At 35.3% G+C, this 72,089-nt stretch overlaps 2 protein-coding genes across 2 annotated transcripts; both read left to right on the top strand.

The window, feature by feature from the left end:
* The first annotated feature begins 28,792 nt into the window (after positions 1 to 28,792).
* LOC6035164 lies at positions 28,793 to 30,420 on the top strand. The gene is made up of 4 exons (XM_001845343.2): positions 28,793 to 28,807; positions 28,861 to 29,048; positions 29,738 to 30,117; positions 30,179 to 30,420. Exons 1-4 carry the CDS (start codon positions 28,793 to 28,795, stop codon positions 30,418 to 30,420), a joined length of 825 nt encoding a protein of 274 aa, XP_001845395.2.
* Positions 30,421 to 38,283: 7,863 nt separating this feature from the next.
* On the top strand, positions 38,284 to 63,480 carry LOC6035165 (alpha-latroinsectotoxin-Lt1a). Its single transcript, XM_038266550.1, has 5 exons — positions 38,284 to 38,293; positions 46,295 to 46,803; positions 47,030 to 47,071; positions 52,402 to 52,632; positions 63,250 to 63,480. Exons 1-5 carry the CDS (start codon positions 38,284 to 38,286, stop codon positions 63,478 to 63,480), a joined length of 1,023 nt encoding a protein of 340 aa, XP_038122478.1.
* Positions 63,481 to 72,089: the final 8,609 nt, after the last annotated feature.

The following is a 72,089-nucleotide window of genomic DNA, read 5'->3' as shown; positions in this document are numbered from 1 at the left end:
ATTCAAAAATATTCAAAAATATTCAAAAATATTCAAAAATATTCTAAAATATTCAAAATATTCAAAAATATTCAAAAATATTCAAAAGTATTCAAAATTATTCCAAAAAATATAAAAAAATATTCGAAATATTCAAAATATGCAAACATATTCAAAAATATTCCAAAAAATATCCAAAAATATTCGAAAATATCCAAAAATATTCAAAAATATTTAAAAGTATTCAAAAATGTTGAAAAAAAAAAAAATCAAGGATATTCAGAATAAACAATTGACAAAATTGACAAAATTGACAAAATTGACAAAATTGACAAAATTGACAAAATTGACAAAATTGACAAAATTGACAAAATTGACAAAATTGACAAAATTGACAAAATTGACAAAATTGACAAAATTGACAAAATTGTCAAAATTGTCAAAATTGTCAAAATTGTCAAAATTGTCAAAATTGTCAAAATTGTCAAAATTGTGAAAATTGTGAAAATTGTGAAAATTGACAAAATTGTCAAAATTGTCAAAATTGTGAAAATTGTCAAAATTGACAAAATTGACAAAATTGACAAAATTGACAAAATTGACAAAATTGACAAAATTGTCAAAATTGTCAAAATTGTCAAAATTGTCAAAATTGACAAAATTGACAAAATTGACAAAATTGACAAAATTGACAAAATTGACAAAATTGACAAAATTGACAAAATTGACAAAATTGACAAAATTGTCAAAATTGACAAAATTGACAAAATTGACAAAATTGACAAAATTGACAAAATTGACAAAATTGACAAAATTGACAAAATTGACAAAATTGACAAAATTGACAAAATTGACAAAATTGTCAAAATTGTCAAAATTGTCAAAATTGTCAAAATTGTCAAAATTGTCAAAATTGTCAAAATTGTCAAAATTGTCAAAATTGTCAAAATTGTCAAAATTGTCAAAACTGTCAAAATTGTCAAAATTTTCAAAATTGTCAAAATTGTCAAAATTGGCAAAATTGTCAAAATTGTCAAAATTGTCAAAATTGTCAAAATTGTCAAAATTGTCAAAATTGTCAAAATTGTCAAAATTGTCAAAATTGTCAAAATTGTCAAAATTGTCAAAATCGTCAAAATTGTCAAAATTGTCAAAATTGTCAAAATTGTCAAAATTGTCAAAATTGTCAAAATTGTCAAAATTTACAAAATTTACAAAATTTACAAAATTTACAAAATTTACAAAATTTACAAAATTTACAAAATTTACAAAATTTACAAAATTTACAAAATTGACAAAATTGACAAAATTGACAAAATTGACAAAATTGACAAAATTGACAAAATTGACAAAATTGACAAAATTGACAAAATTGACAAAATTGACAAAATTGACAAAATTGACAAAATTGACAAAATTGACAAAATTGACAAAATTGACAAAATTGACAAAATTGACAAAATTGACAAAATTGACAAAATTGACAAAATTGACAAAATTGAAAAATTGACAAAATTGACAAAATTGACAAAATTGACAAAATTGACAAAATTGACAAAATTGACAAAATTGACAAAATTGACAAAATTGACAAAATTGACAAAATTGACAAAATTGACAAAATTGTCAAAATTGTCAAAATCGTCAAAATTGACAAAATTGACAAAATTGACAAAATTGCCAAAATTGACAAAATTGACAAAATTGACAAAATTGACAAAATTGACAAAATTGACAAAATTGACAAAATTGACAAAATTGACAAAATTGACAAAATTGACAAAATTGACAAAATTGACAAAATTGACAAAATTGACAAAATTGACAAAATTGACAAAATTGACAAAATTGACAAAATTGACAAAATTGACAAAATTGACAAAATTGACAAAATTGACAAAATTGACAAAATTGACAAAATTGACAAAATTGACAAAATTGACAAAATTGACAAAATTGAAAAAATTGACAAAATTGACAAACTTGACAAAATTGACAAAATTGACAAAATTGACAAAATTGACAAAATTGACAAAATTGACAAAATTGACAAAATTGTCAAAATTGTCAAAATCGTCAAAATTGACAAAATTGACAAAATTGACAAAATTGCCAAAATTGACAAAATTGACAAAATTGACAAAATTGACAAAATTGACAAAATTGACAAAATTGACAAAATTGACAAAAATTACTCAAAATTAGTTTCTTACCAGCAAATTTGATGACAAACAAAATGTTTTCATTCCAGCGCATCAACCGCTCCAATAAACTACAAAAAATCATCCCCCAAACCCTCCACCTCCAACTCCTCAACCCGAATATTTGTTTATTAAAGTTAAATTGGCAGACGCCGGGGGCTCCATCTATCTTCCGCGCTATAAATCTTTCTTCTGCATAAATTCAGGGGCGGTACGGATCTTCAGGGGGCACGTGCAATGACTCGGTGGATATTATTTCGCCCTGTCATCGAGTTTGCAGCTGCCCCGCTTTTTTCGGCAGCTATATTGGAAATGGTTTTTAAAAAGGATAACAAAGGCGAGAGATGTTTGGCTTTTTCCGAAGAAAAAAAAGGTAGGGGAGGAGGGGGTGAGAACAGACTCTTCCAATCTTATTATTCCAATCTTATTAACATTAAAAGTGCAGACGTCTCGGGAAAGTATCTGAAAAGCTTGGGTATGTTTTGAACTTGGCTTATTTTTACAAACTTCGAACTTTGAAAGTTAATTGATTTCAATTGTAAAATAAAGTAAATAAAACGATTAAGTTGTTTTTATAGCAAGTTAAGCCGAGACGCAAACCAAATTTTGACTGCTCAAAATATCAAACAAAACTATTTAAGAGTGTAACTCTGCTGAATCTAAATTCAGCAAATTTTCAATCAAATCAAATTGTTCCAAAATGCGCCCTTTTCAAACCCTTCGCTTGAAATAACCTTTCTGTCGCGCTATAAAGTTGCGTTGGCGGTGGCGCCTTCTCGCATGACTAGCTCTCCCACCCTTGTGTATGTGTGCACGTGTGTGTACGTGTGAAGGACGCCCGACGCTGGCCTGTCAACTCAGCACTCAATGGCAGACTGCTGCTGCTGCTCCCAAAGTTAGGCAATGAAGTACAGAAATTTTCCCAATATTTATGGGAAAAGTTTCTTTTACAACAGAAAGAGCTGGATAGAGGGCATTACACCCCTTTTCGGTTGATGAAGAGTAGCTCGGGATATTCTGACGCGGGCGGCGTGAGTTTGCTGGAGAAGATCCAATAATGCGTTATAAAATGTACTTTATCATTCTGGAGAGAGGGGCGATGGCGGTCATTATGGTGAGATGACAGTTTGGAGTTGTGCGGCGGGATTGTGTTTTGGGCTATTTCTGCTCAATTAGGTGCAGTGGTTGGGGGGGAACGGTCGGAAATTGAAACGGGTTTGCGAACTGTCATAGTTGCCATAATGGCGGCTGCCGAGGGGTTGGGCTCTTTGGAAAAGTAAGTTTTTATATCGCAACTTTTTCAACTTTTCAAATTTAGCTTAGTTAACTTGCTTAGTCAGTAGATTTGAGAAAATATGAATCAATTTTGACTGGATTTGGCCAAATGTGAAATGGCGACTGACGATCGGTTTCTAGAAACAATTCAGCACAGAAAGTTCCATAATTTCACTCAATCAAACAACTTTTCCAAACCGTTCCACCAACATTCGGTTAATTAGTGTTATTTGAATAACTCATTTCGCACAAAACCCCCAAACCCTGGCAAAACAGTTTATTAGTAAACAAACAACACTTTCGAGAGGAGAAGAGTTGTTTCAGCTTAAATGAAAACATTCTCGAAAAATTTCACAACACTACCTTCCCCCTGCTAACTAATCGTCCCGAGATTCTGGCCAAAACTCGTCGAGCAACAGTTTGCATTCCGAGGACCGGAATTCGGTACCATCAGAGAACCGGGGCCAATATTTGCCTGGTGAAGGAGCCCATTGCTGAGGATACAACGGGAATTATCGTCGGGCTGGGAAACGATAAAGTTTGTCCTGGCCACATCCTTCGACTGTTGTACTGTTTTGGGGGCGAAAGAATGGTATTGTTTTTGTGACGAACGTGTTTTGTTAGCGATGCATATTGCAAAACTTTGATAGTGGTGCGCAACATTGCATGCAAGTTTGTCAACTTTCACCCGATTTTAATTGCATACTTTTAGGCACTTCTCGGTGAATTGAGTTAGCTTTCCCTAACAACAAGCTTAGCTCAAACATGGCACCATTTTTCTGCCGCTCCCCCTTCCCTTGGCCCTCTAAAAATTAAGGAGCAAATTTATTCGTGGAATTCGCTCCGGACAACCTACCCCGCTCCACCCAACGTCACATGTTAGTCGAAAGTTTAAATTAAAATGAATAAAATCATCATAAACAATAGAGTTATAATAGTCTATTCCCTTTAGTGGGACCACGCGAAGAATCACAACAACCTTAAGGCTCAATGATGACGGTTTGTAGTGGTGGTGGTGCCATCTCTTGGCCGAAAAGAGCAAATAAAATTTTGCATACTTGCGGGGGCAGCAAAACTACGCCAGCAAAAAGCGCGCGCCCGCGCCAAAGTTGGTCATTTGAGTCGCGATTCGTAATGCGATTTTTAAAGTGTTGTTTGTTGTGCTAGAGTTGGAAAGTTGGCTGGCTGGGTCGAGGAAATAGGAAAAGTTTCTGATTTGGTGGTGGGATCAGATCAGAGTGCGGCCGTGATGGCTGACGAAAAGGATGGCTAACTTTTAAATAAGTGGCAATTGGCTAGGGATTGAGTTTGTAGGGATTGGGTCATTTGAGATTCGACAGCGTTAAGATCATTTAAACTGAGTTTGAAGCAATTGTTAAGACCTTTAGAAAATGAACACAGTAGTTCAATGATTTCAATTCACAGCAATTCTCTAGATATGCTCGCAATAAAAAAAGAATTCAGTTTTTGGGGCCTGCCAATAAGTTCAGTTTTTGGGGCCTGGCTATGCAAGTTTTCAAAAATCGGTATCTAGATTAAGTGTTTTCAGCAAAACTGTATTTTTTGCAAATTTTGTAAATTTTTGTCAATTTTGTCATTTTGGAAAGTGTCAAATGTGCCATAATGGCGGTTGCTATAAAAAGTGACATTTGTAGAAATTGGCGTGATTCCTCAAAATGATGATTTTTTTGCTATAAAAACTATGTTATTTCTAACATCCGTTCACGTTTGACATTTAATTTTTATTTTGGTCATTTTGGTGTTTTTACAAAATAGATGACAAAAATGACAAGAATGTTAAAAAAACATAAACATAGTAATAGAATAGGAAGAGTTTTTATTTTCGAATGACTGTTTCTCGGCATTGGTTTGGTTTAGTTTGAGATATGCAAAAAAGAAAAAGAAACAATATTGGAAGGCAGTTGAGAATTTATTTTTTATTTTAAATGATTTTCTTGGACAGTTTCCTATAAAATGCAACCAGAAGAAAGTCGTTTGGTCTAATAGTTGTAAAGTTACCAGTGAAAGAATAAAGTAAAATATTTTTTTTAAATCGTCAAAAAGAGGGCGGTGCCAAGAAAAAAGAGGGATGGTCCAATCGGCACCAAACTTGGTCAAGTCCAGTATTGTACCTCGAATGACCCTTATATGTATTTTTTGGAATCAAACGAAGCAAAATTTTGTGCTTTATCAATTTATTAGATTTTTTATGAAAATTATTAAATTTATCACAAATTAACGCATTTTTTCGAAAATACACAAAATTTCATGATTTGCAATATGTGTATCAAACAAAGCGAAATTTTGTATGCTCTTTCACTTTATTAGAGTTTTTTTAAAGGTACTAAAACTTTCACAAATTACAGTTGATTTTCGAAGATACTCAAATATTCAAAGTATGCAATATGGGGTTTTAAACGAATCGAAATTTTGTTTTTTTCAATTTATTAGTTTTTTTTTGAAAATATTTAAATTTAGACAAATAACCGTATTTTTTTCAAAATACTCAAATTTTCAAAATATGCAATATGGGTATCAAACGAAGTGAAATTTGGTTTGCTTTTTCACATTTTTTGAGTTTTATTGAAAATTCCAAAAAATTTACAAAATACCATATTTTTTGGAAAATACTCAAATTTTTATAATTTGTAATATGGGTATCAAACGAAGTGAAATTTGGTTTGCTTTTTCACATTTTTTTTAGTTTTATTGAAAATTCCAAAAAATTTACAAAATACCATATTTTTGAAAATACTCAAATTTTTATAATTTGTTATATGGGTATCAAACGAAGCGAAATTTTGTGTGCTTTTCACTTTATTAGTATATTTTTTTATTATTTATCAAACTCTCAAAAAATAAATAAATATTCAAAAAATGTACACTAATAATGTTTCACAGCATTCAAAATTTCGCTTCGTTTGATACTCATATTGCAAATTATGAAAATTTGAGTATTTTCGAAACAATAAGGTATTTTGTAAAAAAATGGATTTTTCAAAAAAACATAAAAATAATGTGAAAAAGCAAACCAAATTTCCCTTCGTTTGATACCTTTATTGCATATTTTGAAAATTTGAGTATTTTCTAAAAATACGGGAATTTGTGAATATTTTAGTATTTAAAAAATCCTAATTAATTGAAAAACATACAATATTTAAATTCGTTTGATGCCCATATTGAAAATTTGAAAATTTGAGTATTTTCGAAAAAATATGGTAATTTGTCTAAATTTTAATATTAAAAAAAAAACTAATAAATTGAAAAAAAAAACGCTTCATTTGATATTCCCCAAAACAAAATTTCGCCTCGTTTGATACCCATATTGCACATTTTTAAAATTTGAGTATTTTGTATAAATACGGGAATTTGTGAATAATTAAGTATTTAAAAAAATCTAATTAATTGAAAAATATACAAAATTTTAATTTTGGGCATCAACCATATTACAAATTTGAAAATTTGAGTATTTTCGAAAAAATACGCAAATTTGTGAAAATTAAAAAATATAAAAAAAACTAATTATCAATTAAAAACCAACAAAATTTCGCTTAATTTGATATTCATATTGCAAATCATGAAAATTCGAGTACTTTCGAAAAAATACGGTATTTTGTGAACAATTTTGAGTACATATTTTTACTTTGAAACTCACTACATTTTCAAAAAAATATTCTTAGTGAAAGCATTGAAAATTCAACATGATATGGTTGAATAAATCGATTTTAGAAAGTTTTCAATAATTAATTATCGTCCAAATTATCGTCGAACGATAACGATAGATTATCGTTATCGTCAGATGATAATATCATCGACGATAATTTTATCGATTAACAACCTTGCTAAATATATTTTTTAGTTTACCCTGTTATTTTTCTTGCTGGAAATTTCAAATCAGAAATTCACTCATATCTGGGTGAATGAAATATTTGAATTCTGAATGAATATCATTTGACATTTGCCTAATTTACTCATTATGGAGTAAGTTCTGTTTTTGTGATATATTTTTCATTGCAGAACTTTATTTTGTTTTTGCTTCAATTATTTGTGGTGTTGACGTGGCACCACGATATTTTTTTAACGGCATCACGAAAAATTTTTTTCGGAATCCGAAAAGTTGATTAAAAGCTACTTAGTAATAAAAAAAAACTTTTCTAGTCCTCTCTATGACATTCGAAATCTAGAATGCAAAAAAAAACGCCGTCCAGCAACCAAACCTGACAGCAAGGATGTGAAAAAATGCGGAAAATTCATTTCCAAGTGGCCCAATTTCCCGCCCTCCCCCACTCATGCTGGAATTCCCTCCCCGGAAAATCCTGGCATCCTGGCCACGAGAAATCGGATACAGACGAGGACGGTGCCGCGAGTCCATTAGCTGGTCTGCTGGTGGCCCGGGAATGCCAGCGGATACACACATTCCGTTTTAAATTGAATCACTTTTCGATAAATTTACAACTTTATTTTTGCGAGCAGCAAATTTATCCAATTTTTGCTTCAATTGAACGTCTTCTGTTTTCGACTGGGCTCCTCTATATTGGTTCTCTATATGCCATAATAATGTACCCAATGGTGGACCATGTGTTTCCCCCCTTTCCCCTCTCTCTCGGGGAAAAACAACGATCGATGGGAAAGGAAAATACTGCTGTGGAAACTTTTGCTTCCCGGGAAATGATAATATTTTCCGAAAGATATTTTCCAGTCGAAAGTTGGCGGATTGGATGATTATGCGCCCGGAGAGATCACTTTCTGTAATGATAATAGTTTATGTTATTGCTAGAGATGTGTGCAAATGTGTATGTGTGCCGAGCAATCAGTGGCGACCGCCGGCTGTTGGTTTAAAGTCGGCACAAACTCGTCCGACTGAACAATTTAACACACAATCACAATAATGTGTGATTCAATTGTTAGTTTATTTTGAATGGAAATTCACTCCTTTGTTAGACGAGTTGGGTCCTCCTCTATCGAGAGGGTGAAATCTCGCCCCACACACGGAAAGTGTCAAATGTGCCATAATGGCGGCTGCTATAAAAAGTGACGTTTGTAGACATTTGTGTAACATTGACAAATTTATGACATTTATTGCTATAAAAACGTTGTAATTTCTAACAACCGTGCTCGTTTGACATTTCACAACGGAAGCCATTATGGCAATCGAAATTTCCTCAACTTTTCACTCTTTCAGTGCCAAAAATCCATACATTTTCACCGAGAAGTCCCTCCCAGGCAAAACCGGACGATGGCACTGTAGTGAAAGTCCAATTTCCGTTACGAACTGGTCCCGAAAGAGGAGAGTGGCCTCCGGACCCCCGGCCAAAACAAGATAAAACTTTCAAACACTCATTTGTCCACTCCTCTCGGCCAACCTTCCGGTTCCCATCCCCCTTTCAAATGAGGGTCCTTCGTCCCCAGAATCCCCCCCAAAATTTGGACGGTGGACGTGAGTCGAAGAACTCCGCACAGTTCTTCTTCGGCACATGTTATTAGGATCATATTCTCTTCGTTATCGAAAAGTGTGCGCAATAAAATTTGAAACTTTATCACACTCACACACAGAGAACGGAATGGCTCCCGGGGTTGGAACCGGGGAACGATTTCGAAGCGAATGTGAATTGGTCAGTTTGGTGACAGAGACACCAGAGGAGATGTGGTGGCGATTTTGACACTCAGCAAGGGGGCTTTTTGGCGAGGGGGAGGATTTATAATTTTGATTTTATTAAAAAAAAAAGAAAAAAAAATATAGTGGAAAACCAAACATAATTTTGGTATAAGGTTGTGAAAAATCATAGCAATTTTATTGCAGTGCAGGACAAACTTAGAAAAAAATCTGATAATTTATTCAAAATACTGACATTTGAAGACACATATCTTGAATAAACGAAAAAAATATAAAAATTCTTTACTGAATTGAAGTAGGCAAATTTAAATAATAAAAATAGGCGCCGAGCTTCCGTGGCCGTGAGGTTACGGGTTTCGCATTGTAAGCGGAAGGTGATGGGTTCGATTCCTGTCTGGCTCGGCAAAGTCAGATCCCTTAAAAGAGTAAATATGCTCACTGGGAATACTGACCGGTAGGGGATGGGTTTCGACTAGCGGCGTGCTGGGTTTCCAATCCAAAGGTCGTGAGTTCGATTCTCGTACCGGGATGATGAATTTAAATAAATAAAGAAAAAGTTGTTTAAGGAAACTAAAAATAAGCGCATCAAACAGTGCACAGTGGGCGAAATGGAACCCAAAATCGGACTTAATTGAACGCGTCTGATTCCCTGGTATGAAAAATAGTGTTTCTTATGTAAAAAAAATCCGGGGAATCGATTGGTGATGGTTTCGTCCACCGCACGAAACGGCAAAGAGTCAATTTTGCCCCAATTCCCCATTTTTTACATTTTTTCTTGAAAATCGGTCTGTATTTAGAGCGGAGACTTAATGCGGCCATCCAAAATGCACTTAACTTATGTGAAAATGTCCCAGGAATCCAGTAAAAATAACCACTTGCTCCGCAAAAATCATCTATGGTCCATTTAACCCCGATTTCGCTATATAAGCATTTTAGGCCATTTTCAAATGTTAGGTCAGATTTTAAAATCTGAAAATATTTTTATCGTAAAGATCAGACAATTTTACATAAGAATGTTGATTTTCACTTGATTGTTTTACACATTTATGTTGAAGTAGAAATTAAACTAAATAAAAAGATTGAAGAATCAGTTTTGGGCCAATTTTCTCAAACGCAGAATAAACTGCCTTTTACATAATTTTTATTTTGATCAACATAAATGTGTTAAACTATCAAGTGAAAATCAACATTCTTATGTAAAATTGTCTGATCTTTACGATAAAAATATTTTCAGATTTTTAAAATCTGACCTAACATTTGAAAATGGCCTAAAATGCTTATATAGCGAAATCGGGGTTAAATGGACCATAGATGATTTTTGCGGAGCAAGTGGTTATTTTTACTGGATTCCTGGGACATGTTCACATAAGTTAAGTGCATTTTGGATGGCCGCATTAAGCCTCCGCTCTAAATACAGACCGATTTTCAAGAAAAAATGTAAAAAATGGGGAATTGGGGCAAAATGGACTCTTTGCCGTTTCGGGCGGTGGACGAAACCATCACCAATCGATTCCCCGGATTTTTTTTACATAAGAAACACTATTTTTCATACCAGGGAAAAAGCCGCGTTCAATTAAGTCCGATTTTGGGTTCCATTTCGCCCACTGTGCAGTGTCTTACGTTTCAGAGAATATTCTTTTATTACGCAACACAAAGTTTGGAATTTTCAGATACTCGCCTCCTTCACTTATACAATTGAAATGTTAATTTAAGGGGGCGTAATTTGGAAATTATGAACTTTCTTCGAAACTGTTTTCAATTTGTTTTGAATACATTTCTGCAAAGTTAACAAAAGAACTGCAAATCTGGCATCCTAGCTAGCTTTTTTGAATTCTTTCTCTCAGTGAGTGTTTAGTTATACTTTGTTGATGAAGAATCTTGCAATGCTGTTTAAATCTAACTAAAAAAATACAAGACGTTAAAAAATAATAAAATATTGATTATGAGGAGGCCATTGCAAATTTTATTTAAAATTTTGTCCCTCCTCTTTCATAATTTTATTTTTTTTTACTCTAGAGGGCACTTTTAGGGACATTATTTTTTTTTAAATTGTAATTTGTAATTTGTTGTTGTTTCATTGGTAGCCTGTTAGTATAAACTGTGCATCAGATTAGATATTTTGAGATAACAGTTTGAAAAAAGTCCACAGACCAAAGGATGAAAATCCGAAATTTATTGACATTTTTTTTTTAAATTTTTTCTTGATTTGAAAATCAAGATGTTTTTAAATTAAGTTTTTTTCCTCTTCTACCGCGGACAGAGTCTAGAGAAAAAGTTGAAAAATAATTGATTGAATTCGAAAGTGAAATTGAAATCAAAAAATAATTTATTTAATTGAATTGAATAAAATGTTTTGTCAAAATCAAAATGTATTAAAATGATTTACTAAAGCTTACAACAAGAAAATATGCCATGGTGGGAAATACTTATTGAAATCATCAGGAACTTTATATGGTATAAATCTCTAATTATTACCATTTTTCTTTTTAAAGATTTAAGGAAAAAAAATTACAGCAGCATAACTGTGACAATGTTCAAGGGATTATGTTGTACTTTTTGTTTCAAACAGTTGAAAATTAATGTAAAAATTTGGGTTTTCAACCTCAACCAGGGAATTAAATGAAATTTGTAATAGCCTTAACAGTGTATTTTTTAATGTTTTATTTTAAAAGGTCATATAAACATAGTAAATCCCACAGTAGGCCGTCCAAAAAAAAAAAAAAAATGAAAAGTTGTCAAATAAAGTCATTCAAATTTGGTCGCCTTGGGCTCCAAGTTATAGTTCATGTCCCCTGAACAAATTTCTGTACAGACATAGTCCATAAAAGCTTGTGTTTGGGCATGGCAGGGCGTTTTAGAAAGAAAAATTTGTATTTTTTAGCCAAGAATTTTCAAAATTCACCTCCCAAAACGATCCAAAAAATTTTGCAGCCAAAACTAATGCATTCAGCTTATAGGAAATTTTACGGAGATCATTTTGCTTTTTTTAACATTCAATTTAAGTCCACGCAAAGCCAAGATATTTGGATTTTAGTGAACAAAAAGTGACGAATTTTCAAAATTCTAGGTATATAAGCGTTTTTAGCATAAAGCGTTGGCTACTATGATTACAAACGGGAAGGCATATATTTTGGATATTTTTATTTTGCTCGCTCAAAAACGATATTTGTTAAAAACATTTCATGAAAAAACATGAGATTTTCTCACAATGTGACGTAAACGACATATTTATAAGTACTGCTCTGTGCTCTTCTCGATATGAACAAAAATAAAGCTCAGTGGGTAACTATTTTTGAAAAATATTTTTAAATGAATTTGTTTCATTCGAATGTACATACAAAAAAACCGTAAACAGCTTGAAGATATGATCTTTGATAAAATTAATTTTGATTTATGATTATTTGTCATGTTTTTCATGAAATGTATGATAATTTGTTAAAAATAATAAAACTGCATGTATCAGCAGTGCGTGGCCGAATGGTTACGCTCTCCGCTTTGTAAGCGGATGATTCTGGGTTCGATTCCCATCTGCTGCAACCTTCCATCGGATGAGGAAGTAAAATGTCGGTCCCGGCCTTGGTTGTTAGGCCGTTAAGTCATTCCAGGTGTAGGAGTTGTCTCCATGCCATAAGTACAAACAGCACACCAAACCAAGCCTACTCCGGTGGAATCGCTGGCGGCGGTTGGACTCGCAATCCAAAAGTCGTCAGTTCAAACACTGGGGTGGAAGGTTCCTTGGAGTAAAAAGAGGTTTGGGTGCTCTCCCCATTCAAGCCTTCGGACTCCTAGGTTCGAGCAGAAACTTGCAATAGAGACCACAAAAGACCCGGGGCTCGTTAATGTGGATGGTTTGATTTTTGCATGTATAGCAAAAGTGCATTAAACATTTATTTTTAAATTAAAACGAATTTGTCAAAATTCTTAAAAATTTAGGAAATAAATAAATAAATAACTTAATTTCTTAAATCAAATAAAATAATTTGTCAATAGCTAGTTCTAAAAATACATAAAAATTCAAATAAATGGTTGTTAAAAACACAAATTTTTCATAAGTTTTATTTAGCACAATATAAATTTAAAAATTGTTTAATTATAAAATTTATAAATAATTTCAGCAATATAAATAGTATACATAAAAATTGAAATTCAAACTAAACTAAATTTGTTGAACAATTGTTGAAAGTGCTTCAATATTCAGAAGCATTACATGAAACAAAGTTTATGTTGAAAATAGGTTTAAAAAAATTTAAGCGAAGATTTTTTTTATATATTTTAGATACAACAAATTCGAAGAACTTTAATAAAAATATTCACAGTTAGTTGAATAGTAACTGAGCAATTGGAAATTGCCCATTTTGATAATTGATCAAATAATAATATTTAGTGTCATCAATTAGTACATTATATATACTTTAAGCTCCCCAGTAAAGCATGAGATCCCACATGGATTTCATGCAACTGTGACTACTACTAAACCACCAATAAACTTATATTATTAAAATAATTGCAAAAATGTTTCACTTCATACAAACTTTTAATGAGAGTTGTTGGTGGGACAAGTAGACACGTTTTTTATGGAAAAGTATGCTTTTTTAGCAGTAAATTTGTTAAATTGGACTTTTTGTGATTAAATTAATGTATATGAGAAAATTTGGACCTATAAATCATTTGTGTAAAGCTTCAATAAATATTGTGAAACACAAACTAAGTTTTGTCTGTCTTTATTTTTAAATTTTCCGAAATTCAGATTTAACTTTGGGCAGTTGAAAAATGGTACTTTTATTGTTTATGAATATCAACTTAACCCTCTACAACCCAACTCCGCCTCTAGACGGGCTTCGGGCAGTTTTTGCCAATAATCTAATGATAATGGTGCCATTCTTTAGCAAAAAATTTGAAAAATAAGCAACAAATTGAAAAAGTGACATGAAAAAATAGAAAGGCAAAATGTAATGATAGGAGGTGGCAGAATAGGCCAAATACTACCAAAAGCAAACATAAACTCAACAAGATTAATGGAAAATAAAATACTAAAAATAAAATTAGAAAACCAGAAAACAAGAGAAAGGTAAAGTTTTTCGTAGAACAAAAGTTGTTCAGGAGGTCATTTTACTGAACAGGGGAAAAATAAAAAATTTCCGAAAAAAAAAATTGGGCAGTAGAGGGTTAAGGGTGCACAGTAGGGTGCCCAGAATATGGAACTTTTATTCAAAACCTCGGTCCACAAGCTAAATATTGTTCCTTGACCTATTTTAGGACTCTGGGCCAAATATGAGCAAAATCGGTCATCATTTAACCATTGATACTCAGAGGTGAAATTTGTATGGAAAAAATCGAAAAAAAATGTATGGAAAACCCAAGTTTCTTACGATTTGGTCTGCACGGTGCGCTACTTCCATCCAAATATTCTCAAAAGTGAGATTCTCATTGAAAATTTAATGCTCTACAACTTTGTAGAATATCCCAAAGCTGTGAAACTCGATCCTGAAAAGTTATTAGCGATTCAAAAAAGTCATTTTTGTATGAAAAACAATTTTTTCACCAACTTTAGGCTCGGGTATTAATGGGTTAATCTCATCCAATTTCGCTCAGAATTTACACAGATGCTTAAAATTATCCAAAAAACCGTTTTCCGCTTGTGGAGCAGGGGGTCATTTTTTTCTGGGCACCCTAGTGCACAGCAACCAAGGAAATGTTTGTCTTATTATTCCAAAATTGTCTAATTGTCGAAATTTGCTGTACATCATTTTGAAGACAGGGAAATGAATGAAAAACTTAAAATGCTATTGATAATTTCCGTAGTTTTGAAGATACTAAAAATCTTGGAGCAAAATGCTTTGATTGATTAAGCAACGTTTATATTTGGTGATTAATATTATTTGTTAAAAAATATCACAAATCACGCTCTTTTACTCTAATCAGACCGCCTTGCACTCTAAACGCAAACCAATCACACCTACACACACACACACACACACGCTCCGGGGGATTGTGTAGGTGTCTGTTGACTCAAAAGCATAACCTAAAGGGAGGGGGGGGCAGTTTTATAGCGGCGGTACGTGCACGTCGTCCTTGCCCCCAAAAGCTCCATCCGAGAGGATCCGGAGTGGATGACATTTGCGCCGGACGATGGGTCCTACTGCTAGTTGAATGGATGAACCCCTCGGCAGGGGTTCGGTTATTATCGAAAGCTCGAAAGCCCTTTCAGAAATTCGGACCGAACTCGGCGGCGGCGGCCAGGCGATAGACCCATTAAACCTATTAGTTTATTGAGCCGTTTAATCGGTGTGGAGCAACCCCGTTGGCGCGAGATAATATCTGATTTTTGGGGGGCATTTTGGACATTGGTGGCCACTCACCTGGAATGAACACACACACACGTTTTGGTTGGCGATTGATTGGAACGGAACAGAGCTGTGTCCGGGAAGTGGCCATTTTCATTTGGCTAATCGAGCGGCAGTTAGTAATTGTGGGGAATGGGATCGATTAAAGAGATAATGTTCTTTGACTACTGGAATTGAGATATGACAGATAAAGTTTGGACATTTTTAAAGAGTGTACAAATGACATCACTTGTAATTGCCTCAAATTCGATCAAAATCGTTATCAAAAATGAAAAACAATTCCAATGTCTGCCTACTTCCAGGCGTATCTCCCAATGAAGTTGTCTACCTTCAGGCGCGATTCACCCTTCAATATCCCTCCAAAATCTCAATCTTGTCCGAACAAAAGCATTCCAAAATCCGAACCGATATTGCTTTCGCAAAAAAGACTTCGAAGCTCATGTTATCCGGATGCCTGACCTCTTTCTCCGACGACGACGACCCCGAAGGGATGTTCTAGCCTTTGCAAAAAAAAGCGCGCGCGTTTGACGTTGTCCTTTCCATTTTCCGGCCCCGGCAGCGAACTTTAATTGGCTTCCGTCAACTTTCACCGAACTAAAAACGTGGAGTTGGTGGGAAAAAATATTGTCACTTGGAGTATAGTTTGGTAGATTGATTGCATTCTTTTTTATTTTCAAAAAATTGACATTTTTTTAAATTTTGCCAATTGACAAAAATGGCCAAATGACAAAAATGGCAAAATTGACAATTTTGGCAATTTTGACAAAATTGACAATTTTTGACAATTTTGACAATTTTGACAATTTTGACAATTTTGACAATTTTGACAATTTTGACAATTTTGACAATTTTGACAATTTTGACAATTTTGACAATTTTGACAATTTTGACAATTTTGACAATTTTGACAATTTTGACAATTTTGACAATTTTGACAATTTTGACAATTTTGACAATTTTGACAATTTTGACAATTTTGACAATTTTGACAATTTTGACAATTTTGACAATTTTGACAATTTTGACAATTTTGACAATTTTGACAATGTTGACAATTTTGACAATTTTGACAATTTTGACAATTTTGACAATTTTGACAATTTTGACAATTTTGACAATTTTGACAATTTTGACAATTTGACAATTTTGACAATTTTGACAATTTTGACAATTTTGACAATTTTGACAATTTTGACAATTTTGACAATTTTGACAATTTTGACAATTTTGACAATTTTGACAATTTTGACAATTTTGACAATTTTGACAATTTTGACAATTTTGCAATTTTGTCAATTTTGACAATTTGACAATTTTGACAATTTTGACAATTTTGACAATTTTGACAATTTTGACAATTTTGACAATTTTGACAATTTTGACAATTTTGACAATTTTGACAATTTTGACAATTTTGACAATTTTGACAATTTTGACAATTTTGACAATTTTGACAATTTTGACAATTTTGACAATTTTGACAATTTTGACAATTTTGACAATTTTGACAATTTTGTCAATTTTGACAATTTGACAATTTTGACAATTTTGACAATTTTGACAATTTTGACAATTTTGACAATTTTGACAATTTTGACAATTTTGACAATTTTGACAATTTTGACAATTTTGACAATTTTGACAATTTTGACAATTTTGACAATTTTGACAATTTTGACAATTTTGACAATTTTGACAATTTTGACAATTTTGACAATTTTGACAATTTTGACAATTTTGACAATTTTGACAATTTTGACAATTTTGACAATTTTGACAATTTTGACAATTTTGACAATTTTGAGAATTTTGACAATTTTGACAATTTTGACAATTTTGACAATTTTGACAATTTTGACAATTTTGACAATTTTGACAATTTTGACAATTTTGACAATTTTGACAATTTTGACAATTTTGACAATTTTGACAATTTTGACAATTTTGACAATTTTGAAAATTTTGAAAATTTTGACAATTTTAACAATTTTGACAATTTTGACAATTTTGACAATTTTGACAATTTTGACAATTTTGACAATTTTGACAATTTTGACAATTTTGACAATTTTGACAATTTTGACAATTTTGACAATTTTGACAATTTTGACAATTTTGACAATTTTGACAATTTTGACAATATTGACAATTTTGACAATTTTGACAATTTTGACAATTTTGACAATTTTGACAATTTTGACAATTTTGACAATTTTGACAATTTTGACAATTTTGACAATTTTGACAATTTTGACAATGTTGACAATTTTGACAATTTTGACAATGTTGACAATTTTGACAATTTTGACAATTTTGACAATTTTGACAATTTTGACAATTTTGACAATTTTGACAATTTTGACAATTTTGACAATTTTGACAATTTTGACAATTTTGACAATTTTGACAATTTTGACAATTTTGACAATTTTGACAATTTTGGCAATTTTGTCAATTTTGACAATTTTGACAATTTTGACAATTTTGACAATTTTGACAATTTTGACAATTTTGACAATTTTGACAATTTTGACAATTTTGACAATTTTGACAATTTTGACAATTTTGACAATTTTGACAATTTTGACAATTTTGACAATTTTGACAATTTTGACAATTTTGACAATTTTGACAATTTTGACAATTTTGACAATTTTGACAATTTTGACAATTTTGACAATTTTGACAATTTTGACAATTTTGACAATTTTGACAATTTTGACAATTTTGACAATTTTGACAATTTTGACAATTTTGACAATTTTGACAATTTTGACAATTTTGACAATTTTGACAATTTTGACAATTTTGACAATTTTGACAATTTTGACAATTTTGACAATTTTGACAATTTTGACAATTTTGACAATTTTGACAATTTTGACAATTTTGAAAATTTTGAAAATTTTGACAATTTTGACAATTTTGACAATTTTGACAATTTTGACAATTTTGACAATTTTGACAATTTTGACAATTTTGACAATTTTGACAATTTTGACAATTTTGACAATTTTGACAATTTTGACAATTTTGACAATTTTGACAATTTTGACAATTTTGACAATTTTGACAATTTTGACAATTTTGACAATTTTGACAATTTTGACAATTTTGACAATTTTGAAAATTTTGACAATTTTGACAATTTTGACAATTTTGACAATTTTGACAATTTTGACAATTTTGACAATTTTGACAATTTTGACAATTTTGACAATTTTGACAATTTTGACAATTTTGACAATTTTGACAATTTTGGCAATTTTGTCAATTTTAACAATTTTAACAATTTTAACAATTTGGACAATTTTGACAATTTTAACAATTTGGACAAATTTGTACAATTTTGACAATTTTGACAATTTTGTACAATTTTGACAATTTTGACAATTTTGACAATTTTGACAATTTTGACAATTTTGAAAATTTTGAAAATTTTGACAATTTTGACAATTTTGACAATTTTGACAATTTTGACAATTTTGACAATTTTGACAATTTTGACAATTTTGACAATTTTAACAATTTGGACAAATTTGTACAATTTTGACAATTTTGACAATTTTGACAATTTTGACAATTTTGACAATTTTGGCAATTTTGTCAATATTGACAATTTTGACAATTTTGACAATTTTAACAATTTGGACAATTTTGACAATTTTAACAATTTGGACAAATTTGTACAATTTTGACAATTTTGACAATTTTGACAATTTTGACAATTTTGACAATTTTGACAATTTTGACAATTTTGACAATTTTGACAATTTTGACAATTTTGACAATTTTGACAATTTTGACAATTTTGACAATTTTGACAATTTTGACAATTTTGACAATTTTGGCAATTTTGTCAATTTTGACAATTTTGACAATTTTGACAATTTTGACAATTTTGACAATTTTGACAATTTTGACAATTTTGACAATTTTGACAATTTTGACAATTTTGACAATTTTGACAATTTTGACAATTTTGACAATTTTGACAATTTTGACAATTTTGACAATTTTGACAATTTTGACAATTTTGACAATTTTGACAATTTTGACAATTTTGACAATTTTGACAATTTTGACAATTTTGACAATTTTGACAATTTTGAAAATTTTGACAATTTTGACAATTTTGACAATTTTGACAATTTTGACAATTTTGACAATTTTGACAATTTTGACAATTTTGACAATTTTGACAATTTTGACAATTTTGACAATTTTGACAATTTTGGCAATTTTGTCAATTTTAACAATTTTAACAATTTGGACAATTTTGACAATTTTGACAATTTTAACAATTTGGACAAATTTGTACAATTTTGACAATTTTGACAATTTTGTACAATTTTGACAATTTTGACAATTTTAACAATTTGGACAAATTTGTACAATTTTGACAATTTTGACAATTTTGACAATTTTGACAATTTTGACAATTTTGACAATTTTGACAATTTTGACAATTTTGACAATTTTGACAATTTTGACAATTTTGACAATTTTGACAATTTTGACAATTTTGACAATTTTGACAATTTTGACAATTTTGACAATTTTGACAATTTTGACAATTTTGACAATTTTGACAATTTTGACAATTTTGACAATTTTGACAATTTTGACAATTTTGACAATTTTGACAATTTTGACAATTTTGACAATTTTGACAATTTTGACAATTTTGACAATTTTGACAATTTTGACAATTTTGACAATTTTGACAATTTTGACAATTTTGACAATTATGACAATTTTGACAATTTTGACAATTTTGACAATTGTGACAATTTTGACAATTTTGACAATTTTGACAATTTTGACAATTTAATTTTGACAATTTTGACAATTTTGACAATTTTGACAATTTTGACAATTTTGACAATCTGGACAATTTTGACAATTTTGACAATTTTGACAATTTTGACAATTTTGACAATTTTGACAATTTTGACAATTTTGACAATTTTGACAATTTTGACAATTTTGACAATTTTGACAATTTTGACAATTTTGACAATTTTGACAATTTTGACAATTTTGACAATTTTGACAATTTTGACAATTTTGACAATTTTGACAATTTTGACGATTTTGACAATTTTGACAATTATGACAATTTTGACAATTTTGACAATTTTGACAATTGTGACAATTTTGACAATTTTGACAATTTTGACAATTTTGACAATTTTGACAATTTTGACAATTTTGACAATTTTGACAATTTTGACAATTTTGACAATTTTGACAATTTTGACAATTTTGACAATTTTGACAATTGTGACAATTTTGACAATTGTGACAATTTGACAATTTTGACAATTTTGAAAATTTTGACAATTTTGACAATTTTGACAATTTTGACAATTTGACAATTTTGACAATTTTGACAATTTTGACAATTTTGACAATTTTGACAATTTTGACAATTTTGACAATTTTGACAATTTTGACAATTTTGACAATTTTGACAATTTTGACAATTTTGACAATTTTGACAATTTTGACAATTTTGACAATTTTGACAATTTTGACAATTTTGACAATTTTGACAATTTTGACAATTTTGACAATTTTGACAATTTGACAATTTTGACAATTTTGACAATTTTGACAATTTTGACAATTTTGACAATTTTGACAATTTTGACAATTTTGACAATTTTGACAATTTTGACAATTTTGACAATTTTGACAATTTTGACAATTTTGACAATTTTGACAATTTTGACAATTTTGACAATTTTAACAATTTTGACAATTTTGACGCCAATCTATTCCCTAAAAACACAGCAAAAAATGCCTCCTTCCTGTTGGTTCGCGCGCCCGATTAGCTTTTCTGCATCACACAAAGTTTTCCACCTGCAGCGAGTGACAGCAAAAAAGCCACGAACCTCTCTCTTCTGACGATGACCACGACTGTCCACTTCCGGCGGCGGCGGCATGTGAGTAGGAGTGTGTGTGCGGACACGCTTCATTTGCATGCTGACGGCCATTCTGGAGGTGCCACACTGTGTTTGTTTGCTCGGCACTTGTGCAGCAGCAGCAGCTCCGGAACTTTTTCCGGGATGTTGGCAAAAAGCACACATCCTCTGGACCACGTGGTGTTTTTGCGGGGTGCAGTTTGACAGTTGTTGCACTTTATGGCAAAGAAGCCATAATTGAAAACTAGCAGCACTGCACAGCTGTCAAAACTTCCGCAAACTTTTATAGCAAGGCGCGCCATAATGGCGCCCACCAGCTGTCAAATTGCTCCAAAATGCCTCTCTCGCAGAACAGAGAAGAGACCGGTTGGTGGCCACTAACTGCCCGTGGTCAGTGACAAAAGGCTCGAGTGCGGGTCAGAAAGTTGTCTGACCGCGCGGCGCTGGCCAACGCGAGCCGACGGTGCCACTTGTCGAACCCGTCGCCGGAACGACCTCTTATATTTGAGCAGGGTGGAGGCGTTTGTTTGGCTAGAAGGTAACTTGTAATAGGGTTGGGTTGGGAGCTTTTTTTTGCTTGTTACTATCGTTATTGCACACTGTCCGGAAGGTTTTTGTGCGCTTTGGTCTAGGAAGTACAAGAATCTATTCTGGGCATAGAAGGAAAAAAGGGAACACAAGTTTGAATGTTTTCAAGCTGTGACAATATTTGACTTGCACGATATGAGAGAGGCTACTTTTTGCAATTATAAAACCAAGGAAAATATAAACATTTCAGTTAAGTAATTTTGCGAAATTAGTGCGGAAATTTGAGCAGCTGACGTCATTATGGCATGTCTTGCTAGACAGTGTTGCTAGTTTTCCAGTTTTTGAATAAAACAAAACGCTTGTTTGTCTTTATGTCTTTGCTATAAAAATATAAACTTGCTATAAAAAAGTAGAATTTTGACATTGTGAACGCCGACACAAACAGACTCAGTTATGTTTGGTTATGAAATTGCAAGAAGCTCAATCAAATTGTCGCAAAACGCTCCAAATTGCTCCGTCTAGCCGTTTATGCTTCCCCCCTTCTGCAAATCGATCAAAAACCCCACAAGTGTGCAAATGGCACGCTGAAAGCACATTCAAATTGCCTCCAGACTGAGTTATTGTTAGCGTTTGCATTATAGGGAAAATGAAGTGTCTATCCCCCTCCACCAATAGATGGCGCCTTACGCCCCCACAATTCCCCTAGATGTCTGCAATTGGCAAGCGCCTAAATGTATGCTAATTTCGCGCTGTCACCCTAATGAATGCTATCTGTCGGAGCCAAACTGTTGCCCCCCACACTGCTGTTTGACCAACAAATAATTGGTTCCCGTGCTCTATTTGTTGTTGTTTGCATGTTGAGTTAGAGGAAAGTTTCTTCTCTTTATATTCTGACATATAGAGGGCGTTATAAGATATAGTTTTCCGGCTCCGGACATCAAACCGAATGGACACGAACCTGCCAGCTGCAATATAAGGATCTCGTGCAAACAAAAACACACACGAATACACGCGCGCGCACTACACAAATGCATAATTGGCAAATATTTTCCCAACTATAAAACGGAAAGGAGAAGAGTTTACTCGTTGAACAAACAATAATATCATTTTCGTCATCGCTGGAGCGCACATTGTGTTGGTAGTTCTGGTGGGGCCGGAGGTGGCGGCGCACCCCGGAATGGACGACAATCCTTCTCCGGTGGCATCAGCGGAAGGGGATAGGGGAGCGTCGCCTAGTTTTTTGGGAGCTTGGACTGTCAAGAGTATCCAAATTGTATAACGTCAAAATTTCAAATTGAGTGAAAATAAGAAATGGAGATAACTATGGGTACTGAGTACACTTTTGGACTCGACCTTCACCGATTTGGACCAAACTTGGAGGGGAACGTTCATTTATCGATAGTTAACAGAAATCCCGTGGACCATTCTTCTATTTTTGGCAAATTCATTATATTTTTATTTACTTTATTTTACTACCATCGTGTTTCCCAGACAATTTTATATAAAAATCAATGTGAACCTCAAACTAAAATGAACTATTGGCGAGATACAGTGTGTTGCGCAAAATCAAACTTTTTTTCAGTAAAATCACTGTATCTCGCCAATAGTTTATATTAGTTTGAGGTTTACATTGATTATTATGTAAAATTGTCCGGGGAACACGATGGCGGTAAAATAAAATAAATAAAAATATAAGGAATTGGTCCAAACTGAACTTTAATACTTAAAACGTTAACATATAATATACGGGGGCACTTAAGGGTTAAAATTTTATTTTTATCGAATTCCTTGGACAATTTTCTATAAAATGCAACCTCTAGAAAGTATTTTACTCAAATAGTTGCAAAGTTATGATTAAAAGAAAAAAAAAGTTTTTTTAGAAAATCGTCAAAAAAGAGGGCGGTGCCAAAAATAGAGGGATGGTCCAATCAGCACCAAACTTAGGATTTCTGTTAGCTATCGATAGATGAACGTTCCCTCCAAGTTTGGTCCAAAACGGTGAAGGTCGAGTCCAAAAGTGTACTCAGTTGACATGGAATGACCCCAATGTAGTTGAAGGTAAATGATCAAATTTTGAAAAAAAAAAATGAAAAATACATACGTCTGGCAAGCTTGTCTGAAGATACAAGCATTTAAAGCGAAACATGTAAGAAGATTATATTTACAGATATGCAATATCTTTTTCGTAATTTTACGTAAATTCCTTAAAAGAAAATAATACATTACCATAAATTTTAATGGAAATGACTTAAAAAAATCGATTTGGCCATCTGGCAACCCTGGCATTTATATCATGTTTTTTTGTTTTTGTGTTTTTATCATAACAATAAATTCAATAATAGAGATTCAGATTACAAAAAGGAAATTTAGTGATTTTATGTTTACCTGCGTATCTTCAAAAAAGATTGTTTTTAGTTTTTTTATTGACATGGAATGCTGCATTTAGAATACAATAAGTAAGGCCGTTGCAAATGTTATGTTATGTTTTTTTCACCACCCTGCCGAACAAGAACTGTATTGGAGCAATTCCATGTCAAATAGGGAATCGGTTGTTCCCGACCCTCTTCGATTTCACTGAAACTTTGTAGACATGTTGTCCTACGCTTATATAAGCCATTGTTGTGTATATGGAGCCAGTTTCACTCGATAATGACATTTGAGAAGGGCGTAAGTGTTTTAAATATTTTTGTATTCCGTAATTTAAATATTGCTGTTTCTCGAACTGAAAGAAAAAACACTCCACTTTTATGAGATTTTTTGATTTTTAAATTTAAAAGTAAAATTTGAAGGTGAGCCCACGATTTTTTTTCGTTCAAAATTTTTGTGAAAACAGCCTAAGATGTTACAAAAAGACTCACGAAAAATGCAGGATGGAGCAACTCACCTAAAAAAATACAAAAGTCATTTACTGAAACTGTTTTTTTTTCAAAAGTGCTCTAAACATCAATTTTTCAAAAACCGAATACGAGAGTCGATTTTCCAGAAAATTTTACATAAAAGTCTCCGTATTGAACATTGTACTAAGTCCAATCCTTGTGAAGTTATAGCGGTTTTAAAAATAAAAATGTTGAAAAAAATAGGTTTTTTAATGGTTTTTGCCTATTTCTATATGACAGACTTCATTTTTCAGTCTCGAAAATATTTTTACCAGAAAGCTCGTCCAATTTCCTATAAGATTATCTCTGCCTTATTAAACTTTAAACAAATTTTGCATTTCGGAACCACAGACGAATAAGTTTTAGAAAAAAAAACATATTTCCATAAATTCATTGATATTTAGTTTGAGACCAGGGCCGAGGGACAAGAACATTGAAACGAAACGAAACTATTGGCACTACGCCCCCCGGGGCATGGCCTTCCTCTAACGTGGGATTTCTGCTCCAGCGCCTCTGACGAGACAGGAGAAACCGGGACCGACGTTTTACTTCACCATCCGATAGAAGCTCAGTGGATAAGGCGGGAATCGAACCCGCGTCTCATAGCATCATCGGGATCGGCAGCCGAAGCCGCTACCCCTGCGCCACGAGACCCACCCAAGAACATTGAATAAAACTTGAATGTATGACAAAAGGTCGAAAGACATAAGGTCGAATGGACAAAAGGACGAATGCCAAAAGGTCGAATGAACATAAGGTCGAATGGACAAAAGGTCGAATGAACATAAGGTCGAATGGACAAAAGGTCGAAAGTGGACAAAAGGCCGAATGGATAAAACGTCGGAAGGACAAAAGGTCGAATTAAAAAAAAATATTTTACAAAACAAAACTTTTGATGTGAGCCGAAATTCACAAAAACCTAAAAAGGTGATACTATGGAAAGGTGATTTAAACGTTTTTCTTCTTTATATTCTTTATAATTCTTATAAATTTAAAAGTTTTCTGAATAAAAACTGGCCCCGGATTGTTGGAGACTTTTGAAACGGGGAGAGGGGGAGGGCTAGAGGGGGTTTATCTTAAGAAATATAAATAAATACGATCGATTTCTTTTATACATGCAGATATATTTTGAAAGTCATTTTTTTCTTAGGATCTTTTTTAACCATGAAAGGTAGATTGAAAAAGGATAGAAAACTTGCAACAATATTTAATAAGCAAGACTTTTTCATTCTTCAAAACTCTTTAAATTTAAAATAATATAAAAGTCTCTCAAATATTAAAAAAAATTATAAGCAAAATAAATACTTACAAATTATTTTTTAAGAAGTATTTTTAAAAAGAACCGCTAATATTTGAGAGAATGGAACAATTCACAAAATCAATACGACAGTCAAGAAAAAGGGTTTAAAAATAAAATAAAACCCTAAAGAAATTTTTAGAGGTTGATTTTTTTTGAAGAACTGCTCATATTTGAAAGAATGGAAAAATTAACAAAAATATTACGACAAACAAGAAAAGGTTGTTTTTTAAAATAAATACTTGAAAAATATTTTAGAAGTCGAACTTATTTTGTAAGAACTACTAATTTTTGATAGAATGGAAATCTTCTCAAAAAAAGTTTTGGAAGTAATTCTATTTATTTGAGAAAATATTCATTAATAGGATAGATGGATAAACCAAGGATTCACACAAAGAAAAAATCAGATTTGTATTTTTATATTTTAAAATTTTAAATATTTTTTCATAGAATTTTTTAAAAGTTTATAATTATAATTATTTCTTTCATTTTTTCACATTCCACCTTTTGTCCTTTTGACGTTTTGTCCATTGGACCTTTTGTCCACTTTCGACCATTTGTCCATTCGACCTTATGTCTTTCGACCTTTTGGCATTCGACCTTTTGTCCATTCGACCTTTAGTCGCAAATTCGGAATGAATGTATGTTCAACAATGTTATCAATCATAAAAAATAAGTATTAAAAATATTAATTTGCATTGCCACTTTTATTGTTTAAAAAAAGATATTTGCTCTATTTTTTTAAATAATATTGTTGGTTTTGTGTCTGGTTTTAAATCTGGAATGTTTTGAGCAGGTGTTTTTTTTAATTTCTGAAATTTTTATTATGTAATAATAATGCTTTATGAGATTTGAACTTATGAAAAATTTCAAGAAAATCGGTATTTTTTTAAATTCCCAAATTTTCCTCAATTGAAACATTTTTGTTTTGATTTTTGGGTCATTTTAGTTCTGGAAAAATAATGTTGGCCATCAGGATCAAAAGTAGCCCTTTCAGACCCAAATTTCAAAATGTTATTTAGATAATAATGAGAAAATGATTTTTAAGACCATACGAAAATAATAGGCGAGATATTTTTTTTTTTAATTTTTGGAACAATATTCACATCAGGCCTGAAAAGGTTAAGGTAAAAAAGATGCAATTTCAAAACATAAATATCTCAAAAAAGCGCAAGCCCAATTTTCGAAAGGGGAGATCTACTAGCACTACAAACGCAGAAAAAAAAACTCAGAGATTTTTCTTTAACACTTATACCTATATATTAGAATGTCTAATGTTTTCAAGGAATAGTGTACCCTGACTATAGTCGAAAGTTTTTTTTTGTTTTTTCTGGTGTAATATTGCCCGCCGAATCTGAATCTATCCTCAAAATTGAGTTAAAATTCAAAATATCGGTTTTTGATCTTATTTTGGGTTTCTATGTAAATAATCGTTAGAAACACTATTTCTTCTGAATTTCTAATATGGAAATAATATTCAATCTGAGTCAATTAACGTAATGGCATCAAATAATAATTATCCAAAGGGGTCAATTTTTAAAACCGGCGTCACGAGGTCCAGAAATCATTTCAAAAATAAGTGTTTCAAAAATATGTTTTTTTTTTGTCTAAACAAAATCGACCCCACTCCCCTTCACCCCAGCCAGCAACAGTCGAATAATGTGTGCAAGGAGTCTATACAGTGGCATATTTCCACGTGTTGAGAGACCCGGGAAAAGTGAGGACTGAGTAGCGGCAGCAGCACCGACAGCAAACGAACCGTTGCGAAATGATATTATGCAGATGATATACCTTAAATGTGATATGATGCTATTCCTCCTGCTGCTCCTAATACCAACAACTATGACAAATAACAAGATATCAAGCAGCGTTCTGGAACCTTTGGCATGAGCGGAGGAGCTTTTTCCGGGACGGAAAAGATGCATATTTGTCAAGTCATATGTTTTTCAGAAGTGCCGTATTGATTTGTCCGTCAACACACACACACATACGTTCTATTGCATGTGAAATTTGATATTTTCCACTTAAGAGTATTAGAGAGCTGGACACAATGCAATGCAGTGCAATGCTTGCCAAAGAGGGGAAACTCGTTTAGCATTGGGAAAACATTCTCTCAGGATTGATAGAATTGACCTTAGCCTCAATTGGTGATGTCTTGGGATGTGATTGATTGGGTTTATTTATGCTCCAGAAATTGGCTGATTGGATTTTATCGATGACTTGAGAAAGACGTTTCAATTACGGACTTCAAACCTGATGTACCAATCAAAATAAACAGGGTTGATTTGGTGTGCTAAGTGAAGTGAAAGTGGTTCGATTTTGGTAAGTATTATGTCAACTCTGTCAACTGTCAATAGATTAAGGAAAGCTTTGTTGCATAACTCCTTGAAACATTTCATAACTAAACAACAATTTTGTCATAGCTCAGACTGACTAGCAGGTGGCACGTAGTTCTTGAAAGGCTTTCGTTCCTACTTTTTTCAGTTAAAACCACCTCAATTTCGCTGATGTACGCTACCTGATAAGGGTGAGCTCAAACAATCAAGTTAAGGGCTAAATGAGATTGCGCGCGCGCACCGCGGCGATTACCTCCAGAAAAATTGCTCTGCGTTGATCATGGATTCGCGCGGTAATTTGGCAGCTCTAAAATTAGTATAAATGGGTTCGCGCCACCGGCCAAATCATTCAGTCTTCAAGGCAGTACCCCAAGGGAATCAACACACTCTGTGCCGAGTCTCAAGCTAGAAGATGCAGAAGTTCTTGGTAGGAACTGATTAGAGTGTAGAAAGTTAAATAAACTAAATTTTTCGTTACAGATCTTGTTTGCGGTCGCCGCAGCGGTGGTCGGAAGTGCCGAATTGAAAGTTGAGCAGGCGGCGGCGCCGCCGCCGGTTAAGAACACCGTGAAGCGTGGCCTGGACTTTGGCTTCGGGGGTGGCCACAACGGATTTGGGGGCGACCCTTGGGCCGGATCGACCAGGCTGACGGCAGCGCCCTGGATTCAGTGAGTAATGAGTCTCGTTAAAAACTATGACATTTGATGGATTTGTTATGAAATGTTTTGTTTTGTCATACAGAAATGAACTGTCAAACTTGACAGAAGAATCAACCTAACGTTGAAGAGGAGAAACGTCCGTCATCGAACGAGAACCTTATAAGAACCTCATAGTCCAGTTGGTAACACAATTGACCAAGAAAGCAGTCTTGTCGATTGTGTGATACCAAAGTGGAAACTGTCACTTCATTGAAAAACAGTCCAATGAAGTGATTGTTTGCTTATTTTTGACAGAAGGTGACAGATTTTGGTCCATAACAAATTCAAATTAACGAACTCGAAATGGACTTCAAGCACTTTTGTCCTAGGGAGTACCTCGATTCTGACGTCCGTAATAGAGAAAGCATCGGATATTTTCACACAAAGACTCATAGTCCAATTGGTAACACAATTGACCAAGAAAGCAATCTTGTCGGTTGTGTGATACCAAATCTTGCCTTCCAATCGTTTCGTTTCTACGTGACATTTGGTGACAGAAAGTGACAGTTAATGACAGTTTGACAGATTCGTCCAATCCAGCTAGCTTGAAACATTTCAAACCAAACTGAAATGGACAGTATTTTTACGCGCTTTCTAGGGGTATCTTAACCTTGACGTCCGTAATAGAGATCTTATCGATTATTTTTGCTCTCTTCAAGAAACTCCGGTTGGAAGCAGGGTCCGTCTCCGGCGGAGATCGCCGCCATCATTGCCGCGGCCAAGCAGGCCTCGGCGCAGGTTCTGATCGCTCAGCAGCAGGTCCAGTCCGCCAAGGAGAACGTCCTGAACCAGCAGAAGCTTGCCAACGAGAAGGAAGCCAGTGCGGCGTACGCCTCGCAGAAGAGTGAAGCTGCGGCGGCGGTTCAACGCTCGGAAGCTGCCGCCGCTGCGCAGGCCGTGGTTCTGGCCCAGCACCGGCTGGCCTCGGCCAAGGCCAACGTGGCCCACCACCAGCGGATTGCGGCGGCCAAGGAGTCCCAGGCGGCCCATGCCATCCAGAACTCGGCCAAGGCTGCCGCGGCGGAGATTCACCGGGCTGGTAGGTTGTCGGATATCTGGAGTTCTTGAAGAATTTACTCAAGATTTTGTATTGTTTTCAGAACTCGAAGCCGCCAAACTGGCCGCCCACCAGCGTTCCGATGCAGCCTCGCTGAACCATCACGTGATTGCCACCAAGGATGATGCGTTCGCTCCGTTGACCTACGGTGGCAATCAGATTCCCACGAGCCAGCTGTACAAGGCGCTGGCCGCTCCCTGGAACGAACTTGCCGGCGGAGCCGGCCAGGCACCGTGGATGAACGGGTTCACCAGTGGCCAGCAGCTGAAGCCGTTCTGGGGTTGAACTGTAATCAAGAAGATTGAATAAATTTGTTTATTTTTGCAAGATTTGAACTCGAACTCGTTATATTTTCCCAATCTACAGCCCGAAAAAAAAAAGCTGGTGGAATTCGGTAACACGAGCCAAAATCCCACTAGTCGGTCTTATCACTTCCACCGATTTCACCTTCAAGATACCGCCAAGAGGGCGCCTCCTCGAGGAAAAAAAGCCCGGATTCCACAACGAGATATATCTGCAGAGATACTCCAAACGATGATGATCACTTCAGCGTTCAACCTCATATCTCACATTGCTCGGCACACACAAAGCTCCGAACCGACAGCGTAATCCATCTCTTTTATTCCGGCAGAATTTCCGCAACGCCAATATCCGGAAGTTTGCCCCTTCCAGAAATCGAACAAAACTTCAATTTCGATAACCACTCGTTGCCATCGTCGTCTTCTTCGTCCTGTGAATTGGGTTCATCGATGATGAAACTAGTCTCCGATTTCGTTCGATTTTGGCACATCCAGGAAGACGTCGAATCAGATATCTTTATTCCTCCGTGGTGCTCTCAAACAATGGCACCATGTCTTTCCTTCGATTTTTTTTTTCGTTGCGAAAAGAAAAACTTCCAAAGCCAAACCTGTCAGAAGGTGGGTCCCCCTTCCCAACACACTCACCCAACTATGATAAATTCTTCATTCCAAACGGTCTTGTCGGCTTTATCTTGGGATCGTTTGAACATACTTTCCTTTCATATCGCAAAACGGCACGACATGCGGGTAAGAAAGTTGCTTCTCCCTAAGGGGGAGGACACACACAACTATCCGGGAGACTTGGCCCTGTATCGAGGGATATCAAACACAACGCTGAGGGAGAGTTTCGGCATCTTCCCCGGGCATGACTATCCTTGGGCCGGATATTGTCGTAGCATTATCGGTGGGTTGCACCGTAACACACACGTGGGCCACCACAGATAGGGGGACGTGACAGGTTGGTAACACAATTGACCAAGAAAACAGTCTTGTCGATTGTGTGGTACCAAGTTTTCAAAACTATCACTTCATTAAAAAAAACAGTCCAATGAAGTGATACTTTACTTATTTTTGACAGAAGGTGACAGATTGGTCCATGACGAATTCAACTTATTGAACTCGAAATGGACTTCGAGCACTTTTGTTCAAGGGAGTACCTCGATTCTGACGTCCGTAATAGAGATCAGATGTTTTTCACGAGGACCTCGTTAGACCTCAATGTTCAGTTGGTAACACAATTGACCAAGAAAACAGTCCTGTCGATTGTGTGATACCAAGTTTTCAAAACTATCACTTCATTGGAAAACAGTCCAATGAAGTGATTGTTTACTTATTTTTGACAGAAGGTGACAGATTGGTCCATAACGAATTCAATTTAATGAACTCAAAATGGACTTCGAGCACTTTTTTTTCGAGGGAGTACCTCGATTCTGACGTCCGTAATAGAAATCAGATTTTTTTTCACGAGGACTTCGTTAGACTTCAATGTCCAGTCCAGTCAATGTTCAAGTCCTGTCGATTGTGTGATACCAAAGTGGAAACTATCACTTCATTGGAAAACAGTCCAATGAAGTGATTGTTTACTTATTTTTGACAGAAGGTGACAGATTGACAGAATGGTCCATAACGAAGTTCAACTTGTTGAACTCGAAATGGACACTGAGCACTTTTTCGCTAGAGGGTACCTCAAATCTGACGTCCGTAATAGAGAAGCAACAAAAATTAATTTTCAGATTTGAAGGACTTGTCTACTTGTCTCTGGCTCTGCCAGAGCCACGTGTACCCGGATATGGACACACGTTTCACAGTTGGGCAGAGCTTCGTGCGAGGACGGATGTGTTACGTGTTTCGATTTGCCATCGTTTTGCTTTTCCGCACCGGTGGCTATTTGGGAAATAGTTTGACAGACTCCTTTTGACCCGGCGCCTCCATCAATTTGTCAAACACACATTGTATCGCAGTCGGTGTGATTTTTACGGCCACTCAGCAATGATGAAAAGCTCTCAAGATTTTGAAGCGAGATGCGAATTGGATGGCTTTAAACAGGGTCGTAAAAACGGAGGGAATTAGCTTTCCGACACAGATCCTTAAGGGAGCGCAACAACGACAACGACAAGTGACCATCGTCGAGTCGAATGTGCCCGTTTTATGGTCGTACCAAAATAATACACTTTTGATAGCCATCTCCCTTGCAAACGAAAAGGACGCCATTTTGGTGCAGCGTTATTATCGTGCGCTATTTAATTAAAGATGTCTGATAGGACAGAGTAGAGTGTCCTCGTTTTGTTGTGCTGCTGTGTTGCATACGTTGACGGCGCCAAAAATGAAGGAGAGGACACGGCGGATGGCGACATTATGTGCCGATGAGTGTCTTTTCGGTGGTGGTACTTGGGTTTTATGGTTCCGTTTTTTTCATGGTTTCGCAGCGGTTGACAGCGTGTAAGTAGAACACAAGCTGAGTGTATAAATAGGACATTAATGCAGTCGTGAAAATGGCATCAATGTGCAGTGTTCGTTTTGTTGTAGCAATTTGGTCGAGAGAAAAAATCAATGTTTCCATTTTGTTTCGTCGTTTTTTCGGGAGTACCAGAGAAATTGCCTGAAGGTAGGCAATTCTGTCTATTCACAAAAAAGCGATTTTTAACTCTTTAGAGCAGCATTAAACCCAATGGACATTTATTCAGACCTCACAGGCACATTTAAAAAAATGCATCTCAAGTACGGACTTCAACATCAAAGTACCTTTCTTCAGAAAATTGTTTAAAGTGTTGGCAGGTAAGTCGCTAGCGGAATGATTTGGATGTTAACACGAGTAAACTCTGGTAAGTACTATTTAGGTTAAGATCTGTCAATAACTAACACTGTCAACTGTCAAAAATGTCAATAAACTTAACATACTAACTTGTAGATAGTTTTGTTTTTAATTTTTTTTGAAGTGAAGCTTGAAAGGAGGCTTGTAGGGATAATTTTAGCTTGTGGCACTTGTAAGTGAACTAGGAAAATTAGGTTCATATTTCAATGTGTTTGACAGCTCAGTGACAGAATATGATCGATTGTTCTTTTTTTCTGCTATTTTTTTTGAAAACTGACAGTTGTCATTTCCGAAGATTATTAGCTTTTGAGATTACATCAATTTTGAAGTCCGACATAGAAAGTTCTCTTCACCAAGCAGCATGAATTTTGTAGGTCGGTCATCCCGCACTATTGACTATTCATTACATTTCAGTAATCATTTCGAAATCCCCCCTCGGCGATCCCTCGTGTCGCGAAAAACCACGCAGTCAAACATTTGCAAATGAATTTATAATACTGTGCTCAAACCCAACCCATCTGGATGGTCCCCGCCTTGCGTCGTCCTTCCTGACAGTCAATCTGCCTGTCAGCGATATTTTTTCCTTCTTTTTCTCACAAAAGCCGTATGTGTTTCGCCATTTTTTTCGCGCTCGTCGGCTTATTCGGTTGTTTGCTCTCACTGAATTGCTCATAAATAATAACAAACCCATTTGTAATCATCGCTCATCATGGACTGTGATGGTTCGCCGGGATACGCCGGGCTCTTGACGCAAACTACCACCGACGTTGAGTCGGTGAGGATGTTGAAGGCTTTATTCGTGACAAACATGTCGTGCTTTTTGTTGGAGTTTTGAAAAAAATGGGAGTTTTTTTTTACAAATTTAGGTTATTGAAGCATGTTTTCCAGATTCATATTTTTTATCAAAAAATAAAATTTCATTAATTAATTATTTTGTCAGAAACAAAACTTGCGATAGCAAGTCCAATTTATGTAATTTCGACCCCCACATCGGACGTGTTTTAGACTCTTTGGGGCAAAGCTATTCATATTTATTCGTTTTGTTCACCCGGGCGCGCGTTTCCATTCTGGCTGATGGATTTATGAGTGAACCCACACTCGTCGTCACTACTCACTCGCTATAGAGACCCGAGCAAGAAATTGTTGGTGGTAGAACACAGTTCACATAGTAGAAACACGGCTTGTTAAATATAAATAAATTTAGTTGATTTTTCGTGCTACAATAACGAAATATGTTTTGTTAACAATATTCAGCAAGAGATGACAATTTCACCTAACAAATTGTGTTCACTTTGAACTCCTTGCAAATAACAAATTTTGTTCTCTTTAAGAATCATTTTCAACTCGGGATAGTTAGGAAGATTTGAACAGTATCAAAATATGTCGAGTAAATTTCCTCCAACTTAAGGTGATAAAACATTGACAAATTGTGTTCTCTTTCAAAATATAATTGAAGTGGGTTCATCATAAACCATTAACATTTTTTTTTCTCTTTCAGAGTCCTTCTCAACTCGGGTTTGTTGATAGTGAATAGCAGAATTATTTTTTTTGATTTCCTACAACATAATATAAAACAACATTAACAAATTTTGTTCCCTTTCAAATCGCATTCGAGGTGGGTTCATCAAAAATTATTAACAAATTTTGTTCTTTTCCAAAAAAAACCTTCCAACTCGGGTCCCCAGGAAGCTTTCCCGCCATCGCTCAAAACGTGCGAGAGTGGCGTCTCCTCTTTTTTTTTTGAAAAATAGGGTTGTAAACCATTTTGCACATGTTGGAATCCAGCTTCGTTCGTTCGTTCGGGACTGCAACTCTGTCGGAACATCACTTGTTCGCGCGCGCGGTATCATTTACTATACACACTGCTCTGCAGTTCTGCTGAATGGGGCGCCTCGGCAAACTAGTGAGTGGCCCGGGTGAAAATGTCGAGTGTTTGGATAAATCGACTTTCATTTCTCATAGAATTCTAGCTTGCAGGCGGCAGCGATGATGGGGCTCGTGGAGTACGAGTCGCCGTGGTGGTGGTATTTTGCCGAGATAAATTATTCACGGGATGGATTTACGCGCGAGCACGGTACACGGGGCCTGCAGGCCGAACTGGTGCAGGTCAGTGAACTTTGGGAGAGAGTAGCAAAAATAAAATCGATGTGTCAAATTTGAATTGACGATTTTTTTTGTGGAGGGAAATAGCCTAAAGGTAGACAATGAAACAATTCATGGCACAGTTCATTTGCTTGAAAAGATTCAGCTACACAAGAATAAAAGTTTAAATTTACATTATATACTCATATTAAATAAATTTTTAAAATTTGCTTCTCAATTACGGACTTCAACATCCAAGCAGCTGCTGCATGTTAATTCAATCGTTTGAGAGGAAACAGGTAAGTTTACAGTTTTAAGATTGAATAGAGTAAAACGAGTAAAATATGTAAAGTGAGTTAATAGCCTGAAGGTAGGCAGGCAAAAAAATCGCCTGAAGGTATGCAATTGTGAAAATTCAGTACGATGTCTTTTTTAATCTGATATATTTAAGTTTATTTCAAATTACTAAAATACTGAAAAGCGTGATAAATGAACTTTGAACAATTGCTTCTCCATTACGGACTTCAACATCAAGGTACCTTTCTTCGGTGGAACATTTCAAGTGCTAGCAGGTAAGTGAAATTTAAGTGTGGTAAACGAGTAATCACAGGTAAGTACATGCTTTAAACTTAACGACTGTCAAGCACTAATACTGTCAATTGTCAACTGTCAAAAAATTTAAATAAACTAACATGATAAGCTTCAGATTATTTTCAAATTCTTGTTCAGAGCAGTTAGACAAAGATAGGGCAATAACTGACAGAGTAAATCTTTACGAAACTGCTGCAAAACGGCAACTTTGTTCTTTTCCCTCCTGCAACGCTCAAGTTAGCCAACCAGTTAGGAAAGGCGCTCAAATGAGTTGTGTGGGTGCTTTGCGGCACTGTTTCCAGGCCCACATTTGAGGCCAAGTCTTTCCACAAAAACTCGAAAGGTGTTTTGTTGCCAACTTTTGTGGGTGAGATTTGCACTTGTCACCCTCGAAAAGCTGCAGGTATTTACATAACAAATAAATGAGGAAGCTTCCCAGAATTTCGTACATGTCGTGACAAAAAAAAAGAACGAATAAAAGCCAGCAAAAGAACACACTCTGGAAGGAGTGCCAGAACTTTGCCCGACTAAAATGGAAAACTCGCTCTAATTGCTCTTCATAACAAATTTAACAGCAGTGCAGATACTCGACGTGGCTTAAGGATCAAAGCTTGGGTAATGGAAAAAAGCTCTCACACTCCCTGGGACAGCTCAGAAAAAAAGAGTGAGTTAATACAATTTCGCCCCCGCGAGCAATGTTTCAGACACAGAATGCAAGTTTTTTCCTCTCGTTCTCTGATGTATTACAAGTGCTCCGATGTTGGTTGCGATGAAAGTTTTCCCGATGGAAATTGAAGCTGCCCCCAACCGTTCTTTTTTTTGGAGTTTGTTAAGGGCATAATGCATTGTGTGGGATCTGGTATTGGTACTGCTGTTGGATTAGCTCTTGGAATTTTTTTGGTGAAATGGAAAAGTTTGAGTAGAAAATTTCTGATGAAGTATAATTATTCTAAAGTTTCATTTTTTCTTCGAAAAAAAAAGTGTTTAAATGCACTGAAATAGCTGAATTCTACCCTCAACTGAGCTCAATAGCATCCCCTCCTGAGAAATGAAGACATTGCTGATGCATGCTTTCGAGTCGTTTCATTTGTTTCACCTCCGAGAGCCAACTCCGGCATACTGCAAAACAACAACACCGCCCAGAGTGCGACATACACGAGTATAATCGTAATTTATAATAATAATGTGTATAAAATTAACATATAAATTATTATGGATAGTGGCATTTGTCTGCACGAAGTGCAGGAGCTGCTCCTCGCCACCTTTGGAGAGAGTTTCAAAAAGCTTTTCAGCGCACAACTAAAAGGAAAACTCGGCACAAAACAGCACATAAAGTGCAACGCAATGAGCCGGGAAAATGCCAACCGAGCAGCAGCAGGGCGTCGAAATGAGCGAATGCATTTAGAAATTATAAATTAGAAAGGAGCATTTCGAGGGCAGAAGGGGGGAGGGGTCACTTTTGTGCGATGTGTGTGACGTCTCAAGTGGGGCAGAAGAGTCGTCTTTTGGGTGGGTTGTTTTCGGAATGCACTGCAAAAAAAAGTCGGAAATACCCTGAAAGTAGGCAATTTTGGTATTTTTGGAACATTTTTTACTTACAAATGACACTGTCTCCAAAACTAACTTTTTTTAAGCTCGATTACGGACTTCAACATCAAGGTTACATTTATTAATTCATAGTTTAAAATGCTAACAGGTAGGTGACCAAAATATGCTTCTAAGTTACGGACTTCAACGCCAAGGTGCCATAAAATAATAAATCGTTTAGAATGCTAGCAGGTAAGTGTTATGTGATACTATTTTGGCGAAATTATCGAAAAAAAAACTGGTAAGTAATGCATAGGTTACGATCTGTCAATTACTAATACTGTCAACTGTCATACTGTCATTATAACTAACATTAGATTTAATTATAAATTTAACAGTCAGTTATTTAAAACAACTTTTAGATATTTTTTCTCAGTTATGAAAACATAAAATTAATTTTCAAAATTAAATATTAATGTAATTGTAATGTAATTATAAATTTCACATTCAGTTATTTTGAACAACTTCAGATATTCAAAATAAAATATGTAATGTAATTGTAATGTAATTATAAATTTAACAGTCAGTTATTTTGAACAACTTCAGATATTTTTTTTCTCGGTTATGAAAACATGAAATTAATCTCAAAATAAAATATGTTATGTTGTTGTTTTAAGTTACAACTAATAAACATTCACGTTTGATTTTTTCTTCAGTACACTCTATTTGTTTTAACTTAATTCAGTCGTTAGAAAATTTCATTAAGTGTACATAAAAAATTGCTTTTCAATTACGGACTTCAACTTCGATTTACCTGGTGCTAAAAAATCGTTTAGAATGCTAGCAGGTAAGTTACCAAAATATGCTTCTCAATTACGGACTTCAACGTCAAGGTTCCATTTAATAATGAATCGTTTAGAGAGCTAGCAGGTAAGTGGTCAGTGATAATATTTTGGTATGAATAACGAGTAAAACGGGTAAGTACCTCTTTGGTTAATGTCTGTCAAGAACTAATGCTGTCAATTGTCACTGTCAACTAACATAAGTCTTGATAAGTCTTTAGAATTGTGGTTAAATTATTAGGTTTGTAATTTTGATTTTTTTTCCCAGTGCACCCCTCTTGTCACAATTTAATTTAGCCGTTTGAAACTTTCATTCCATATCCACGCTCATTCAAGGTTCCATTAGGACAGACAAAACGCCTTGTCGTCCTTTAAACGAGGCGACATGTGTCGCTGGGGGCCACCGGGACATGTGTTATGTGACACTTTCTTGGGGTGCACTCCGAAGTCTTGCTTCGTAATAATTAATGCAATCAAGAGTGGTATTAGTTGGAAGCTTTGGGGAGTGGAATCTGAGGAATTTTGGAGATTTAGGAGCAAATTTGGTATTTGAAGTGCGTATTAGAAAAGACAAATTGAAATAATGAAAAAATGTTTTGCTTCCCAACTTTTCTTTCAGAATTCGACCACACTCGACTGCCTCCGAAAGGATAATTCAATTTCCACCACGTTGAGTGGCCGCGGTCCTTTTGTAATGAACTCACGCTGCCTTTCACCGACCACTCGTCTCTCCACAAAACCGGAACGCATTACGTCAAGATGCACTATGAACTCTGTACCCTTAATCTGCTCTTACCTGTAACGTGCGTCGTTCCGCAAAAAAAGAAAGAACTCATGTTTAAAATTGCACCGGAATTTCCTCTCCAAAGGAAGCAGTACCGGAGAGTGGCGGGAAATGAGCTTTTCCGTAGTGCTGGTGTAGGTTCAGGCCAGCTAATTAGCTCCGGATTGTGGAGCAGGACGGCAAAAAAAAACGTGCAACATCAAAGGGTTTTTGCGAAACAAGAAAAAAAACATGGGGCCGCACGCAACTTTTTGCCCCCACGGGTAAAAGAAACAGACAAAGTTTAATGCTGATGAGACTTTTCTTTGGGGGTTCACCTTTCCCGACAAAGGTGCGGATTACAATCAACTTCTGGGTGTAGGTGGAAGTTGCAGTTCGAGGAGGGTTCTGCCCTTTGTTGCAGAACCGTCACGTGGAGTGCTTAATGACTTGACTAATTTTATTCTTTTGAGTTTTGATAGAATGACAGTTGACAGACCTTAAACTAAAAAATACTTACTTTTTTTAAATCCTTACCATGCACATCACTTACCTTTCAACACTTCAATAAATTTAACCGAGTCCACTTTGAGGTCTTCAATTTGAAGTCCGCAATAGAAATCATATAATCAGAAGTCTACTTTTAGGCGTTTTCCATCAATTTCGAACTCCTTAATTCCAAATCAAACCTCTTCACGGTACCACTTTCCAGAATTTGAGTGGCCCAAACTCGCAAAAAAGCGAACGAAAATGCTGTCGGCACAATTTGATCGGCTTTTGTCATTCGATCCCTTGATTTTGCATTTAACCATTTGTGCAGTGAACATATCGGATTCTCTCACCCGGCAGTACTTGTCATCACATCCCTCCCTGTGTGCGAGTCGTCGTTTTTTTTTTCGGGTCGGAAACCCATGTGGAAAGGGGTCACATGGTGACCGGAGTCACCAATATAATAAGTGCCTGTAAAACCGTATACTTTTCAGGACTAATAAAGACCAAACAACAATAAAAGAGAGCAAAGAACAAGCGTGTAATTGGACACCCATGGTGGTGGTTTTGCACTCGAACGCAGACACGAAAAATTTGCATCATTCGAGGCTTTACGGGGCACGTCAACGCAAATATTTGCTTACAATTTTGAAGCCGCTCCTCGTTAATTGGAACGTGGTGGAACGTCACAAGTATGTCCCCTCTCTGGTATTGTCCCAAAACTACGCCTGTGGAGACCAATTTTTGCATTACGGTAGGGTTGAGAGTCTAATCTTAGTTTAATTTTACATAAAATCTACTGTTTAAAAATCTTATAACCTACTGTTAGTATTAGTTGACATTTTTGACATTTGACAGAACCCAGTCAAATCAATCCGAATTCTGAAACGGAATCTAATTAGAATCGTACACAAATTCCGTTTCAAACGCAACAACCGGTTCGAACACGGCCCGAGCAGGGGTAAATAACACGGGAATACCAAATTTTGGTATTACTTGGGCAAATAACAGCGACCAAAATGTGCCCTTGGTTGCCCAGTAATAGATGGTAAAATACCATGAAATCATACCAAAGTCTAGTATGTGGAAGGGCACAACAATACCAAACCATGTTATTCCAAGGGTAACATAATACCTCAAAATAAAACCATTTCAATACCAAGTTGAGGTCTTCTGGATTTTTGAACATTGTTTGAATACCAAAACTTGGTATTGCCATGGTTTTATTTTTAGGTATTCCCGCGCCCTTGGAAAGTCATATTTTGGTATTTCTGTGGTCTTTCACATACATGATTTTGGTATGATTTCATGGTATTTTACCATCTATTACTGGGCAACTAAGAGCACATTATGGTCGCTGGTATTTGAACAAGTAATACCAAAATTTGGTGTTTACATACCATTTTTAGTGCAGCAGTTGCAGTAAGTGAAAAAACGGAAATTATTCATATGCAACAGCCAAATCTACTCACCTGATGATTCCATGTTGTTATTAGTGATATTCTTCACCACACCGAATGCATTTGTCATTGATGAACGGCCTGTGCTTGAAGTTCTTGAAGCTTCTGAAAAATAACAAGATTGAAAAATAAGTATTATTAAAATGAAACTGAATTGAAATTCACCAAAATTCATTAATCTGTCGATTGACTCGTTTTTCAAAGTATTTGGTTATCCCGACTTAGAGATATTTCAACGTTTTTAAGTGGGTATATCACACTTATCTTTAAAATCATCTTTAACATTTTTGGGTTTCAAGTCATTTTAGCGCAAAATTAATTAACTCGTAATTTTTTTTTAACAAATTTCCCATAGTTTCAGAGAAAATTGATGAAACCTTTCAATATTCTAATAATACCAAAATGTGCCATCCTGACTTAGAACCACAATTTCAAGTCATTTCTGTAGGGGTATATCAAAATGTTTAAAATCAAGTTTGAAATTTCGGTTTTGAATGAAAGCATTCGCTTTGAGACATCATTTTAGCAAAATTAATTATTTTGTCAAAATTGGTCAAAATTTTCCCATAGTTTCAGAGGAATTTGATAAAACACTTAAATACCAAAATAATACCAAAATGTGGTGTTCGATCATTGACAAATTCTGCAATTTTGCAATATCAAAACAATACCTTAAATTGGTATGATACCACATTTTGCTCTTGCATAATCCTTAAGACAAATTTTAAAGGGTCCAAGAATACCAAAATTTGGTATTGATACCAGAGAAAGGTATTATTACGCATTTCCCTTGTTATTTACCCATGCTCGGGGGAACAGGTTGTTGCGTGTGAAACGGAATTTGTATACGATTCTAATTAGATTCCGTTTCAGAATTTGGATTGATTTGACTGGGAATTAGCAGTTGACAGATCTTATACTTAGTTGTACTTACCAGAAAGGAACCACCACGAAACAAAGCAGCTTACATTCTTATCCTAAACCTACCTTAACACATCGCAAACAACTAGTTCTACTGGGATTTAGCTTGAATCTGAAGTCCGTAATAGAAGTGTCGATATGGATTTTTTTTAACAAATTGCATTTAAGGCACTTTTTGTACAAAAAGATTGATTTCAATTTTTTGTTACAAAAAAATATACAAAAATCTAAATAACCAACTGTTAGTACTAGTTGACATTTGACAGAATTAGCAGTTGACAGACCTTATACTTAGTTGTACTTACCAGAAAGGAACCATCACGAAACAAAGCAGCTTACATTCTTATCCTAAACCTACCTTAACACATCGCAAATAACTAGTTCTACTGGGATGTAGCTTGAATCTGAAGTCCGTAATAGAAGTGTCGATATGGATTTTTTTTAACAAATTGCATTTAAGGCACTTTTTGTACAAAAAGATTGATTTCAATTTTCTGTTACAAAAAAATATATAAAAATCTAAATAACCTACTGTTAGTACTAGTTGACATTTTTGACATTTGACAGAATTAGCAGTTGACAGACCTTATACTTAGTTGTACTTACCAGAAAGGAACCACCACGAAACAAAGCAGCTTACATTCTTATTCTAAACTTACCTTAACACATCGCAAACAACTAGTTCTACTGGGATGTAGCTTGAATCTGAAGTCCGTAATAGAAGTGTCGATATGGATTTTTTTTTAACAAATTGCATTTAAGGCACTTTTTGTACAAAAAGATTGATTTCAATTTTTTGTTACAAAAAAATATACAAAAATCTAAATAACCTACTGTTAGTACTAGTTGACATTTGACAGAATTAGCAGTTGACAGACCTTATACTTAGTTGTACTTACCAGAAAGGAACCATCACGAAACAAAGCAGCTTACATTCTTATCCTAAACCTACCTTAACACATCGCAAATAACTAGTTCTACTGGGATCTAGCTTGAATGTGAAGTCCGTAATAGAAGTGTCGATATGGATTTTTTTTAACAAATTGCATTTAAGGCACTTTTTGTACAAACAGATTGATTTCAATTTTCTGTTACAAAAAAATATATAAAAATCTAAATAACCTACTGTTAGTACTAGTTGACATTTTTGACATTTGACAGAATTAGCAGTTGACAGACCCTATATTTAGTTGTACTTACCAGAAAGGAACCATCACGAAACATAGCAGCTTTCATTCTTATTCTAAACTTACCTTAACACATCGCAAACAACTAGTTCTACTGGGATGTAGCTTGAATCTGAAGTCCGTAATAGAAGTGTCGACATGGAAATTTTTTGAAAAGGCACTTTGTTACGAATAGATTAATTTAATTTTTTGTGGAAAACTGATATTTTCAAAAATATCATTTATTCATTATTGTTGACAGTGGATTCAACTAGTTGTTGCTTGATCTTAAGAAAAAAAAATCTACAATAAAAAGTCTAAATAACCTACTGCTGGTACTAGTTGACAGTTGACAGAATTAGTAGTTGACAGCCCTTAAACTTAGTTGTACTTACCAGGAATGAACAATCTCGAAACATTCTTATCCTAAACTTACCTTAAATCGTATCGAATAGATAGTTCTACTGGGATGGAGCTTGAATCTGAAGTCCGTAATAGAAGTGTCGATATAGAAATTTGAAAGAAATTCCGTTTAATGTACTTGTTATATGAAAAGATTGAAGTCAATTTTCAGAACAAGATAAAATGTAGCTCCACTTTGAAGTCCGCAGTAGGAGTGTCAGCCTGAAAATTTGAAACATGTTGTTAATGGTTAAATTTAAGGTTAGTTTTGAATGATGGAATCAAAAATGTTGGAGTATGAAAATTTGAGACACCTATTTTCCATTTTTAAACATACTGCATACTTTCAGGCTCATTGAAATTCCCACCCACAATCCACCAACCTACCCTCGAAAATGCGAAACCTAAAAACTGCTCAAACTTGGCGGGGTGCATTTTCGGCAAAAAGTCCTTTTCGCACAGCCGAATCCATCTCTCCCTCTGCTTCTCTCTGATTGACTGGCTCAAAAAAGTGCTCTCACTTGGCAAATTACGAGAATGAAAAAAAGCCTTTTTGCTTAATTAATTCGGTGCAAACAAATCAATTCCGGTAAAGTGAATTAAATAATTACGCAAATGCAAGAAGAAAGCCGGGCCCGAAATGGTTGATGGCTCGAGGGAAAAAATAAAAAACGAATGCAAAAGCTTCCCCGCGCAATAATCATACATGAAAATGAATTAAAAAGTAAGAAGACGAAAAAAAAAAAGAAATAACGTGGAGGCAATGATAAAATTGTATACAGATGGAGAGACATACAAAAAAAAAAAAAAAAAACGAGAAACCTCTCATTTGTTTAATTGTTCGGCTTCCATTACAGCGATTTTTCAGCCGTCGCAAAACAATTTCCTCCGCGCGTATGAAGTGGAGCGTTGGTTGGATGATGTCCTTCTTGGGTTCGTTGTTGGCGGGAATTTGGCCCGAGGTTCGTCCTGAATGAGACAGTGCGGCGGATCAAGGTGGGTTCGATTTGAGTTGGTTATAGCGCAATAAATATATCAGTGGTTAAAACTTTCTTTAATTCCAGTTTTTGAAGGTCGGCTACTGGGGATTCTGCTCCAAAAAGTTCTAGACAGACATGCATCCGCTCTAACTCCTCTTTTAGAAGAACTTGTTTGGCATTTGACGTAGAAGATACCCAGCATGTTGTGCCAGTGATTAGAATACGCTAATTACGCTTATCTTTAAGGCTCCCGAAGACCCTGAGAGATTATTTTGAAACCCAACTGAGATATAGGTTAAGAACTCTTAATTGCACTCAAAGAGCTTTTAAGAAGTTCTTCTTGAGAGCTTAAGAGAACATTTACATGAAAATATAGCTAAAATCGGGTTTTCCAATGAACCAATGTTTTCTACACATTACTCAAGCCACAAACAAGAGATTTTTACCTAGCAACAAGCATAACTTTGCTTCAAACGAAAATGCCATCTAGAACAAGCTGAGTGCCGTTAAAAAGAGCTCATAGTGCCGATGCATGTCTGGTTCTAGATCGTATTGGGAAGATCCGGAACTGACATAAAATAGATTTGTCCACCACGCGTTTCCACCAAAGATTAACCAAAATATCCTAAGATTCAAATTCCCCTGCCACTAATCTCAAAATAATTTTATGGAATCATCGCGTAGCACACCCACAGTTTGAATTGCTGTTCGATTTCTACGCCGAGCCCCCCAAAGTCGAGAAGATTCTTTTACACCCAAATGAAGTTAGAAAAGATCCCTGACAAATTTGATAGCCGTTTTGACAGCGAGAAATAGCCTGTGAGTCTATTTGACTTACAAGCTAACAAAAAATAAGAGTTAAATTGAAATATTGCTATACATTGAAACACTTTTAATAAATGCTTCACAATTACGGACTTCAACATCAAGTACGTTCCATCAATAAATCTTCTGGAATGGTAGCAGGTGAGTGGTCAGTAGAAAGATTTAAGAGTGTTAGTTGCATACATTTTTTAAAGTTTATGTGCAAAGAAGTATCAAGAATTAGCCAGGCGGTATGCAATTGAGATAATTTGCTGAAAACTTTTTTATGGTAAATAAATGATCAATTTCATTCATAAATTTAGAGAAAATTTTAAATCAATTAGTTCTGCAAAAATAATTGTTAGAATCTGCTTCTCAATTACGGACTTCAACATCAAGGTACTTTCATCAATAAATCGTTTGGAGTGACAGCAGGTAAGTGGCCAGCAGTAGGATTTAAGCGTGTGAAACGAGTAAACCATTTAAGGTAAGTACATGCTACAAGCTTAAGAACTAATAGTAATACTGTCAACTGTCAAAAATCATAATTCTACTAACAAACTGAGCTAGAGATAGAAACTGTCAATTCTTCATGCGACTGTTGCAAACTGCAACCAGATGTCTGTGGTCGTTGACTTGGGTGTACCCTAAAACTTAATGTAGTCAAAACTTGTTTAGTTCAGAGTCTCAACTGGTTGTGGGGATTCCCCTAGTTTGACGCTAGTTCGACCCGACTGGAGATTTATGCTAAATGTGAAACGAAGATGGGGAAAAATGATCAGCAGCCACAGTTTTGAAAGAGATTTTGAGAAAGCAAGTTCTTTGGGAGTGATCAGTGTTTGAAACAAGGTATTTTATAATGGTTGTGCTTTAACAAAAAAAATCTTTCAATACGATTTTTTTTAGCTCAATAATATCGAAAGTGAATGAATATCAAACAAAATGGACAACACTGTCAAAAATGTCCAACTGATGGCCTCAATCAAAAAGGGGCAACTTTCGTTGGTGCGATTTCTTATAGCTAACGGGGCCGACGTCAACTATGTCAACGACAAGGGCAAAACTCCACTGCAAGAGGCAGAGGCTACCGGCAATCGGAAGATGGTGGAACTATTGCTGGAGAGGGGGGCAAATAGCGACGAGAGGAAATTAAGCAGACAGATGCCAATTGTACGCAGGAAAGAGCGATCATTCCGTGAAATTCACGAAATGATGGAATCTACCAAACCAAATGTCAAAAGACATCCCGTACCGAACTCCGTCGGTGAAACCTACACCAAAAGATCAGGCACGGCTGCGGTCGGTGAATTATTCGAGAAAAAGCTGCTGACAATGGTGCTGTTCCGGTTGCTCCACGATGACCAGATCGAAAGCTTCTATTTGGGGACCAACGTAGACGAAACCGGCGCGTTCGATGACGTCGTGCTCAGAACCAGTTTTGGCGGTAAATCCCACGTGTACTGTCTGCAGGCCAAACATCGGAAAGCGGGATCTTCTGTGAACTTTAACGATTTGATCAACATGCAGCAGGCAAAGGGCGACTTTCATCTGTCAAAGTACTTTGACAGCTGAGCAATTCTCTACGAAATCGGTCTTTTTTCTTCAATTTTAATTTTTGTATTTTTTAATCCGGCTGAAACTTTTTTGGTGCCTTCGGTATGCCCAAAGAAGCCATTTTGCATCATTAGTTTGTCCATATAATTTTCCATACAAATTCGGCAGCTGTCCATACAAAAATGATGTATGAAAATTCAAAAATCTGTATCTTTTGAAGGAATTTTTGATCGATTTGGTGTCTTCGGCAAAGTTGTAGGTATGGATACGGACTACACTGGAAAAATAATACACGGTAAAAAAATTTGGTGATTTTTTATTTAACTTTATCACTAAAACTTGATTTACAAAAAACACTATTTTAATTTTTTTATTTTTGATATGTTTTAGAAGACATAAAATGCCAACTTTTCAGAAATTTCAGGTTGTGCAAAAATCACTGACCGAGTTATGAATTTTTAATCAATACTGATTTTTCAAAAATCGAAATTTTGGTCGTAAAATTTTTCAACTTCATTTTTCGATGTAAAATCAAATTTGCAATCAAAAGTACTTTACTAAAATTTTGATAAAGTGCACCGTTTTCAAGTTATAGCCATATTTAAGTGACTTTTTGAAAATATTCGCAGTTTTTCATTTTTAAATTAGTGCACATGTTTGCCCAGTTTTGAAAAATATTTTTGAAAAGCTGAGAAAATTCTCTATATTTTGCTTATTCGGACTATGTTGATACGACCTTTAGTTGCTGAGATATTGCAATGCAAGGGTTTAAAAACAGGAAAATTGATGTTTTCTAAGTTTCACCCAAACAACCCACCATTTTCTATCGTCAATATCTCAGCAACTAATGGTCCGATTTTCAATGTTAATATATGAAACAATTGTGAAATTTTCCGATCTTTTCGAAAAAAATATTTTTGGAATTTTCAAATCAAGACAAACATTTTAAAAGGGCGTAATATTGAATGTTTGGCCTTTGTGAAATGTTAGTCTTGATTTGAAAATTCCAAAAATATTTTTTTCGAAGAGATCGGAAAATTTCACAAATGTTTCATATATTAACATTGAAAATCGGACCATTAGTTGCTGAGATATTGACGATAGAAAATGGTGGGTTGTTTGGGTGAAACAGAAAACATCAATTTTCCTGTTTTTAAACCTTTGCATTGCAATATCTCAGCAACTAAGGTCGTATCAACAAAGTCCAAATAAGCAAAATATAGAGAATTTTCTCAGCTTTTCAAAATATTTTTCAAAACTGGGCAAACATGTGCACTAATTTAAAAATGAAAACTGCGACTATTTTCAAAAAGTCACTTAAATATGGCTATAACTTGAAAACGGTGCACTTTATCAAAATTTCAGTAAAGTACTTTTGATTGCAAATTTGATTTTACATCGAAGTTGAAAAATTTTACGACCAAAATTTCGATTTTTGAAAAATCAGTATTGATTAAAAATTCATAACTCGGTCAGTGATTTTTGCACAACCTGAAATTTCTGAAAAGTTGGCATTTTATGCCTTCTAAAACATATCAAAAAATAAAAAATTAAAAACAGTGTTTTTGTAAATCAAGTTTTAGTGATAAAAGTTAAATAAAAATCACCAAATTTTTTTACCGTGTATTATTTTCCAGTGTAGTCCGTATCCATACCTACAACTTTGCCGAAGACAAAATCGATCAAAATTCCTTCAAAAGATACAGATTTTGAATTTTCATACATCATTTTGTATGGACAGCTGCCGAATTTGTATGGAAAATTATATGGACAAACTAATGATGCAAAATGGCTTCTTTGGGCATACCGAAGGCACCAAAAAAGTTTCAGTCGGATTAAAAAATACAAAAAAAAAATCGAATGACCGAAATCCTAGAGAACTGCTCAGCTATCTTAAAATTCGCGGTATGTTTAGTCCGATCAGCGATCACGTGATTTTTCAGAGAGACTACGAGCAAACAGAGTTGGAGCTGATAATGTTTACACCAGCCAAGCTTACTTTTCACGGCTGCAAAGTGGAGTATGAAAGTGTGGCTGTTAGCAATATATTTTGCTCAAATCAAACAGGAAAAGCATTACAGATTAAATACACACAAGCTTTGCAAGAGTGTTTTAAAGATTCTGTTAGAACTGCAGTGGCAGAGATTATAGCTAGGTTTTTTCTGTTACACAATTATGAAACAACAAATTTAAAAGATGCAATCAAAAACCTCAAATTTAGCTATGCATCATTGATGCAAATGTACAGAAATCAACAGGTTATGGCAGTTTCGCACAATAGAAGCAAACTGTTAAGCTTGAGAATTGCTGAAATACTCGAGGAGCCGCTGCTTCCCTCCCCTAAGGAGCATGTTGAGATCGTGAAAAATTTCCTCTCAAAATTTAGATTTTACTCAGAGCAGAACACAGAAGATGCACTAGATGAAATTATGATACGGGAAATCATATCGAAAAACTATGAATGTGAGCAACTGATCTACGCCAAATCGTACGAAGCCGTTGAGAACTGGTGGAAGCGACCTGGTCAGGTGCCCTATCTGACAAAGAGTTGTGATTTTTATAAAGCGGCTGTGTGCGAAGTGAAATTATACAAAAATATTTCGTACGGTTCTGACAGCATTACAAGTAACTTGTTTAAATTTAGCAAGAGAGCAATGTCGAGCTCCAAATGGGCAGATGATTTAAGAGATTTTGTTGAAAATAAGCAATCCTTTCTGAACATTTTTGGCAGTACGCCTAAATTGAGCTGCCTAAAAATCGCTCAGTTCCTTAAAGAAAACAGCATTTATTGTAATTTAGTTTGTATAAATAGCAATAATTTTCACGAAACGCTTGAGAATCTTAAGAAAACAAGGTCTTACAAAATAACTATCGTCTATCTGCCAGATATCAATCATGACGAAACGCCGTCTTCAAGTCGATTTGCGAATAAATTCATTCTAATAACGAAACAAGTATACCGTGGTGATTGGCACTCCATTCAAGATGAATCACAAAATCTACTTGATTTTGAGATCGAAAGTCAGGAGAAAGTCTTAGACGTTCCAGTGACTTTTCAAGGCATATCAATAGCCTTGAGGAGTATCATGGGTAAAGTACCCAGAGAAACGGTAGACGCCGTAACGCTGCAGACGCTTATCTACGGAGATACTCTTGAGATTTCATGCATCAGTCTTTCTAAAGACAACGATGATTCCAGTGGTTATTACATTGCTAGAGATCGGCTGGTTAATCACCAAAATGAACCGAAAGCCGCTACCGGTATTAGCGATAAAGTTGTAATAGTGGCGGCTGATCCTGGGATGGGAAAATCGACCTTTTTGACCGGATTCGCGAAAGCGTTGAAAAGGGAAAACCCTGCCTGTTGGATTGTACGTATTAATTTGCTCAACTATTCCAAACAATTTAGCCTGTGGTGTGAGAAAAGGCCGGCTTTGAATGAAAATCTTGCGTTAAATTTCTTGATAGGAATAATGAGCAGTGATAAAAGCAAAACTGATACATTCGAAAGGAAGATCTTCGAATGGTACTGCAAACAGTTTAAACTAATTTTGCTCATCGACGGTTTCGATGAAATGAGTCCCTATTACGTAGATATTGTAGTACAGTTGATAAAACTGTACAAAGCTAATTTTACAGCAAAACTCTGGGTGACCACTCGCACTGGAGAAATTCAGAAATGTTTGGAGGAATGTCATGGGAACACCTACTCATTGGAAAATTTTACTAGTGAAGAAATGAAACAATTTTTAAGGAATTATTGGACCTTAAAGCTGAAACTTGGGCCGGATACAGAAAAGATGCTTCAAGCCTATATAGAACAGCTGGTCTCCAATTGGTCCGATAAGATTGATGGAGTTATGGAATTGATCAGCGTGCCACTACACACGAAAATGTTGGCTATGGTATTTCAGGAAGATTTTTTAGCATACTGCCACTCGTCAGATTATCGAATGGTGTTAGGAAAATGGTTTTCTGTTCAGTTGTATGAACAGTTTGTTAAGCTTATGTATAATGAAATACTAAATCAGGAAAAGAATGAAAACGATATTTATAAACCACACAACAGGTTGCAACGTGAGGAAGGTTTCCATCAGTTTATAACCCATCATAAAAATGCTGCGGTTTATACTTTGTTCAAGCAATCTGATGTAAGAGAAGTTATGACTTTAGCGGAGATAAGAGCTGTGAAAGATTTCTTAGAAAAAGTGCCAATTTCGGTTGAAAGCACAGGGATAATAACCCGAGTGGTTGATGGGAAACCAATATTTTTGCACCACACTTATGCCGAATATTTCGCAGCAATGTTTATTTGGGAGATGTTTTGCTCAATTTCAAAGAGAATAAAACAATTCATAGGTAAAATTTTGATTGACTTCTTGATTGGTTGTCATCAAAATCAAATTGCTAAATTCCTCCATGAAATAGCGAAAGTAAAACAACATAATTCTGTGACGAACCTGGCGACCAAAGCTACAGTGTTGTTCAGTAAATTACAAGATGTGTTACCAACATATTACAAAGAGCCTTCGTTTTGTTACTTGTTAGGTCTAGTTGAGTTTGCAATCAGTTCTGATCGGGATTGTTTTCAGAGTATAGCAGCAAATGTCAGAGGCCTCCCAGAAAGAATTTTGGGTCAAGCCTCGAGTATGTTTGGCTCGAGCACGAGCCTGAATTGGCTCAATGATCGAGCCAAATTTCACACTAGAATGTTTTTTCTCAACGCTTGCAAGGGGGGTTACTTTGAACTTGTAGGATTGACGACGGATAATCTGTCTATTAACGTGAGAAGCAATGATTTTTCATCGTTTGACTTTACAGCGCTTTATTTTGCAGCAAGTGGTGGTCACTTTAAGGTGGTAAAGCATCTCTTGGACAATTCAGCAAGTGTCGACGAAGCTTCTCAGTACGGTTTAACGGCGTTACACAGTGCTGCTGAGAACGGTTACTTCCAAATTATTCAACTTTTGTTGGCGAACGGAGCAGATGTCAATTTGACAGATGATGCCGGCACTATTGCTTTACATCTAGCCGCACAAAAGGGTTACAACAGAATTGTGGCGCTGTTGGAATGGATGAAATGGATCTATGGTCGATAAAGCTGCCGAGATTACTGGAAGAACTGCTTTATACTTTGCTTCCAAGGAAGGGCATTTGGAGATAGTTCGAACGCTTCTAAGGCAAAGCGCAAATGTCAACGTCGAATCCAAAGATGATGAAACGCCTTTGCACATTGCTACTCAGAATGGTCGCTTAAATGTTGTTCAAACACTCCTGGAGAACGGAGCGGATCCGAATGCGGAGACAGTAGGAGGATTTACACCACTGCATTTGGCAGCGAATAAAAACTTGGTCGAAATTGCTTTTGCACTTTTGTATCAAGGTGCTTTCATTGATACCGCATCAGCGCACCTCCATATGAAGTATTCAAACTGTACACCTTTGCAATGCGCAGTCTTGGAAGGTAACCTTAAAATGGTCAACATGTTGATCGAATACGGTGCAAACGTGCACTTTGCCACCGAGAACGAGGGTTTAACACTGTTACACTTTGCTGCAATGGCAAATTCAAAGGAAATTGTTACTATTTTGTTAGAACATGGTTGTAATGTTGACAGTTTATGTCACGATGACAAAACACCACTGCACGAAGCTTGTTTAAACTGTAATTTCGACGTTGCACAGGTTTTGCTAGAAAGAGGAGCAAATGCTCATCATAGAACGAGTGAAAATGGCTTCTCGCTTTTACACATTGCTGCACAGAGAAACTGTCCTGAAATAATACAATTATTGATTGACAACGGTGTAGATATAAATTGCACTACCTCAATTGATTTTCAAACAGCCTTGTACGAAGCCTTCCGTTACTTTGCCAGTGATGCTGCGAAATTATTAGTCAAACTGGGAGCTGATCCAGCATACGTAAACCCGCAAATCATGGACAGTTGACCTTTCCAACGAGTTCGAAACATTGAAGATCTGGCAACCCTGTCTCGAGTTATGACCACTTAAGTGATATTTGTGTACTTTTGAGTTCCAGATCTATAAAAAAAAGTATGAAATTTGCGTCCAAACCACCAAATTAACCATTGCACCACTGTCCAGATCGCAAAATTAAGTGGAAAAAGATTTTTTCCGAAAAACGGTGAAATTTTGGAGCTTTGGTGTCTCAGAAGAGTTGGTCTGGATGAAAATTAGGGTGGTTCACGAATAAGGAGATTTCGAAAATCTAACTTTTCAGGAACATTTTAAGGAATCTTTTTGCCTTCTAGAAAGTTGTTGGGCTAATCCATGCATTTTTGTCGAAGACACCAAAACTATCATAAATCAAAATATGACCCAAACTTAATATGGCTCGATTCTGAGGATAAATTCAGCAGGTCGTATCAACACAGTTCAAAAAAGCAAAATGTAGGGAATTTGGGCAATCATGGGCACTCATTAAAAAAAAAAAAAAAAATAACTGTGACTATTTTCAAAAAAGTTAACTGAAAATGTCTATAACTTGAAAATGGGGCACTTTATAAAATTTCATTTTTAAAGTTCATTTTGATTACAAATACAATTTTTCATTGAAAAATTAAGTTGAAAAATTTTTGCGACCAATATTTTGATTTTTTGAAAAAATCAGTATCGATTCGAAAATTTATAACTCGGTCAAAGATTTTTTGCACATTCTGGAAATTTCTGAAAAGTTGGCATTTGATGTCCTCTAAAACATATCAGAAAAAAATAAAACTAGTATTTTTTTGAAAATCAAGTTTTTGTGACAAAAAGTTAAATAAAAAATCACCAAATTTAGTTTTACCGCGTATCATTTTTTCAACAATTTACAACTTTCCCGAAGACACCAAATCGATCAAAAAATTCCTTCAAAAGATACAGATTTTTGAATTTTCATATATCATTTTTACCAACACTAACAGAATAGAAAATTAATACCATTCAATACCAGTGCTGAAAGTTGTTGGACATAAAATTCCATTCAAAAAGCGTTTTTTCTGAATTGCAAAAAATGTTGTAAGCAACTCGATGCAAAACTTGATTTTTTCAGCACTCATCGTATTTATCCAACTCGGTAAACCTCGCTGGATAAATGTACCACTCGTGCTGAAAAAATCTACTTTTTGCAACTTGGTGCATAAACTACTATTTTCGATTGTTCAAAAATGGATATACCGTCACGAGATATCGAAAAATGGAGCTAGGATTCGTGATCAGGGACACGAAAAACCGGTGTGTGTGTGTGTTTGTGTGTGTGTGTGTGTGTGAGAATTACCCCAATGGTTTTATAATAAATGTCATTTCTTCTAGGGTCAATTTTGGCTGTGTTTTCACTAATATTTCTTATATTTTTCGTAAAAAAATCTACATTTTCAATGACAATATTGTTGGTCTGTAACAAAAAATGTGAAAACAGGCAAAAAATAGAAAAAGTTACTGTAAAAAATATAAAAAAAATTAAAAAGTCAAGAGATAATGATAGGAGGTAGTAAAATAAGCCAAATACTATCAGAAACAAATACTAACCATGAAACAAAAGAAGTAAAGTTTTTCGTAGAAAAAGTATTGCTCAAAATGAAAGGTTTAAAATTTTGACTTGAAAGGTTTAACTAATCTAGAAGCTCTCAAAAAATTAACAGAACCATGTGAGTTTGGGCAAAATTCACAATTCAGGTTTTTGTAAGCGTCGTAAACGTTCTTTGTCATACCGGTCATGTTAGTAACATAATCACCTGCATAATTTTGATCTAAAAATTATATCTACCTCAAACTGACCCAACATTTCTCTAATTAGAAAAAGAGCTACCAGATCTGTACAATATTATATGGTATTATATTTTTAAGTTTTTACTAACAGAAGTAGAATAAAATGCTTTGCTGTAAGGGTTTTCGACAAATTTCACATTGGAACTTCAAACTACAACGCTTATCAGCGACCTCAAAAGCTTGACGGATCTAGTTCATTTTTGTCAATATATGTGTATCACCCTATTCAACTCTAATATAATACAACTCGACATTTTTGAAGTTGATGCCAGTAAACGCTACAGTTTCTTCAAGGCATGATAGATTAAGGATCCCTGAACACGCTCCAATCGACAGAATTGAATTTTTGTGAACTCCCTGCCAGTTAATAAAATTGTGAATTTCCATTTTTATTTATTGCCAGGGAATTTACTAAAACTTAAATCTGTCCATTGGAGTGGGTTCAGGGAGGCCCTGATCTATCATACCTTAACGAAACTGAAGCGTTTACTGACATCAAGCTCGAAAATGTCGAGTAGTGTCATGGAAAGAAAAAAAAAGTCCTCCGAAATTTTCAAACCCACCGTGTGGCGCTCCGAATGTTGCCTACTTCCGGGCTCCCCACAACCAGTGCTGCGGAAACGGGGGAAAACGCTTTCGGGTTGATTGTCACTCATCATCGTTGTCGTCCTCGCGCGACAAGCAAGGACGCTGGCTGCTGCTGCGAACGAAAACGGCTTGTTATCCTGTTTTTTTTCGGAGGCCCTCTGACAGAAGCTCTGGTTTCAAATTAGGCGGATGCAACGTGCGAAAAACAGAACAATGTGCGTCAAGTGTTATGATTTTATTTATTGTTTTATTGGCTGCATGTGAGTGGTGGGGAAGGTGAAGCTGGGTTGCCAGGAATAAAACAATAGGGTTTTGTGGAAATTAATTAAATTTATGGACACTGATGGGAGATGGCCACAACAAAGGAATAATTATAGCATAATTTCAGCGGTAGGTCACTGGTTCGACATGAACCGTGAAAAGTTGTCAGATTCGATCAAGTATTTACTTGAAATTTGATAGTGCCAATAATACGCTTTGTTTGCGTTCTTAAATAGCCTGAAAGTAGGCAATTACATAAAGTTGAAAAGTTATAATTTCTGGAAAACACTTCTTCCATTACGGACGTCAAACTTGAGCTATGAATTTGAAAGTCATTATTCCAAGAAGCGTAAAAAGGTAAGTTTTTTAGTGCAATCATATGAGTGTTTAAGTTTTGAACAACAAATTCAGTTAAGTACTACTAATTACAAAATCCACCATGTACTAACACTGTCAACTGTCAATGTCAATAAAACTAACTATAATATTTAAAAAAAACATCTGGCAAAGCTCCCCGGTCAGGAAGGACGCTGTGATTCTTCCTCTTAACGTGATACATAATTTCCACCCCAACAAGTGAAGGATAGCGCAAATTGGCCTCGTAATTTGAGCGGCTGGCCAGCGCGAGTCGAGTTCAGACAACACGGAGATTAAATTATTCCACGTGTTAGCTTTGAAAAATGAAAATTTTAATTTTTAATCTTCCTCAGGCAGGACGACGTTGGCCCTAGTTTATGGCGGCGTTTAGTTGAAACCTTTGCAGTGAGAAAAATTGAAGATTTTTTTATTTCTTAGAAATTTCTAACCTTCGCTTTCGGGACGTTCGGGGGTAGATTTTCCCACGGCCTTCAGCGGAGCCGAGCTGGGATGCAAGTGCAACCTCGGCGATGCGTCCCGGCACGGTTCGCCGGAATTGAATAGTGAACGAAACAAACGAACAGCAGAAAGAAAGAACCCCTTTTCACAAATTCATGGTTCAGTATGTTTTTCAGCAAATAAGCCATCGTACGAGTTGGCTTTCTTTTTGTTTTGTTGTTTTTTTTTGAAAAGAATGAACGTGTACAAAAAAAAAATCAGGGTTGTAGAACAAAACAAGTGCTTTCTGCGAAGGTTTGTGCGACTGACGGAGATTTTAATTAGCAAAATTACTAATTAAAAGCGAGCTCGGCGACACACGCAGCTTAAGCGCAAACGTTGGAAATGCACCCGGGAACAAAAGTGAATGCACTTTCTGAAAGGAGGCTGTGTGGAGGCTGGCAAAAAAGTCGAGAGGGAAGTCGGGAAATTTGAGAGGCATTTTTGTGTGATTTTTTGCTTCCGCTGCACGAGTGCATTTGGCATTCTTTTGTGCGAAATTGCAAAAAAATATATAAAAAAACATAACTTTTTCCAATTGTTAGTACTTAATGACAGTTTGACAGCTAACAATGTTAATAGTTGACAGTAATAACTATGGATTGTACTTACCTGCAAAGAACCATCTGAATCAGGAACCGACACCGAATTACTTACCTTCAGACACTTCACAATTTTCGTTTTCAAAACTATCTACAGTTTGTAGTCCGCAATTGAAGTGACATTTGATATGATTGCAAATTTTGACAGTTGAGTCCTCAATTGAAGAGACCTTTGATTTTTTTTTAAAGAAAATAACAATCCTTGAAGCAACATTAACCTCAACACGACTGGGGATGAGGTAGGCTCAAAATTTTGAAAAAAATGGACATGACCCTAGTCTATAAACCCCTAAATCTATGAATTTTGACAGATGACAGTTGACAGAACGTACTTACCAGTTTGGAGCAAATCACATTGTTTACACTTTTCCCCACTTACCTTGACATGAAATCCAATCACTTCGCTTAACTTTCACTTCAATTTGTTCGTTTAGCTTCAGGAGGTACCTTGATGTTGACGTCCGTAATCGAGATGCGCATACCAAAAAAAAGCAATTTGCATTTTTTTTTTGCAAGCGAGCGAGTTAAGTACGCGGTTCAAGCTGGTGATTCAAAAAAATGGTTTAGAACTGAGCAGAATTAGGCAGATATTTCAATTATCTTAAATGTCATTTCAGTTTAGGATGGTTAACCTCAAAATTAGAAATTCTCCTCAAAACGACAACGTTCAACAAACTTTGCACCATCAACACAACCATCTTGGTGCACGCGGGGGTGCAAATCCATAAACCTAACAAAGACATTCCAGGACCTGAGGGGGTCTAGCTGGGATGGAGCCATTACTTCTTATGACCCACATGCGACTTTATGAAAAATGCAACTGCTTTTTCAGCGTGCTCATGCTGCTGGGTAACAAATGGATAAACAGCAAGGGTTCAGGACACTTTAAAATTGATAACGTCCATTTGAGCTGCTTCCCAACGATGACAACGGCGTCGTCTTCTTCTGCCGAGTCGCAATAAAGAATCGTTTGGCCGTAAACGAAACATCTAAATCTTCGCTTCTTTTTTTTATACCAGACTGGTATAACGAGGATGTCTTCTTCGTAATGCTCTTCAACGTTACACAGCTAGGCTAGCGACTGTAAGAAGTGTAATTTGTTATTGTTCTGCTCGGCAGCACATTTAACTCCGCCATCAGTTAAGTGACCTATTATTATCAAGCAGATTACCACAAGACTAATCACGCCGCCACTGCGCTTTCGGTTGACTGGGCTGGCTAGTCCTGCCGGTCCGAAGCGTTTTGCTAGACACGGAGTCATCATCAGGGAAGAAAGAGAGCTCGTCGAGCTTACTCGCGTGTCGTGTAGTAAATCAAAAGCTTCTGGAGTCGCTCGAAAAGTTTTGCTGGGCGATGGAGAGTGAATTTGGTGGAGTGTTACTTTACTTTAGCGGGGTTTTTGGTGGTCCCGGGAACCGGGAATCGTCAATATTTTTGAAAAATTGTTGAAGAAATCAAAACATTTTTTTTTATTGCTGAGTTCGTTTCAAAAAGTTTTTCAATAACGGACTGCAACTTAACGTTTAGAACTGAATAGTGATTTTGACACTTCTATTACGGACTTCAACAATAAGATTCCTACACTAGATCTTTAAGTCATTTGAGGTGAAGTGATGATGAAATTATGTGTTTGCAGTTCAAACAGGTAAGTATTACGTTAGATAAGTTCTGTCGACAAACAAGCTTGGTAGACATGTGTTTGAAGTATCTCAAGAAGTTGTTTTCAACAAATTTTCGTAAGACGTACATGGACATTTTGTGATTCAGTCCAGTAAGCAAATTCTTACTGGATGAATAATATTTGAAAAATACATTGAAATTCTATCAATGGCACCTCGATTTACGGATATTTTTTTTTGGTTTGTGGAACAATTTTTAAGGATCAACACTTTAAAGATCTCAATCTTCAAAATTTTGAAACAGATTTAAATTTTTGTTGAAGAAATTATAATGTTCAAATACATACAAATTTGAGATTTTTTTTAAATTGTTGAGAATTATTTGAGAATATTTGCAACGGCCTTCATACTAATAAATAAACTATTTTTTTGCGAAGTTTTGGAAATTTAAGAAGTGTAGAGAGGTTTTCGTATTGTTTAAAGTTTTCAAAGTAAAAAATATAATCTTCAGAATTTTTCGATTTTTTGTAATTTTTTTTTAGTTTTTTTTATATAATTTATTACGAATCTAGAGGATTTTTAAGGTCCTATACTCTATTGTATTTAATATGTTCATTGGAACTTAAAAAAACCCCTAGATATGTTTCGAAAACTAAAATCGAAAAAAAAATGAAAAAAATATAAAAATTGAAATAACAAGCCTAGGTTTCAACATTTGGATGAAATTTTTTTTAAATGCATTTTACAGGCGTCCAGTAGCTTTCCAATAATTAGTTTTGAAAATATTGAGGTATTGACGGAACTTTTTTTCACAAAAAAAAAACTTTTCGTGGGACTGTACATTGTTATTTCAAGAAAATTAAAATATTTTCAAAGGAGTTCAACCATGCTGAATATGATTATAAACGCGGGAAAATGCATTTTTTTCGAAAAAAAAATAGTTTTGCCCCCTGATTATTCAGGCCACCTTTGAAGGGGGGGGGGGGGGGACATAAACTTTGAAAAATATTTGCAACGGCCTAATTGAACTTTCGGATTTTTTTAATGTTTATACCCATTTGAATTTTTGGATTTTTTGGAATTATTGAGACTTTAAGAATTTGAAATATTTTAGATTTATCAAAAAGTTGAAAATTGATATTTTTTTGAAAGTTTGATGATAAAATTTTAGTTTTTTTTATTTTCAAAATTTAAATAAAAACATCTAATTTTTTTAGATGTTTTGGAGACATAATTTTTAAATTTTTTTGAGAAGTTTTGGAAATTTAAGAATTGTTAAGGATTTTTCGTATTGTTAAAAGTTTTCAAAGTGAAACAAAATCTTCTTATTTTTTCGTTTTTTTGTAAATTGTTGTACTTTTTCATAATTTATGTAAAATCTAGAGTGTTTTAAGGTCTTATAAACTATGGTGTTTTATATGTTTATTTGACCTTAAAAAAACTCAAGATATATTTCGAATATTCTGATTTTTAATTTAATTTTAGCATCTTTAAAATTTTAAAATACCAATATTTTTTAAATTTTAATTTCTAGATTGTTAAATATTTTATGATTTTTGAAATCATTTAGACTTTCAGTATTTGAAATATTTTAGAATTATCAAAAAATTAGAATTTTCAAATATTTTAGAGATTTTTATAATAAAATTTCATGGATATAAAAAATGAGTTTTATAAGTTCTGTAAATTTTAGAACTTCTAGAATGTTACTACTAGAATTTCAAACTTATAATATTTAAAAAAAATGTGAGTCATCTTTTTTCAGCAAGAGTTTGATAAAATATGGTCAAATTTTAATTGAAAGAATACATAAATACATGCAAAAAGGGGCAATCAAGAATCAATTGATTATTTTTTTGAATTTGGACTACAACACCACTTTTGTTTACTTTTGTATGTGTCATGGCACTACAAACATGTGTAAGAGAGGATTAACAGGTTATCATTTAGTGATAACACAGTTAGTAGAGCTATTCAATCAAAATAAAAATGCTTCAAAAACATGATGGCATCCCAAGCAACACACTTTGTCAGATAAACGTATTTCCTAACTGGTTGTATAACCGAACGGCCTCGTTACCACAACTTGTTCTACAACTCCTGTGCATTGGAAAAAGCGCACTTTTTTCTGTTGTATAACTTGCCAGTATAAGATGCAAGTTATCAGAGTAAGTTGTACAAATGTATCTGACAACACTGTGCTAGCTAACAAGAGATTAAACGAAAAAAAGGGGGCGTGGTTAACGGCTGTGCTGTCAAATCAAAGCGCACACTGAAAAGGAAAGATAGATTGAAAACAGTTGTCTAACCGTTACCCAACTTACATGTAAACAAACAGTTCTTATCAGAATTTCAACCAACGACGAAGCCAATATGAATAGTATCTCTGACTATTTTGGTACGTTTGTTTCTGCCCGATTTATTTAGAAAAAAAATTTAAATTGCATGAAAAAAAAATAATATTTTTGAGCTCTCTAACTGTGATTCATGTGAAACCCTCTTCATGGCGAACTTTTAGATTTTCATTTTTTTGATGAACTCCGTCTTTCCCAAGATTCGTTCCGATGACTTCGACGACTTGTTTTTATCTCCAGGCAGGTCCAGGCGCGCTTCCACATCTCTCCACGAGGCTTCATAGTAAACAAGCTGGCCTAAACGTCAATAAGAAGGCTGCTGTCAGCTTTGTTATACTGCAGTGAGCTATACAACTTAACTCCAGAAAAGGCTGTCATTGGAAATAAAGTTATATAAGTTTGTTTCAAGTCAGTTTTTATAACTCCATTATGTAACTTTGTTATAACAAACCGTTTCAACTGTCATTTCGATTACCGTACCACGAAGTAACATTGAAAATTGGTGTGATTTTAATTTGTTGTTTTCTCTATCATGAATTCCGTAAGCTGATATTTTTTGTAGCTTTTACCGGCGATATTTTTATAAATAATCGGTCAACAATTAAAATTATTGCAATCTTCGATAAATAAACATTATTGAAACTCTAAATACCTCACGTACAAATTTACACCACCTAACAACACGCAATGTCAAGTTGAATATGTTTGTTGAATATCAGTTATATAACCTGTTCTCCGATAACATTTGTGTAACAAAGCGAGAAAACCTAAGGTTATTTATAGAATGGTTAGCCACGCCCATTTTTCAGAAGATGCCGTTACATGACAATGTTAGATAAGCAGTGAAACAAACAGTGCAATATTATTCTTATACAACAAACTGTTTTCGAGGAAAACAATGCAGATGAGGGAACAGCATCATGGCATATCAGGATTTTGACGTTTAATTACAGCTCATCAAAAGCGTTTTCAGCTGAAATCAAGTGATAAATACCTCAAACGGAAGTGAGCAAGCAAGTTTCTATCGAAGGTGTTCGAAAATAAGTTGTTTAAACAGTGTAAATCAGCAAATTGGATGGAACCCTCCAAATAGGTGAGATTTTTTCCTATGTTGTGTTTTGTTGGAAAAGAGTGAAGTTGACTGTGTTTTAACACTTTTGTGGCACAAAACACGATAGTTACACAAGTTAGTTATACAAGCAGTGAAACAAACTGTTATTTAAGTTATGTTCAGATTTTTTCTCGTATGTTTATCAAAAACAATTGTCTACCTATTATTCAACAGTCGACAAGTTATGAGTGCTACTTGGGATGTGTTAAATTTCTGCAAAGAAATTCGCAATTTAAAAAAAACGTGAAAAACATATATAAACGTTCTGCGAACTGACCTGCATTATAACAAATATTGAACAATACATAAGTTCATAAATTTTGTTAAATTTAAAATAACTCCGATTCCGGGTTCATCAGAAATTTTCGACACTGCTCCGACTCCAGCTCATCAAATTTTGCTGACTCCGACTCCAGCTATTTGAGTTTTAGCGACCTCGACACCGACTCTGACTTCGATTGCCGAAAAGAGCCTACTCCACCGACTCCAACTTCGACTCCACAGCCCTGGTTAAAACGTCAAAATCCAAGTGAAATTTGTTTTGCGGAAACCGTGGAGATTTTCCCTTGCCCTCTTAAAAAAGTAGAATTATTGAACAAGATTCATTTGATGCAATAATCGTCATGAAAAATTGAAAGTATATAAATAAGAAATTTTCTAAGAGTATTCCCGGAACCTATTCCCGGTGACCTTGTGCTACCCAATTCCAGACGGATCAACCAAAAGGGAGGAGAAAGGCGGAGGTCTGGACGTTAATCGCTGGAACGTAAATTACGACCATTAATTTTGGCCAAATAATTCCAATTTACCGGGCCCCCGTTTCGACGGTTAATCGTCGTTATCGTCTTCATTTTCAGACGAGAATTGGGGAACCGTTTTATCTTCCTTTTTTGTGCAAAAGGGGGGGGGGGGGTTCACCGTAATGGTGAATTGTAGGTTATGTAATGGACGGTTTTTGTGGGTCATCAGCGCAAATCTCCGAACGAGAATCGGATGTTTAGGAACGTCGATTAGGGGTGCTTTCAACGTGGAAGATTTATCGAAAAACTCCATTACGGTATGAGCTGTGCGAATCTACTGGGCTATTTTACTGATTTACTTCTAATAACCGTCTAAAACCCACTCAACCGTAGCTTCCGCAGTTCAATCCCTCAAGTGCTCATGGCCGACATCGTTCACCTTTTAACACTGCACTCTTGCACTTGCGCTCGCTCCTTTCAACTCCCCGGGCTTCCCCCGGTTAATTCTCTAATTCCCCAAAGTTAACCCTTTCGCACGATGACTTCCAGTGGCGGCACATTACACCCAAATTGACTCCCTTGTTCAACCAGGTCGGATCCCCCTCCCGGAAGAAGCCAAATCGACCGTTGTCGACGTTCGTCAACTTTGTCGTCCTTCTCCTTCTCAACGAGCCGTGCTCCTCGAAAAAGGCCGGCTCTATACCTCGAGATGTCTGTCGTGAGCTGCACAATTGGCCCTTCTTCGGGCGATGAGTTGATCCTGGCTACTCCTGCTCCTCCTCCTCCCAAAGGAGGACCTCCAAGTTCCGTAATGCATACTTTGGCACGGAGTGCAGTCGCGCAAAGTTGCGCTGCTGGCTGTTGTTGTTGATGTGTTATGAGCAAAAACCATAAGTATGTCACTTCATTCAACGTACGCGCGCGCCCGCTACCCCATCAGGAGAGCTATAGTAGCTGGCACAGAGTGATGGTTAGCCATCATCGGGATGAAAATGCTGCCGGCTTTTGAATGACGGTGAAGTCGTCTGCCGCAGGGTGGCTACCTTGAGGTCGAATCTGTTGATTTGAAGATTAGTTGAAACTGCATTACTATTACGGACTTCAAGCTGGGCTTAGGTTCGAAATTAAATTTTAACTTTACACTAACTTAACACTACACATACAATGGTTACAAGATAAGTTCAGTGGTCATCTCAATTACGGACTTCAGCATTGATATACCTCTGCACTTCTGTTGAGTAAATTGATGTGAAGTGACTTGTAAATTTTTGTGTATGCGGTTCAAACTGGTAAGTACTATGTAGAATTAGGTCTGTCAACAACTAACACTGTCATCTGTCAACTGTCAAATCTGCCAAACATTTACTAACATTAGTTTCTAAGTTTAGATTTTGAACTAGGATTTAGATAATTTTCAGCTCAGATTAGATTCTGTTCCAATTCAGATTTTAATTTCAAGATAGATAATGTTGAAGTCAGTTAAAGTTTAGCTCAGTTCAGTCCAGCTCAGTTCGCCACCCTGTCAATCCTCCCACTCCCGTGAGATGAACGGCAAATAAGCAGGCACTCAGCGGCGTAATACGGTTCATTCATTAGAGACAGGAGCGAGGACATGTGGGGGGAAGCGGAAAAAAAGAGGACAGACTTGTTCAAGAGGAACGACGTGGCAAAAGAAAACCCAGCCAAGAGGAAGTAGTAGGTTTAACCCTTTTCAGGAAATGCACATGCTCGACGAGTACCTCTGCGGGGATGCAATTCGGTCCTCCCACATGCATGCCACGAGTAAAAGCAAAATGTCGCTGATGAATTGGCTTTCCCTTTAGACATCGCTAATCTACCACGCTGCGCTCGGCTGCCAGGAGGAGGCCCAGGAAAAACATCACAAAAATGCCATTGAAGAGGAAAAAAAAACACAAGCGGGAAGGTACGCCCAGAAGTATGCAACCGATCTTTGCTCAGCGAAGAAGAATGCCGCATGTGAATGCACTCTCTTCATCTTTCGATGCACCCCCTCCTGGATGTAGGCAAGCGGCGCACGACGCGCGTCTAGTCAGAGAGTGCGCCTGCAAGTATGCAAACCTGGCCTGCCATTGTTGGGCGCTCTAAGGAACATAAAAGAAAAACCCATCCAATCAACGGGATTTTTTTGCTGCTGCAATTTTTTTTCTTTTACGAGAGAGAGAGAGAGAGAGAGAGGATATATGCAAGATCGCGAGTTTTACCTGAAAAGGATTAGCCTCGCTTGATGTGTGGGACGGTATGGCGTTGTGAAACATTTGAATAATTTAACTGAAAGATGAGTGCGCGCGGATTTTTCTGGCTTTTTTGCAGGCTTTTTATTTTGCAGCATGGTGGCGGAAAAGCCACTCGAAAGGCATCACTGGAGGGAAAATAAAATCTTCTTTTTGTTGAGAATTGCTGTAGGGAGAAGAGTTAAAACGATATGTTTACAGGTTTGAAATTTTTTTGCTATTCAAATTGTTTTAACACATTAGACTAATAATTATAATTATTTTGACATTTCCACAAACGGACTTCAAATAATAACTATTTCAATTCAAAATGAGGTTCATTAATTTTTAACAATGACGTTCTTATTACGGGCTTATAATTCGTCAGTAGAAAATAAGGTACTTTTTTGTAATATTTTTATAAACCAAATTAATAATTTAACTCAAACGAATGTTTGTCATATTTTTGTAATTCGTAAATTTAAAATAACTGTATTTCAAAGCCGTTGCATCGTATCAAAAGGTGGTCAAAGACAAACTTGTAGAACATTGGACGGGCTAAGGAAATTCACTGAAAGAAAAATACACGCCGCTTCTATGAGATTTTTTGATTTTTAGTTTAAAAGTTAAATTTTAAGGTGATGTAACGATTTTTTTCGTTCGATTTTGTTTTAGGAAATAGCCTAACATGTTACAACAAGACTCACGAAAAATACAGGATGGTGTGTCTCTCCTAAAAAATAAGTAAAATAATCATCTTCTAAATTTTTTTTTATAGTGGTCCAAATGCCAAAATTTTTAAATACTGATAGCAGGAATCGATTCTCCAGACAATTGGTTCCTAAAATGAAGCTTGGATTGCTGATATTATTGTTTACAGCGATAAAGCTTATTTTTTGAGTACAATAACCCTTTGTACGACCACAATGAGTTTAAAATGGATTTTTAAATCAATTTTGAAAAATTATCCTCGCGGTCCTTCTTGACAGAAAAGCTCCTACTTGACAGCTTGATCCATCGAAAGTTGATCCATCGAAAAAATGTTGTCTTGTCATATTTTTTTTTTGCATTAAAATGAAAAAAATGATCAGAAATGGTTTTTGATCGTGTTTTTTACCGTTGTACATAAAAATTCATATAGGGCTTTAGTAGCCAATTATACAGTTACAGTACAGTTAAATAATTTAAATAAAAAAAATCAAACGGGATTCAAAAACAAAATGAAAGGTTTTAAAAAGGCCTTATTTTAAAAATTCAAAATATTTCTTAAATGGTCTGGGTTTTGTCATAAAAGTTAAATAGTATTGTTAGTACAAGGAATAAAAGTTTGATTTAATTCAGTAAGTTTTTTCAGGATAAGCTGATAAAACTACTGTTGAAACTAACTGATTTCTCAATATTTATCTCTAATTGAACTGCGCTATAAATCTACTGCCAATTTATTTTTAATTTTTTTCATTTTCCCGTGTTGTTTTTTGTTCTACGAAAAACTTTACTTCTCTTCCCAAGTAACATTTTGTCCAGGAGTTCTACAAGATCTCTTCAAGATAGCTACAGCATAGCAGTTTGGACCGCGGTAGGATAAAACTCTCTTCAAGTACTCTTCCAAACTCCTGAAGAAGTTTTGAAGAGAATTTTATCCTACCGCGGTCCAAACTGCTATGCTGTAGCTATCTTGAAGAGCTCTTGTAGAACTCCTGGAAAAATATGTTACTTGGGTAGATTTATGTTTTTCTTGTTTGATTTTTAGTTTTTTTTTATTTACGTTTATCTTGTTTAGTTTATGTTTGTTTTTGGTAGTATTTGGCTTATTCTACCACCTCCTATCATTACATATTGCTTTTCCTATTTATTATTTTCTTTTTTTCGCATTTTCTGCTATAGAATGGTACCATTATCATTTAAATTGTGCAAAATGTCTAGAGGCATAGCCTGGGGCACTACAAAAATTACTGCAGACTTTTTTCACTTAAAATCTAGGAAATGTTACTTAAAAATACAGCCCAAGTTGACCCCTACAAAAATGACCTTTTCAAAACATTGGCAAAGTCACATAAAACAAGTCAAACTTTTAGAGGGTTGATGGAATGTTCAGTCCCTTCTAATATAAGTATTTTTTACATTTTTTGTCCTTATTGCTTCCTCCTCCGGTCAGTGTAATATTGATTCAGAGAATGACGATAACTTTCCAAAACTTATCACAATATTCTTCATTAGTCAATTTAAATAAAATTGGATTGAAAAAACAAAATTCATAAAGAATGATATGAAAATGATTGCAACCATCTATTTTTTTTGAAAACTTGATAATTCTGAGAAAATGTTTTCTAACTGATTTTAAATTGCAAAATTTTAGCATTTAGTAAATGTTTTAAAAATGTGATGCAATGTATGTTTTGGTTTCCTAACTAGTCTTCAAATGGATCTTATTTCACTTTTTGATTAAAAATTATAAAAAATAAACATAAAACGCTTTGCGGGTGAATTTTTGTCTTTTGTTTTTATTTCTAGTCACTGATTTCACAAAAAATCAAATTTCACGAATTTCACTAGAGTTCGGGAAAATTCTATTTTAATAATAAGAGTTGCATAAAACAAGAAAAACTCAAAAATGTCAACTCATGCAACAATGCCTAGCGTCGAGTCAAAGTTTCCCGAGAATTCTAGAAAATCCTCAAAATTTCTGAAAAAATAAACGCTTTATCCCTGACCACGGCAGTTTTAAAAACACTGATAAAGCAAAAAAAAAATGAAAATTTTGTTTATTGGACCCTAATTAAATTCTTGATATCTTGCTAGTCATTAAAGTGTTTAAAATAGCTTTTGCATTGAAACATTTTGATAAGTATTCCTACAATAAAGTTTGTGAATACTAACAATCAAAATTCAACTCAAAAATTGTTCTCATGATGCCGTTTCTATTTCGGACTCCATGTTCTTTGTATTTCAACAAGAATTTCTATATGAATTCTTGTTGAAACTGAACTGAAACTGAAGCTCGACCTAAACTGTATGCGACTAAGCTAAAACTCAGATCAAACTCTAATTTTGTTAGTATAAGTTTGACAGCTGACAGATGACAGTGTTAGTTTTTGACAGACCTTATTCTACGTAACACTTACCAGTTTCATGCTCATACACTTATATCACATATCACTTCACTTTAAAGTACTTGATTGATGGGGAGAGGTATATCAATGCTGACGTCCGTAATAGAGATGCATTTCAGTAAAAACATATTTTCATTAAAAAAAAACAATTAATTCTACAGAAAGATTATCAGATTGAGAGCAAAAAAATGCTCAGTTTCCAGCAAATCGAAACTTATTATCTTGCTTATCATATAAGGTTTTTAATAAATTTAGCAATGTAATATTTTGGTCAGTAATACTAGAATAAGTCTGCCAATACTAACAATCAATGTTATATTTCCAGGATTTTTTTTTAAATGACTTTTCCATCAATTTCTTTCGATACATTAAACTGTCGTTCAGTAATATTTCAAACAAACAGCTTTAAATGTTGATTAAATGATTTAAACCTCATAAATAAAATGGATTTCACTTTTTTAAAGATCAAACCAATGACATCAAAGTTAAACTTGTCCAATTTTCATCTCAAATATCAAACATGAAATTGATCTCACATGCTACCTTTTTCCTCACGTATCTCTCCAATCTCGTCTCAGAACATATGAATTCCAATACCGACCCCGAGCTGTAAATTTATTCCATTTATCGTCAGCTCGTCCACACACAGTACACACAACACTCTATCTCTCTCTTCACAAAACCTCAAGTGTAAATCTTCATTTATTTATTTTGATTGAAGCCAGACGGAAAAGTTCAACTGTGGACGCGCACTGGGAGGAAAATTGATGATGGATGAACTATTGATGAGTCCAACGGGGCAGGGGGGGAGGTGCGGGTTCGGGGGTATTTGTGCAATCAAAACGTGTGCCCCCAGATTTATGCAACACAGCTCCAGCGTACAGTGCTGAATGGGAAAGCATGCGATTAATAAACTCAAACGTCACCACCAGTGTGACACACCGTGTGGCAAACAAATCGAATGCAATCTCTCGGAATTCACTTGCAGTCAATTGAGCTGAAATGCTGGGGGAAGTTTTGTGGGGTAAAATGGCAGTTTGTGGACACTGAATTTTATACTGAAGCGTGTAATCTTTTATCAGAAATCTCGACTTTACAAAAAATATTCTCAAAAAAAACTTCAAGTTAACCTACAAAAGCTCGATAAAAGTTCTTCCCCAACAAAAGTATTGCACACTCTGATTGCAAACTCACCACGTTCCTCCCTATTGTTGATTCAAAAAAGTTTTCCTCCCTGCTCACAATTGTTGCCCGATATTCCTCTGCGGTTTGTTTGCTTGCAGCCACCGTTTGGTTACAAATCAATCTCGAAATGAGCTGTTCGGTGCAAACAGAGGAAACTTTCGTTTCGACTTTCTTGCGGAGAAAAATCGAAACTGCAAAAGGTGGCTGGCGACGTCAATGTAAATTCTTCTGGGAGCAAAAAAAAACTTGACTTCTCTCTGGCGTTGAATAGTTTTCCGGGTTGCATTCGGAACTGCACTTTGGTGAAATTGCAATCTACAACAAGCTGGAGTTGGGTGACACGTGCTCGGAACTGAACTGCTCAGCGTGATGAGTTCGACGAGGTTGGAATTGGCAGATTGAAATGAGTTTTTGTTTGCTGGAAATTGAGCGTTTTTGGCTTTCAATTTGATTATTTTTCTGCGGAAGCAATTGTTTTTCCGTTGAAATTAGATTTTTACTGAAATGCATCTCAATTACGGACTTCAGCATTGATATACCTCTGCCCATCAAACAAGAACATTGAAGTGAAGTGATGTGTGATTATGTGTATGCGTTTGAAACTGGTAAGTATTACGTAGAATAAGGTCTGTCAACAACTTACACTGTCATCTGTCAACTGTCAAACTTATACTAACACAATTACATTTTTATTTGAGTTAAAGCTTAGTCGCTTACAGTTTAGGTCGAGCTTCAATTTCAACTTAGATTCAGATCAGTTTCAGTTCAGTTTCAGTTCAGTTTCAGTTCAGTTTCAGTTCAGTTTCAGTTCAGTTTCAGTTCAGTTTCAGTTCAGTTTCAGTTCAGTTTCAGTTCAGTTTCAGTTCAGTTTCAGTTCAGTTTCAGTTCAGTTTTAGTTCAGTTTCAGTTCAGTTTCAGTTCAGTTTCAGTTCAGTTTCAGTTCAGTTTCAGCTTCAGTTTCAGCTTCAGTTTCAGTTCAGTTTCAGCTTCAGTTTCAGTTTCAGTGTAGTTTCAGTTCAGTTCGCAATTAATTTCCATCGAGTTCAATTTAGCATTGTTCGCGTGTAATCTTCCACTTGAAATGACTTTAATTGCCAGTAATTAACATCGTATTTGCAATTCCCCCTCCCCCCTTTCGAGTCAATTCCACAAAATTGGCTCTGCCCGACCGAATCGAGAGAGAATGAATGGTTGAAACAATCGGCCATTAAAAGCAGAGAGTCCAAGAACTTTCGGTGTCGTAAAGTTCGATTCGACGGTCCAGGCGAGCTTTCTCCAAAAGTTACGGGGTGGAGGTGTCCTGGCAAAATTCAAATGACATCTCCTTCCTCACCGAAAAATTTCCCACCAGAAAAAAAACCGACAAGACGATAAGGCAAAGTTTATTATTACATCATAAATTTTATGTTCCTTCTGTGCCGAACGGCGGCGGCGTCGGAGGCGATAATTTGGACAGATTAAAACTTTTTCCCCGTGAGAAAGCTCCCTCCGCCCCCGGGCGTGATGAAGAATCCCGGAAAACTCCGGAACGTCAACCGTGGGAGGCGTGATTCCTTCCGCTTTTTGCGTATTAAACGACACGCCATCTGGTGGCGTGGTCTGTCAAGCTCGGGAAATCGGTGGAACAGGTGAAAAACGAGCCCTCGCGGCGACAACGACGACTTTGGTGCCCGGAAAAGTCGGGATTGGAGTGGGGTTGTTAACCCTTGACTGACGAAAAGAGACGAATTGATTTGGTGACTTGGCGACTGGAGAAATTTTTCGACTTGAAATTTGACAGTTTTAAAATTTGATGACTTCATGATTTCGATTCAATGTTGATTTTCCAGAAAATATTTGAGATTTTTGTAATTTTTTTAATGAATTTGACCATAACATAAAATATAATTGTGTTAGTAAATATTTGACAAAGGATGACGGCCGTAAGTTGTGTACATTTTCTAAGTTTTACTTTACTTAACTATTCTAAGCTAAGTGATTGTAGATAGGCCATTAGTTGACAGACCTTATCCTACGTAATACTTACCAGTTTGAAATTTTTCACACCATTTCACAAAACACTTAACCTCAAATAACTTGATTTTTAAAAGAGATGTTTAAAAGTTGACGTCCGTAATTGAGAAGCAAATTCGAACTGTTATCAAAATCGAAGTCACTTGAGGGTTAACCCGTCAGATCTTGGCACTTTCCAATGATGGGTAATTATTATCAGTTCAGGGTTTTTCCTGTTCGGTTTTTCCGATTCCTTTCCGGGGGTGGCTCGTTCTCATGATGTTGCGTCGTGTCGTGGCCAATAATGAATGATTTTCCGCTTCCGTCCGGTTGTTACCGGTGTCGAACGACGGCAGAGCTCCCTGCTGGAAACTAACGAGGGATTGGCACTTTGTGGTTTTGTTTTAATTTTTTTTTAAATATTTGAAATTTAGCAAAATCAAAGTAGATTGATATCGGAAATTCCAAAATCTGTTTTAAAATTTGATAAATTTTTACCAATTTTGTCACCACTAAATCCCTCTATCCACCGGCCACGTGTCCTGAAGATGACACCCGGGCCGGTCGTACCGTCGTCGTCTTGACATCGACAAAAAGGTGGTCATTTTTCGATTTGAACCATTTTTCCCACTCTCTGTTCGGCACGGATGATTGTCTCGTTATCCGAGCTCCGAGGAAATTGTCCACTCTTGGATTTGCCGCTGCAGTGGACATGTTGCTTCTTTGCAGGCTTTTGGACTCCAAGGGTAGGTTGGGAAAATTTATTCCGTTTTTCGCCATTTATCTAGCACTGCAGTGTGCTGGTTTAAATCGATTTTGAGATTGTTTAAAAAAATGAGAGGTT

This window comes from Culex quinquefasciatus, chromosome 1, assembly GCF_015732765.1.
Source record: "Culex quinquefasciatus strain JHB chromosome 1, VPISU_Cqui_1.0_pri_paternal, whole genome shotgun sequence".
Classification (NCBI taxonomy): Eukaryota; Metazoa; Arthropoda; class Insecta; order Diptera; family Culicidae; genus Culex; species Culex quinquefasciatus.
This window is presented reverse-complemented; position numbering and strand designations above follow the sequence as displayed.

What these genes read in the sequence shown, in the direction of transcription:
- LOC6035164 (XM_001845343.2), top strand. An exon ending in ACGGCAGCGCCCTGGATTCA is followed by an intron (nt 29,049 to 29,737) that starts GTGAGTAATGAG and finishes GCTCTCTTCAAG; the next exon opens with AAACTCCGGTTGGAAGCAGG. An exon ending in GGCGGAGATTCACCGGGCTG is followed by an intron (nt 30,118 to 30,178) that starts GTAGGTTGTCGG and finishes TATTGTTTTCAG; the next exon opens with AACTCGAAGCCGCCAAACTG.
- LOC6035165 (XM_038266550.1), top strand. An exon ending in TTTTGATCGATTTGGTGTCT is followed by an intron (nt 47,072 to 52,401) that starts TCGGCAAAGTTG and finishes GCAAATTCAAAG; the next exon opens with GAAATTGTTACTATTTTGTT. An exon ending in AATTATTGATTGACAACGGT is followed by an intron (nt 52,633 to 63,249) that starts GTAGATATAAAT and finishes AATTCCCCAAAG; the next exon opens with TTAACCCTTTCGCACGATGA.